At 37.3% G+C, this 72,089-nt stretch overlaps 1 protein-coding gene and 1 non-coding gene across 2 annotated transcripts; both read right to left on the bottom strand.

Moving 5' to 3' along the window:
• Positions 1-20,068: 20,068 nt before the first annotated feature.
• LOC131634411 (agamous-like MADS-box protein AGL80) lies at positions 20,069-20,799 on the bottom strand. Its single transcript, XM_058905074.1, has one exon. It carries the CDS (start codon positions 20,755-20,757, stop codon positions 20,128-20,130), a length of 630 nt encoding a protein of 209 aa, XP_058761057.1. The 5' UTR covers positions 20,758-20,799; the 3' UTR covers positions 20,069-20,127.
• A 13,845-nt stretch (positions 20,800-34,644) lies between these two features.
• Positions 34,645-34,751, bottom strand: LOC131634412 (small nucleolar RNA R71). Its single transcript, XR_009293540.1, has one exon. It is a non-coding gene; the product is annotated as a small nucleolar RNA R71 (small nucleolar RNA).
• Positions 34,752-72,089: the final 37,338 nt, after the last annotated feature.

Below are 72,089 nucleotides of genomic sequence, written 5' to 3'. Positions count from 1 at the left end.
TCATGGATTCTAAAAAAAAATATGGACAAGCTACATAGCCACAAGAACAACTTTAGATCAGAAGTCAAGTATCGTTTTTCACAAATGTTATCAATTCTTATAAACGAGACTCTGACCCTCACGGGATAATGATTCGACTCATCACTCAAAGTAGTTTCTGAACTACACATCAGAATCATTATCAGGAAGATGAAGACAAGTTGATCTCCCCCAGGCTTACTACTTCAAAACCAGAAGTACATTATTTGAGGAAAATATCAAAATTAGTCAAGAAGAAAATAGTACAACAGTACATCACAAATTCCACTACAACCAGATGTATGTACTATTTCTCAAAAGTTGTCTCCCAACAAGCTACAACGTATCAAGCTACAAGACAAAGGGAAATATTATCCACAACAAAGCTTGATTCTATCAGTTGGGTACTAGCCGTTGGAAATCAAAATACCTTCTCATCCTTCAACGTCTATTTTGAGAGGTATAAAAGAAGATAAAATCATCCAACAAAGGTTTATGACATTGGAAACGCATATGTTGTTCATATCATATCTATGCATCCATTGTAGCTTCTGATGCGGCTGGTATCGCTACCAATATAGATGTCACAATTGATGTTCATACTTCTATAATGGTTGTTGTCGTTGCAGTTGTTAATTGTGATTTGGTTTGAAATCGAACTTAACGAACACAAATTAACATGAACAAACTTATAAAGAAAATGACTATTCTTACAAGACGATATCAAAAAGCATATGTCGAAAGGAAAAACCGAAGCACACACCAATCAAAATGTTGCTGGGTTATTTAGCTGTTGCTAGTGCCTAAGTTAATATGCAGAAGCTAATCTGAAGATGAAAAAGATAATTCTACAAGATGCTACTCAATTACAATAATATACATATTTCTAGAACAATGTAATGAACACTAGATTTATTGCTCGTATAGTATTTTAGGACTAGGATTCTTCATGTAAATTGTTCTAACACATGAGTTGTTGCTCGGAAATGTGTTAAACAATATGTGCTTAAGTTAGTGTTTACACCAAGTGTAACACCCGAGGCCGAAGAAGGCGAGGGGTGGTTGCACCGCATGTAACACCTGAGGCCGAAGAGGGCTATGGTGGTCGCCACATCGGAATGAGAGGAATCCTGAGGCCGTGGAGGTATGGGACTGCATGGGTGAAGGAAAGCTTATAAGGATTGATGGGTACTACCTATACCAACAAGATGCATCTTCTTTTTGGTCGCCCGTTCCATAAGAACTCCATAGTTAAGCGTTCTTGACTTGGAGCAATTCTAGGATGGGTGACCTTCTGGGAAGTTTCTCGGAAAGCGTGTGAGTGAGGTCAAAGCATGCTGAAAAGACCCGTGTTGGTTTGTAGGGTCAGTCGATCATCCTGGAAGCAGTCTGGGGTGTTACACTAGTGGTATCAGAGCAGGTCGGTCTGTCCGACCAATTATCGAGTCAGCTAAGTTGCACGACAGTTATATACTGTCGGTGTTTTACCCTTGGTACACGACATGTGAGTGAATCACTGTCGGTACTTGGTTGTTTTGTTGCAGGTGTTGGACTGAAACAAGTGGGTGAGAAGCTTCACTTCTTGATTATGCATCGGTTGTAAGATGATTGGTTCAGTAGACTGTTGTTGGCAACAGTGCAAGTGTTGTTGGAGTTGTTGTTTCCCGAATCGAAGGTGACTTGGAATTAAGACTTGGCTGGTAATTAAGTTGGAGAATCTTGAAAGAGGATGATTAGATGTAATTGATGATTATTTGTAGGAGAGGGAAATTAGAAAGTTGCAATGTATCAGCTCTGCTGGTGGACTGCAAAGTTGTCAGTTGAGTAGCCTTACGTCTCGGAAGAGGTTCAGTTGCAAGTTTGCAAAGAAGATTGCGGTCGTAATGTTTCAGAAATCGCACTTTGGCGATGGGATGTGTTGCTCAAGTTATAAGAATGTTTGGAAGCGAAGAGGTATGATAAGGAGCTGCATAGAATGTGATTGATTTGAAGAGGATGAGTTTCGGAGCGGAATTTCCGCAAGCAAAACACAGGAAAGTTGCTGAATCGTTATGAAACTTCGGAAATTCATAACTGGATTTATGGACATCCGATTTGAGTTCCGTTTGAAGCGACAGAAAGCTAACGAGATGAAATTTGTTGTAAAAATGGTTTCAGAAGCTGTAACATATTTAATTGTGACAGGATGATGTTGGAAAGAGGTGAAGTTGCGGTTACGCTTGTTCTGAGAGCTAGATTTGTTTGTTGGTACTGCACGGGATGTCAGTGTCAGAGTTGAACGGATTGAAGGAATAATTAAATACTTGTTGAGAATCAATTTTAGGAATTAAATGTACCATTCGAGGAGTTATGGAGATATCAGATAGAGTGTCGCTGCATAATGTCGATGTTGCATTTAGGATGACGTTGGAAAATTCATATCTTGAGTTCCAAGTGTCGGATTAATGTTCCGTTTGAACCTACGAAGAAGAGAGATTATGTTCTACCCTATGGGAGAGTTATAAATACAGTAGAGTGATCCTATGAGGAGATATTCTGAAGTCGTTTTAGGAAGCGTGAAACTTGTTGAATAGGAATGGTTACTACCGCGATTGTTTGAAACGAAGTTGAGTAGAACATGTTGTTGATGAATAGTGTAGCAACCTGCCCTAAAAATTAAATTTAGATTCGCCACCTATTCTGAAGGGCGAATAGGAAACCATACGAAGTTAAGAAATCTGGGTAAGTTATTATAATCAGTTCGAGGGAAGGTGTTAGGCACCTTCAACCCTTTCCTAAGGTTTGCATTATAAAGCTAAGGTTTATGGCTAAAATAAAGAAAGATGGCAGACAGTTAATAGGGTTAAGGTAGATGATTATCATAATTGAAGGCTTTAAAAGAAATGAAATCGGGACAAAATGAGATTTATGGGGGAGGGGACTCGCCTTGTTACCAAGTGCCTACGTATCTCCTTATGGAGAATCAGAGTCAACGTAGTTCGGGCACAAGGTTGTACGCCTTTGAATTTGATATGATATGGTTTTGAAGGTATTTTGAGTTACCTTGTCGTAGTTTTTGAAATGCGAAGTTCGAAGGTATTTTGAATTACCTTATCGTAGATTTGAAAATCGCAGAGATGGAAATCTGTAGTGTCGTGGTTTAGTGTGTTTTAAATGTTTGGCGTACAACCCTGATTTAGTATGTCACCGTTAGTTGCGATGACCAATAGGTTTGATCATTATAGTTAACGGATTAATGGAGTATTGCTGGTTGCTCTGATCGATAGATTCGATCGTCACGGACAGCAAATGGAGTGTATTTTAATCTTGTAATTTTTTTACAAGTTTTATCATTATCTCTCAATAGATTCGATTATTACACGATAACGAATTTTTGAAGGGAAATATGCTAATCATCGCAACCAATAAGATGGTTGAAACCCTTTAGCAAAATAAACCCTATTTGAATTTAATTAATAGTTGTATTTTGAATTGTATTTTGGATATTTGACCGGTACGACATAGAGAGTCGACCAATTCAGAGACGGAATGAAATAGATATTCACCCGACATTTATCCGTTAATGGGAGAATTAGAATTGATAATTTTATTCTTTATATATTTTTTAGATTGTTTGATATATTTTTTTATCTAAATTAATAATATAAAAACTTGTAAAACTAAATAAACTAAGATAGTTAACCAAATTGTATTTTAACGTTTTAATATATATTACTTAATTCTTATCATCCTAATCATTCTTATAATTATGTACTAATAAATTAAAGCTAAATTAGTTAAATTCAATTAAGACAAAGAATCAAATAAATAGAAAACTAATAGTAAAGCTTAAAAAGTTAGAAAAATTGACCTGATCTCTACGTGAGGTGCTTCACCACTTTTGCAGTGTACAGTAATTCAGAAAATTTTCTTTTATGCACCACTTGCCTTTCCAATATTATGTTCCCGATAATGAGCCAAAGTCACATGGTATTTTAATAAGATATAAATAACAAGAAATGGAACCACATAGCCACTAGTAAAAGCACAGATACAGAGATGTCTCTCTCCTTCACGTTCTTGCTTCTTTGAAGAGGATCCTCTTTCTCCAACCAAACCATAAACCTAAAATACCAACTCCTTCTCTCCCTCCACCTGTAGATTCATAAAGCCAATGCAACACTTAAGTGAAACATTTAAGGCGACAAAGTAAATGTACCATGGCAGAATCGGAAGCTATAGTCCTTCGCGTGCGGATGCGGTCGTCGCTGTTGGCGGAGATCGGAAGCGGTGTGTCGAGGCGGAGGGAAGTGCTGGCTGCGTGGGGATCGAGCAACGTCGGAGGGCGTGGCTTTGCGGGTCGTCGGTGCGCGTCATGGTTGTTGGTGCGATGGTGTTCTGAATCACGATCCGGATCGGTGTGGTTGTGGAGATTGTTGGTGGCTTCCGTTTTCTTTAGACTTTCTTTCTGCAAAAAAAATAAACACAAATGTAACGGTTTTGTTGCTGTGATTTAGTTATGTTATTATTCTGGAAAATCTGCCAGCCATGTGATGATGCAATTTGAATCTGAGATGTCGTTTCTTTTTCCTTCTATTGTTCCCTGTATCGGCGGCGCTACTGCGTGAGCCCGTGGATTCGCGGCTGTTCCGAAGTGGAGTCACCATACTCTGCTTCTCCCTTTTCCTGTGTTTTTGTTGGTGGTATTCTAGAGGTGGTATGTTATAAATTATAGTGTTACAGAATTCTGCAGAGGAAAACTGGTTTTTGACACTTTTTGCACTATACTTCCACTGGTGGAAAATATGCTTTAAAACTGCACTGGACACTTTTTTCACTATACTTCCACTGGTGGAAGATATGCTTTGAATATGCTATTTTACTGAATTCACCACCAACTGATATATCTTTCTTAACATTACAAAGCCTTTATATAGGCTTGAATCAAAACTGACATAGAAGACAATAAGATGATAATTAAGATGAGGACTCTTTGGTTCTCTCAATCTTAATGATACAATTCTAACATAACTCTAAATAAAGACAGTAATTATATTATGATGGTTACAACTCTTTTGCACTTCTTTCATAATGCTTACTCATAGTGGTGGTTACAACACATTAATTTTAACACTCCCCCTTAATGTGTTGCTCTTTAACTCCCATTGCTTCTCTAAGTTGCTGAAATCATCCTCTTGGTAGTGCTTTAGTAAAAATGTCTGCAAGCTGCTCTTCTGAATTGCAGAACACTAACTACACATCACCATCTTCGATCACACTTCGAATGAAGTGGTGCTTTATATTAATATGTCTTGTTCGACTGTGGAAAACAGGATTCTTCGCCATGGCTATTGCTGATTTATTGTCACAGTGGAGCAACAGACTTTCTTCTTGGTTTTCTCCGATATCTTCAAGAATTCTTCTCAACCACAATGATTGTTGTGTAGCCAAACCAGCTGCCATATATTCTGCTTCAGCTGAAGATTGTGCTACAGTGTCTTGTTTCTTCGAACACCAAGAAATTACTCCTGAACCCAGGCTGAACACATAACCAGAAGTGCTTTTCATGTCATCAACACTTCCAGCCCAATCACTGTCACAATAGCCTTTAATTTTGAGTTTAAAACTCTTTTCAAACCTGATTCCATGCTCCATGGTTCCCATGACATACCTTAGAACTCTTTTTGCTGCTCCAAGGTGCAAGTGACTCGGTTTACTCATGAACCTTGAGAGTAAACTAGCAGCGAACATTAAGTCGGGTCGTGTAGCTGTTAGATAAAACAAGCTTCCAACCAAACTTCTATACATGCTTGCATCTACTAATCTTCCACCATCTTCCTTCTTTAATTTTTCATTCACCACTAAAGGAATGTCAAGAGGTTTGTAGTCTTTCATTCCAAACTTTTTCAAAATATTTTCAGCATATCTCCTTTGACAAATAAAAACTCCATATTCATCTTGGTAAACCTCAATACCAAGAAAATGATGCAGCAAGCCAAGATCACTCATCTCATATTTTTTCATCATTTCTATTTTAAAATTTTCAACCATTTTCTTGTTGTTACCCATATACACCAAATCATCAACATAAAGGGCAATAAGAAGGATATCATCTTTACCTTGATGTTTCACATACAAGGTATGCTCACTTGGACTTCTTTGAAATCCTTGTTGAATGAAGTAGCTGTCAATTTCACTATACCATGCTCTAGGGGCTTGTTTCAACCCATAGAGAGCTTTCTTCAACTTGTAAACTTTTTCTTCTTGGCCTTTAGTCACAAAGCCTTGAGGTTGCTGCACATATACCTCTTCTTTTAATTCTCCATTCAGGAAAGCTGACTTCACATCAAGTTGGTACAAGTTCCAATCTTTTTGAGCTGCTAATGCAATAACTGTTCGTACAGTATCCAATCTTGCAACTGGGGCAAAAGTATCACAATAGTCAATTCCAGGCTGTTGTGCATAGCCTTTTACTACCAATCTAGCCTTGGCTCTTTGAATTGACCCATCTGGATTATGCTTCAATTTGTACACCCACTTTACTCCAATAGCTTCTTTCTCATTTGGCTTTTCAACTACCTGCCATGTTTTGTTTTTCTCAATGGCATTTATCTCTTCTTGTATCGCATTCCTCCAAACATCTTCTTTGATTGCTTCATCAAAATTTTCTGGTTCCGCAACACAATAGTTGCATCTTGCATAAATATCACTCAAATCCTTTAATTTTATTGGAGTTGAGCTGGGAGATGATGAACTTGAACTTGGTGAACTTGGAGAGGATGAGGAACTTGGTGTACATGGAGCCGGTTGCTCATTCTCAGCTGCTGAAATTTGTTGTTGTAATATGATTGCAGGGACTGTTTTCTCCTTCATTCTGTCTTCTTCCCAATTCCAAGAAGCATTCTCATCAAATACAACATCCCGGCTAATGATCACCTTGTTTGTCTTCAAGTTGTAAAGTCTATAGCCCTTTGACATGGAACTATAGCCAATAAAGACACATCTTTCACTTGTTTCTTCCAGCTTTGTCCCCTTTTGTTTAGGAATTTGAGCATAGCAAACACATCCAAAAATTTTAAGATGGTTCACCGACGGTGTTCTTCCATTCCAAGCTTCAAATGGAGTCTTTTTCCACACTGCCTTTGTTGGACACCTGTTCATCAAATACACAGCAGTGTTAACGGTCTCAGGCCAAAAGGATTTAGGTAACCCTTTCTCAAGTAGCATAGATTTCGCCATCTCCATCACAGTTTGGTTCTTTCTTTCAGATACACCATTTTGCTGAGGTGTATAGCCAACAGTGAGCTGTCTTTCAACACCTTCATCTTCACAAAATTTGTGAAATTCATATGAGGTGTACTCCTTCCCTCGATCACTTCTCAGCATTTTTATAAATCGGCCACTTTGTTTTTCAACTAATGCTTTAAACTTCTTAAAGATTACAAACGCTTCAGATTTTTGTCTCATGAAATATACCCAAGTCATACGGGTAAAGTCGTCAATAAACAAGATAAAGTACCTGTTTTTGCCATGAGACAAAGTATTCATAGGACCACACACATCTGTGTGTACAAGTTCCAACACTTGTTTGGCTCTCCATGCACTTTCTTTTGGGAATGGTTGCCGGTGGTGTTTGCCTAGGACACATCCTTCACACACACCAGATTTTTCTTCGATTCTTGGTAGCCCATACACCATCTTCTTTTGATAGAGTAACTTGAGACTTTCGTAATTCAAATGCCCAAGTCTCCTGTGCCATAAACATGAGTCATTCTCTTCTCTGGCCATCAAGCTTACATTTTTCTCATAGTTGAAAGATAGTGGAAAGCTCCTGTTGCTAGTCATCTTCACAACGACAACACTTCTTCTTTCTGAGTCAAAAATTCTGCACTCTCTATTCTCAAAGTTTAGAGAATAGCCGTGCTCCAGAAGTTGTCCAATGCTAAGCAAATTTTCGTCTAATTCTGGCACATAAAGCGTGTCATGCATGACTTTGCTTCCTTGCTTTGTGGTGACTCCAATGCTTCCTTTCCCTTTCACTTCGACATGTTCTCCATTGCCCAATTTATCTTTTGAGGCAAATGAAGAATCAATGTTTATAAATGCTTCCTTCTGTCCGGTCATATGGTTGCTACAGCCGCTGTCCAAATACCAAACATTTTTACCTTCTTCATGCAATGCTTTTTGACAAGCAAAAAACAAATTTCCTTCATCAGATTCTCCTTCTGCGTACGAAGCATGTTGCTGATTTGCAAGACGACAATCCTTTTGAAGGTGCCCAAATCTCTTGCAATTGTGACATTGCGGTTTTCCTTTGTTCCAACAGTCCTTCTCGTCATGAGTGCCGCTGTTACAAATTCTGCACCATTTGTTTGATGCTTCATTCCATCTTCCACCATTTGCACCTCTTCCAGATCTGCCACGTGAGTTTTGACCTATGCCTCTGCCTCTTCCAAATCTGCCACCTCTAGAAGACTCACCTCTAGTTTGTATATGGGGCTTATTTTCACCATTGTTGGACTGAATGTTGAGTTTAGATTGAAAGGCAATCTCAATTGATTTTTCAGAATGTCGTAACATCCTTTGCTCGTAGGATCTCAAAGACCCCATCAACCCTTGAACAGTTAAGGTTGATAGATCCTTGGTTTCTTCTATCACACCCACCATTGGGTCAAATCTTGCTGTCAAACTAATCAGAATTTTGTCAACAATTCTGCGATCTTCTATCGTATCACCATGCGACTTCATCTGATTCACCAACTCGGAGAGTCTGTTGAAGTACTCATTCAGGCTCTCGTTCTCCTTCATCCTTTCATTTTCGTAATATCTCTTAAGAGATTGAAGCTTCACCGTTCGCACCTTTGAGTCTCCTTCGAACTCTTGTTGTAGGATACTCCAGGCTTCTTTCGATGTTTTAGCTCTCATAATCCTTGGGAAAATGGATAGAGAGACTCCTCTTTGAATCATTCCGAGAACTCCAGCATCTGTGATCTTCTTCTTCTTCAACTCTTCAAGCCGTTGGCTTGATTCTTCAGCTTTTTCTTTTGATTTTTCAGCCTCCGTTGGTGCCGGTTCTTCATATCCGTTTTTGACATACTCTAGAACATCCAAAGATGTGAATAGAGTCTCCATTTTAACAGCCCAAAAATCATAGTTCTCTCCTTCAAATAGAGGAACTTTGACATTGCTGTACGTTGCGGAAGGGTTGTTTGTAAAAGCCATAACTTTTGTTGTTTTTGTTGGAGCTGCAAGGATCTGCAGCTCTGATACCACTCTGTTGGTGGTATTCTAGAGGTGGTATGTTATAAATTATAGTGTTACAGAATTCTGCAGAGGAAAACTGGTTTTTGACACTTTTTGCACTATACTTCCACTGGTGGAAGATATGCTTTAAAACTGCACTGGACACTTTTTTCACTATACTTCCACTGGTGGAAGATATGCTTTGAATATGCTATTTTACTGAATTCACCACCAACTGATATATCTTTCTTAACATTACAAAGCCTTTATATAGGCTTGAATCAAAACTGACATAGAAGACAATAAGATGATAATTAAGATGAGGAGTCTTTGGTTCTCTCAATCTTAATGATACAATTCTAACATAACTCTAAATAAAGACAGTAATTATATTATGATGGTTACAACTCTTTTGCACTTCTTTCATAATGCTTACTCATAGTGGTGGTTACAACACATTAATTTTAACAGTTTTCGTAGATCTTTGACGTGAATTAACGGCGAGAGGATGTTCTGGCAGAATTTGTCGTAGATTAAGATCTTGTAGGCTTCTTCGTTCGTCCGGTGGCGCTTATTGGTTGGTTTAGATTTAGCATTCGTGCGATGCATTCTGTTTGTTTCTGGTGAAGATTGAGAGTCATGGCTATGGAGCTTTTTTGTTAAGTATGGTGAAGAGTGAGTTTGCTGAATTGGGAATTTTTATATGTATGAATATGGTGATATTGTAAATATACAGGTTTGTTAATGGAAGTTTGTATGGGAATAGCGATTTGCAGTACGTATTGTGAAAAATTAGTATATGTTCAAGACCCACAAAAATAAGGATTCGAAAAAAACATATATGTGTATTTACTGTGTGAATGGAAGAGCTTCGTCTGTGAAAAGTGGTCTCTATACAATGTGTAGGTTAGAAAAATAGAATTTTTTGGATAAAATTTTTACATGGAGATCGTTTTGGAGGAACAAGGGTTAGAAATTGTTGGCGGGAAAAATTGGCCTCCCAAAATAGGGTTGTTAGTTGTGTATTTATAATAAAAAATTAGGGTAAGGAGCGGGCTTGGATCTATTATATTTTCTCTATTTTAAATCTAATAAAACTATAAATCTAATAAATCTACAAATAAATAAAACTATAAACTAAAACTAATATTAATATAAGCTTAAAAAATAAAAATATTAAGAACTATATTTTTTTGTGATTTTTCTGAATAAATAAATAAATAAAAAGAGGTTAGAAACAATATATAAAAATAAAAGAAGAAAAGTTAGAAGTGGGATTCGAACCCGGGACCTCTCGATCGCGCACTCTTATCCTTAAATTCTTACCGACTGCACCATATCAATTATTCGAAATAAAATGACATAGACAATTATAAGAGGGCAATTTTTGGGGTATGACAAATAGTTTGAAGAGATGTTCGATCATAAAGAAGATTTGAGTACCGATGGATTTTAGTGAGAAGTGAATTAGTAGTAAAGGTGGAATAAACTTTAGAACTCTTGGAGTCGTATTTGTGGTGCCTAAGTAACGATAGGTATAAAAGAAGATTTGTAGAGAATTTCTAACACCTATTGATGTGAGGAAGACTTTGTTGAGATTTCGAGTGGAATGATGTTTGGGCGCGAAAGATGTCATGGAATTTGGAGTAAAACCACGAGTTATGAATGTTGTGTACTGCGTTGAGTAGGAAGTCTTTAGTGAATTGTTGGACTATGACGATGTTAATGAGTTTGAGTGCAAACTCGGAAAGGACACTATTATGTAGTAACGACAGTTTATGCTTAAATATGGTTGTCGGCTATATATTGACAAATTGAGGACTTGATCACCCTTAATCTCTTGTTGATAGTAGACGGAATCATGTGGATGGGATGAAATTGTTTGTTACCTTAATGGTATAAGATGTGGTGAATGCTAAGCCGTGAGAATAATCACTCACCATGTTGTGTGAACTTATAAAGATATGAATGTGAAATAGTGCGACATATTGGACGATGACTTAAAACGGGTAATCGGAGTCGCACAACGAAAGTGTGATGTGGAGTAGTGTTATGGGTACTACTAGTGGACAGTGAGGAATTAATGTGTCGGAAGCCTACGTAGAGAATATGAATTGATCTATATGTTGGACTTAGAATCTAGTGGATGTAAGGATGCCGTTCCGGAAGATTATGACTCTTTTGAATAATTTCCGAGATGATGAGTATGTTATTATGGGTGTTCGTAGTTAACGAGTATGTATTCGGCGAAGTGAAGACGATGAGTTGATACTATATGATGCTATAACAATTTTGTGTAGTTGTAAAGCGTTATTGTAGATTTCCAAATATAATGAAGAATTATACTTTAGGAAGGATGAAGTTAATTTAATTCTTAGAGAAGAGTGAGACTCAGTTTGAGCTATTTTGTAAGCAATAGTATATTGAGGCAGATGAGTGTAATTATAACTACTTGTGTGTGCTCGTTCCGATGGCTGGAATGTTTTAATAGATGTAGTAACTCAGGAATTTATTTTGAGTGCGTTCAAATATTGCTAAGTGGTAAATTAGTACCATGTATGGTAAAGAAGGATTTGAAACGAATGAGTAAAGAGAGTTGGAATTGGGTAAAACTCATAAATCTAGTTGGTAATGATAGTTGTAACGAGTAACCAGAGTAGTGCAGCGAAAGCGGACTATAACAGGTTAGATAATTGCTGGTGTGACTCGAGAGGAGTCAAATAGTGGAAATTAAATGGTATAGGGATATGCTTATTGAGTTACTGAAGGAAGCAGTTGGTGAAAAAATTTATCGCTCAGACGAGAAGGTATGTTTAAGGATGGTACGTTCGGTAGATGGAATGCATTACTGCAGTGTCGAACGGGTGTAATCATGCTATGGATAAGGAATGATATTACACAGACGTGTGTAGCGGAAATCTATATTAGTGTTGAGTGATGACCTTATTGATAAATGCAGATAAGTAAATGTCATGATGACAGTGCTATTAAGTAGTGGAATATTGAGAAGGGCGGATAGGATTGTGGAAAGATCCTCGTCCTAAATGAGGTTTTGATCTCGCTTTCTAGGATGGGATCCTAGTGCGTATGTATAATTTCTATGATGGAGAGGTTAAATAAATACTACACATCTTGCGGACGTTGACGTTGGGTTCTCTTTCGGGTTGAAAATGAGTTTGATTTCGAGATTGTAAGATGAAGGATAGTGTACAACTATGAGTACGCATTTGGTTGACTATTCATGTCTTATTCAGTCATTGGACGTATTGTGTAGGTTGTACCTCAATTATTCCATTGTTGTTAACCTTTTGGAGAGATAACGAGTGGTACACCTTGGGAGGGTCATATGCGACGTAAGAGTTGAGATTGAATGCATGAGACATGCTTTATGTTGGTTATGTCAGATGAATTTTGAGGATCGACTAGGGAAATGTTACCTGGGAACTGGAGAGTCGGATGAAGGACTCCTATCCGGAACTTTTCACTTGAAGTATGTTCTCGAGGACGAAAACTCTTTTAGTGGGGGAGAGTTGTAACACCCCATATTTTATATTTAATAATTAATTAGATTTTAATTTAATTAATTGGATTTATGTAATTATGCGGTGATTAAAATAATAAAATTGGAATATGTAGTAATGGGTCAGTGTTGTAGTTAGTGAGAAAGGGGGTGCAAGAAATAAGGCCTTTACTAAAGCTATGCTGTGTTTTTCAAAAAACAAGAGTTATGGAAGAAGAGAAATACAAGTGCATTTGGGAGAACACAGAGAACGTGAAAGTGCGACAGAGGAGAAGAAGAGGAAGAGAGCTTCAAGGATCCCAAACTCTAAGGTAAGGGGGGACTCTTCCGGTTAACCTCTATTATCGGGTCGTAGGCGTTAGGATTGAAATCGTATACTACTGATTCGATAGAGAATATGTTCTAGGTTGGGGTTTTGGTATTTAGGTTCAATTTTGTGAACTTTGTGTGATTACTTATTGGTAGTAATTGTTGATGTTAAAAGTGTTGTTTGGTTGATGATATAACTCATATTGCATGTGAAATCCCTCTGTTTTTCGTATACAATCGTATTGGTTCGATTGGGGGATGTTTAGGGGAATTCAAGGTGCTGAAAATTGGTTTTTGGGTTGCAGGTACGAGGTAATTGGTTACCGAAAGGGGTGTAATCGATTACCCATAGTAAAAACAGAAAATTTGGGGTTTTGAACTTTAGTAACCGATTACTGGTGTTTGGGTAATCGGTTACCGCTGTACGTTTTTGAAAAATACTTGTTTTTGTAAAATTCATATCTTTTGAACCGTAACTCCGTTTGGGTCCCCGTTCGAAGCGTTAGAAAGCTAACGGAATGCTCTTTATGATTAAAATAAATTAATTAGCACTAGATAATTTAACTATTATGTGATTTTGAAAATGACATGTAATTGTATCTGTGTATGTCATGGATTAATGTTATTTAAGAATAACATGTATGGAGATTGTGTATTATGTGCTAATTGTGATACATGGAATTGATGAATGATAATTTCTATGTATTGTTGTGATTGTTACATGATGAATGTATGTTATACCAATGGTGGATAATTCAATATGTTGAATTGTGATGGATGTGTTAGACGTAGTATTATGATGATGTAAATCCCATGTTGTCGTTGTGTGGATTTGATGTACTTGGTACATAATTGTGGAATGTGTTATTGTTGTATGCATTGTGTGATGAGTCAAGATATGATAATGTTGTTCATATGATTGAAGTGGCGATGTTCCGATAAAATGATTATAATGTTGGTAATGTGATCATGTGGTGATTGTTTTGATGTCTAATGATGTTATTGTGATTGAATGATGCATATATATAAACATACTTGATGATGATGATGATGATTATTATGATGAAATGAGTATTTGATGATGTTACTCATTAGACTTGACGATGGTATAAGTATGTTCATGTATGTTTGCATTCATTCATAATCATTGATGATGCTGTATCCATGATGATGTGTTATATTAGTGAAGGGCATGATTCCCACTCTGTGGAATCTGTGCTGGCAGGGCCGTATCTTGATGATGTTGGATCGGTCATGGGTTATTCCCATTTGATGATGTTGGTACCACATGCATAGTGTCAGTTGCATTCATATGCATGATTTTATAACATGATTGGATGTTTTCCAGTGTTATAAATATTGACGATGTATTGGTTGTTTATGACGATGAAACTTGCCTGAATATATGTTGATGTTGGGTGAATATTATACTGTTGATGTTCTATCGTTTATGAACTGATAAAATTGTTTAATTGTGAATGAGACTCACCCTTACTGTTGATCATTTTCAGATTGAGGATAGCGGCTGTTCGACTCGGTGAGGATTAGCTCATGAGTCAGTTGTTTAGTTAGCGTCAGGTGTCATGCTCTGATATTTGTAACACTGGGGACGCGATGTTTAAAGTTTATGTTTTATAACTCTTATTATATTTTGATGTTTTAGAGGATAAGTTTTAAAGATGTTAAACTTAATCCGTATGATCTTGATTTCCGCTGTGTTAACATGAAAAGTTTTATTTGATGATGGTTCGCCTCAGTGAATCCATGACATGACTGAACGATGTTAATTAAATTTTGAATTCTGGCACCCATATTTTCATGTACTCTGAATAAATTTATTTAAATTGCCGCGAGGTTTAGAAGGGTGTTACAATAGTAGTTGTAACACCCCATATTTTATATTTATTAATTAATTGTATTTTAATTTAATTAACTGGATTTATGTAATTATGCGGTTATTAAAATAATAAAATTGGAATATGTAGTAATGGGTCAGTGTTGTAGTTAGTGAGAAAGGGGGTGCAAGAAATAAGGCCATTACTAAAGCTATGCTGTGTTTTTCATATAACAAGAGTTATGGAAGAAGAGAAATACAAGTGCATTTGGGAGAACGCAGAGAACGTGAAAGTGCGACAAAGGAGAAGAAGAGGAAGAGAGCTTCAAGGATCCCAAACTCTAAGGTAAGGGGGGACTCTTCCGGTTAACCTCTATTATCGGGTCGTAGGCGTTAGGATTGAAATCGTATACTATTGATTCGATAGAGAATATGTTCTAGGTTGGGGTTTTGGTATTTAGGTTCAATTTTGTGAACTTTGTGTGAATACTTATTGGTAGTGATTGTTGATGTAAAAACTGTTGTTTGGTTGATGATATAACTCATATTGCATGTGAAATCCCTCTGTTTTTCGTATACAATCGTATTGGTTCGATTGGGGGATGTTTGGGGGAATTCAAGGTGCTGAAAACTGGTTTTTGGGTTGCAGGTACGAGGTAATCGGTTACCGAAAGGGGTGTAATCGATTACCCATAGTAAAAACAGCAAATTTGGGGTTTTGAACTTTAGTAACCGATTACTGGTGTTTGGGTAATCGGTTACCGTTGTACGTTTTTGAAAAATACTTGTTTTTGTAAAATTCATATCTTTTGAACCGTAACTCCGTTTGGGTCCCCGTTCGAAGCGTTAGAAAGCTAACAGAATGCTCTTTATGATTAAAATAAATTAATTAGCACTAGATAATTTAATTATTATGTGATTTTGAAAATGACATGTAATTGTATCTGTGTATGTCATGGATTAATGTTATTTAAGAATAACATGTATGGAGATTGTGTATTATGTGCTAATTGTGATACATGGAATTGATGAATGATAATTTCTATGTATTGTTGTGATTGTCACATGATGAATGTATGTTATACCAATGGTGGATAATTCAATATGTTGAATTGTGATGGATGTGTTAGACGTAGTATTATGATGATGTAAATCCCATGTTGTCGTTGTGTGGATTTGATGTACTTGGTACATAATTGTGAAATGTATTATTGTTGTATGCATTGTGTGATGATGCGAGATATGATAATGTTGTTCATATGATTGAAGTGGCGATGTTGTGATAAAATGATTATAATGTTGATAATGTGATCATGTGGTGATTGTTTTGATGTCTAATGATGTTATTGTGATTGAATGATGCATATATGTAAACATACTTGATGATGATGATGATGATGATTATGATGAAATGAGTATTTGATGATGTTACTCATTAGACTTGACGATGGTATAAGTATGTTCATGTATGTTTGCATTCATTCATATTCATTGATGATATTGTATCCATGATGATGTGTTGGATTAGTGAAGGGCATGATTCCCATTGTGTGGAATCTGTGCTGGCAGGGCCGTATCTTGATGATGTTGGATCGGTCATGGGTTATTCCCATTTGATGATGTTGGTACCACATGCATAGTGTCAGTTGCATTCATATGCATGATTTTATAACATGATTGATGTTTTCCAGTGTTATAAATATTGATGATGTGTTGGTTGTTTATGATGATGAAACTTGCCTGAATATATATTGATGTTGGGTGAATATTATACTGTTGATGTTCTATCGTTTATGAACTGATAACATTGTTTAATTGTGAATGGGACTCACCCTTACAGTTGATCATTTTTAGATTGAGGATAGCGGCTGTTCGACTCGGTGAGGATTAGCTCATGAGTCAGTAGTTTAGTTAGCGTCAGGTGTCATGCTCTTATATTTGTAACATTGGGGACGCGATGCTTAGAGTTTATGTTTTATGACTCTGGTTATATTTTGATGTTTTGGAGGATAAGTTTTAAAGATGTTAAACTTAATCCGTATGATCTTGATTTCCATTGTGTTAACATGAAATGTTTTATTTGATGATGGTTTGCCTCAGTGAATGCATGACATGACTGAACGATGTTAATTAAATTTTGAATTGTGGCACCCTTATTTTCATGTACTCTGAATAAATTTATTTAAATTGCCGCGGGGTTTCGAAGGGTGTTACAATAGTGGTATCAGAGCCAGACCTCTCCCAGTACGATGTGGTTCGAGGATGAACCATGCGGAAGCTGGTGGGCATGTAACACCCGAGGCCGAAGAAGGCGAGGGGTGGTTGCACCGCATGTAACACCTGAAGCCGAAGAGGGCTATGGTGGTCGCCACATCGGAATGAGAGGAATCCTGAGGCCGTGCAGGTATGGGACTGCATGGGTGAAGGAAAGCTTATAAGGATTGATGGGTACTACCTATACCAACAAGATCCATCTTCTTTTCGGTCGCCCGTTCCATAAGAACTCCATAGTTAAGCGTACTTGACTTGGAGCAATTCTAGGATGGGTGACCTTCTGGGAAGTTTCTCGGAAAGCGTGTGAGTGAGGTCAAAGCATGCTGAAAAGACCCGTGTTGGTTTGTAGGGTCAGTCGATCATCCTGAAAGTAGTCTGGGGCGTTACACCAAGCTTGTGTAGAAGCGTTATATTGTAAGATAAATTTTATTAAACTGTTGTTTGATTGTTCCTTGATAGTCCGACTGAAGGTCAGAAGCTCGAGAAGTTAGTGACTGCGGTCATTGTGGGAAATCCTCTTAGAAGACTGAGTGAAGGTCAAAAGTCTAAAGGGGTCAATGAACGTTATATGTGTGGATCAGATCACTGAACATGTAATTTTTGGTTAGTCACACGTGGTTGCTTGTGCACGTGTTAGTCGCAAGGGTTGCCTGTGCTAGGGTGTTACACACAAGTGATTGTTTGTGCAGATGTCAATGAATATTATATTTGTTAACTCATATCACTAATCATCTCATTGGATATTAGTCACCGGCTGTTGCCCGTGAATTGTAGTTAGTGCCAGGGCTGTCTGGGCAAGGTTGTTAGTCACCGGCGGTTGCCCGTGCAATTGTAATCAGTTTGGTAATAGTGGATTAAGACCTTGAGTTCAAGGCGAAATCACCTCGGAAGGGTGGACTGGATTAGCTTGAGTATCTCTCAAGTGAACAAGGATATATCTCTTATTATTTACTTATGTCCATTATATTCAGATTATCATAAGCTCTAAGAAGACCTTGGTTTCGAAGAAGGTTGAATACTTCTAAGAAACACTAAGGTTCTGACAAGTAAGATTTCAACGCTTCTGATAAACAGCAACTACTTAAGCTTCCGCACGGGAGTTTTTAAGAAAAGGAAATTATTAAAATCCAAATTCAAACTCCCCCCTTTCTTGTGTTTTTCTCCACCTTCAGAAGGAAGTTAAAAATGCCCTCTTCTCATGGATAAAAATGCCCTCAGCAAGAAGTAAATGAGTCATAAGATAAGCATTATGAATAAAGTAATGATGAAGAAGTTGGTTCTCAAGCAAGTTTAGAGAAAGATGGAAAATTTACATAAGAGATTAGACAAGATACCCAAATGGATCAACTTGAGTCAAGAAAATAAGTTCTTACTAAATATGAAAGGCAAAAAGAGAATGAAAATGCCAATATTAACAATGGAGTTGAGATTAGCACTAAAGATGTTTCGTCAGATGTCACTCAATTACAACAAAGGGATATGACCTCGAACGCAAAAGGTCTTGAACTTCGATTACAGAGGCGAGGTAACAGAGATCGTCATAACAACTTGTCACTTTATCTCTCGGCTATTGTAAAACCGAGGAATAAAGTATTCTTCACATGGGTTTGATTCCTATCAACAACAATTTTATGATTTTTAAAATTTTGTTGCACACGCCAAATACCTCTCGAATTTTATAAATAATAGAGAAACGTACGCCCCATATTTATTTCGGATTGTGTTAATAACTGATGCTAGTGTAGTATAATCTCGAAAAAAATTTAAGAAAAGTGCCAATAAAAATAAATTTGTATTGAAACCCAAAAACTCTATCAAATTGTTAATCACACCTAGCATGAAGAGAAAACCCCTTAAGAAGAAGAAATTTGTATTGAATGTATTCATTTACACGTTTATACGATGGTATTTTTGAAAGGGCAAAATTTTATTTTGATTTTTGAGATAACAAATATACTTAGTTAGGATCATTTCTTTGTGTTTGTGAAATCTAATATGTATTTTAGTTGAGCTCGAATATATCTTAGTGATTTTTGTAATCAATTTGATTATAGTGAAAAAATTTCAGCTTGAAAAAACTTAGCGTAGCTCTAAATTAAGGGGGTATTTGGGGATAAATCATTGCATGTTACTATCTCTTCTCTTATTTCATTATTGCTTTTTTTTTTTTTTTTTTTTTTTTTTTTAAAAAGCAAGAGATATATTAGAACAAAAGGTTCAAGATTACATCCCACAAAAGGGCCGAAAAAGAAAATTACAAACCGATTGGAACCTAACATAAGTAAAACAATGGATTATTGCTAAACTCATAAAAGTTATAATTGGAATCTTGAAATTTATTTAAAACTTTCTTTTAAAAAATTAATCGGACAATACCATTAAAACTTTCTTTCATTATTCTTTATTTACATTGATTTGTCATTAGCTTGTCTCTTATACTTAATGACTAACCACTAAAAATTTCCGAACATAAAATGATTCTTTACTTGATTCATAGCAACTGCACTCCTTTATTTATTGAATCATAACCTAGGGTTCCATCATAAACCTTAAGTGAAGTTAAAGCACTCACAGTTACGTAACCCTTTCATAACCTATTTGTATTATAAACTTGCACTCAATTTTCACAACCCTTTCATTCGTTGTTTCATAATCAATTTATATGAGATAAATCTTTTTTTTTTAATAAATAAATTTAATTGTTAATATTCAAGACTAATGGTAGTGCGAAAGTATTGAAACCAGTAAAGCCCACACAATAGACTCTTTATCCAATTAAACACCAATACATTTAACATGTGAAAAATACACCACAAGGACCCATGATTCTATCTTCACATACATTAAAAATAAAAAAACAAAATTCAAATTATCATTTAAATTGGTCATCATAAGTCCATAAACACCATTCAAGACAGTAACTTTGGTTGGATGGTAGATTTGATTTGATTCATATCCATCCCAACCTACTCATCATTGCGACTTCATCATTATCAGACACTGATGGTGGTGGTGACGGGGGTGGTAGTAGTGGCGGTGGCGGATCCATTTGGAGTTGTTCTTGGCTTTGATTTTCACTTTGATTTTGAGGAATATTAGTGTTGCTATCACCTGATTCTATCTTTCTGCCAATCTCCTTCAGATTCTTATCAATCATCCATGCAAGATCATTCAAACCAGCCACCGAACTGTCGTTCGGCACCATCCCCCCAGCATTGAGACATTGAAACATGAGCATGGTTGTCTCTTTTTCTTTGTTGTCTCTCAATTGCTGTCTAAGTTGCTTTTCAGCCTTCTCAACCCTTTGTTTCAAAAAACTCTCCTGAGTCACCATCTTTTTTCTTTGATCAAATTCAGATGCTGTCTTGAACTTCGAAAGCACATTTTGTACTCCGGACGGTGATGGCCAGATCTCTGGTTGAGGATCGTAGGGGCCAAAAATTATGGCACATGCGTCGATCCCGCATAGGGTTGTAAGTTCATCAACCTTCTTCAGTAAACTATTCTTCCTATTCTTGTATGCTAATTTTCTTGCGGTATCCTTCTCAATGAAAGCAAGTTTCAGCTTTTTTCTACCCATGGTTTTGACAAGAATAAGATGAAAATCGATAGAGAAAATGAAGAAAAGTTGATGGTTGTGATTTGTGTTTTCTGAAAAATGTGTTGTATATATACACCATATTCCATAAACGTACGTTGTTAGATGCATGCGTCTTTATCTTCCAACTGGCAATTTTTTTCCAACGGTAAAATGCGTCTTTATGACATTTAATTTTTAACATACTTACTAGGATGTTTCTAGAATCTAAATCTTTAGATTCATGTACGTAGATGCATAATATCTTTTGATATTTCATACTATATTTATCTACGCTGGGACCCATGGGATATCTGCATCATTATTTCCCAGCACGTGGACTATTTCAAAGTGGAGAAGGATTGAGGTTTGTTGGGCTACACATGAAGGGGGCTTTTTTGAAAGAAAATTTTATCAAATATCCCATCAATCCCTACTCCGATAAATTATGATTTTGGACCAAAATACTCCTGTTGATATCTTAAGTTGTTCATTTCATTTTAAAGTATAATGGGAACAAAAATCGGAGAACACAACCACTACATTTTTGTACTAACAAAATTAGAAAACACAAAGAGAAATTGTTCGGTTCATTGTTATAAGTAAGTTTTCTGGTTTGCATGCGAAAAAAGTTACAAACTGAATAACTTAGCATAAGGTTACCTGATTTACGTTTATTTTAGCTGGATAACTTGCAACCTTGTTAGGCGCGGTTCTTTATACTGCTTTTGGGATAACTTATTCCTTTCTTATCCGGTTCATGTTTTTATTTTTAATTTTTAACTTATTTTTAATGGTGCGCAGAAGAGAAGGTTGGAACGATGTCATTATGCGACGAAGAGGTGAAGGACGTGAAGCTCAACAAGCAGTGGATGGAGAAGGACGTCAAATAGTTGCACTTGAGCCTAGTCCGCAAGAATTGGAGTTCTCCAGAGGTCCATTCCATATGTATTTTCTTTTGAGGTATCAGGGTCATGTTGCTTGTTATTTAGGTTCAGCGAAGTAAATTAATTTTTGTCATTTTATGTTGAATCATTTTTAGTTGTAATTATTTATATTTTATAACATATATACTATAAATCTTTTTTAGGAGAAACATTCAAAGAGAGAATTAAAGGTTAATGCACATAGTAGCAAATTGATAGGATGAGTTTCACACAGTCACCCACTGGTGATAGAGACTTGGTTAACTAACTTTGGCTTATCCTCTTTCTAGATAACCAATTTATCGAGGATATTAATCAAAATTTAGTATCGACTTTTATAAATAGATGACATCGATAAACACCGTCCTTTCGTATGGCATTTGACGAGATGGCCATTACATTGGACGATGTTTCTTGTCTTCTTGATATACAGTGTAGGGGTGAGTTTTTGGTGTTGCACATACTATATGTACAAAGTTATGTCGTAGGTTTATCGCAGTTTAATCAGATAAACTATAGGTTCTGACTCTATCGCTACCTTCGGGGATAGATACATGAACAAATAACTTGGTGCTGCACATACTATATGTACAAAGTTATGTCGTAGGTTTATCACAGTCTAATTGGATAAACTATATAGGTTCTGAATCTATCGCTACCTTCAGGGATAGATACATGAACAAGTAACTTGGTGCTGGACATACTATATGTACAAAGTTATGTCGTAGGTTCGTAGGTGAATCGTATTGTGCATGTGTGTCTGAATATGTGTAATGCTTATGTATGATAATGTTTGCGTGTATGAGTAATGCTTATGCGTAGAATGTTTATGAGAAAAATGTATGTTGTACGTGTGTAATGATTGCGTTTATGTTATTTTCTAATGCTTATGTGTATATGATAAATGAAACTCCAGAATTTTACCTCCTTGTCACCCATTGAGTTTTGTTTTAAACCACTGCGTAGTATCCAGTACCTTTTGGAATAACCTGATATGTTGATGTATTTCAGTAAAGGTGTCTCCGGTATGTGTATTAGGCTTTCCTCCTAAGATTTTTCAAAGTTTTGTTTTAAAGCTTTTGTTCTCTTTTTTTTATTAGTTCCCCACAATAAGTTCTGTATAAAGTTTATGAAAGAATAAACGTTTATCTTTTGAAAATGGTATCGGAAGAAAGAGGATGGTATTTACAAAGTCGGTATGATAAAGAGAAACTTTGTATGTTATTAATAATGAATGCCTTAAATCGGCGAATGTACAAAATGCACTTTCTTATAAAGAAGTAACTGCATGAAATCTGAAATAAACAATGAAAATGAAAAATAGAAATGATACTGATACTGCTATTGCTCTTTTCCTCGAGGGTTCTAATAATCTTTGCCTCTGGAAGTAGATGATTGCACATATCCATATCCTTTGTAGTGTGTCTCCGGTATATAGCTTATACCTCCGCTATTTAATCAAGCGTATTATTTCTTAACCACATCAGCATTGATAGGATGCGGTAGCTCATCTCCATCCATAGTTGTGAGAACAAGTGCTCCACCTAAGAAGAGTGTTTTTATGACATATGGACCTTTATAATTGGGGGTCCATTTCCCGTGGGAATCAAGTCGAGGCAACAAAATCTTCTCGAGGACTATATCTCCTTCTTGAAAAGTTCGAGGACGGACCTTTTCATCAAACACTTTCTTCATTCGCATTTGATATAATTGTCCATGGCACAAAGTTGTCAGACGCTTCTCTTCTATGAGATTAAGCTGATCGAAGCGGGTTTTTACCCATTCCGACTCTTCTATTTTTGTGTCTTCTGGGACTCGTAGCGAGGGAATCTCCGCTTCAACTGAGAGAACTGCTTCCATGCTGTAGACAAGGGAATATGGCGTTGCTCCTGTGGAAGTGCGTACTGAAGTTCTGTAACCATGCAGGGCGAAAGGAAACATCTCGTGCCAATCCTTGTATGTCTTTACCATCTTCTGCACTATCTTTTTAATGTTTTTGTTTACAGCTTCAACAGCCCCGTTCATCTTAGGTCTATATGGCGAGGAATTATGATGTTCAATTCTGGAATCCTCACACAGCTCCTTCATCATATTGTTATTTAGATTAGATCCATTGCCAGTGATAATCCTATTAGGTACCCCATTCCGGAAAATGATATTGTGCTTAATGAACCAAGTGACCACTTGTCTTATGACATTTGCGTAGGAAGCAGCTTCAACCCATTTGGTGAAGTAATATATGACGACCAATATGAACCGGTGTCCGTTAGAAGCTTTCGGTTCAATCATTCCTATCATATCAATACCCCACATCGTGAATGGCCAAGGTGAACTTAAAAGCAGATTTGGTGGCATATGTATTTTGTCGGCATAGATTTGGCATTTAAGACACGTCCTTGCATATTGGAAACAATCAGCTTCCATTGTTAGCCAGTAATAACTTGCTCGAAATATCTTTCTTGCCATGGAATGGCCATTTGCGTGAGTTCCGAAGGTTCCATCATGGACTTCCCAAATAATCTCCTCTGCTTCGTTTTTATCCACACACCTTAATAGCATCGAGTCATAGTTTCGCTTGTATAATTTGTCTCCGCTTAGGAAGAACTTAGCTGCTAACTTCCTCAACGTCTTTTTGTCAATCCTCGATGCGTTTTCTAGATATTCTTGCCTTTCCAAGTACCTTTTGTCGTCATGTCGTTCTTCGACAGCAAGAGAATAGGCTGGCTCTTCAAAGTGTCTAACTATTATTCGTGGTTCGTGATTCGACCAGTTTACATAGATGAAAGTGTTTCTAATGCATCGGCCATTTGACTCTCTTCTCTAGGGATGTGATTGAAGGTAACTATCTCGAATTCAGTGACTAACTCCAGTATTCGATCCCGGTATTAGAATCTCGAGTATCCCATTCTTTGTTGACCTGGTGGATTACTAATGTCGAATCCACATAAACCTCAAGAAGTCTGATCCTTAGGTCAATTGCAGCTTCTAAACCCAATATGCACGCCTCGTATTCAGCAATGTTGTTAGTACGATCGAAGCATAATCTCGCGGTGAAAGGTATGTGACGGTTATCAGGAGATGCTAAGACTGCCCCTATACCATGTCCTAATGCATTTGAGGTACCATCAAACCAAAGTGTCCATATCGCCCCTGGTTCAGGTCCTTCGTCGGGACCTGATATTTCGTAATCTCTTATTACCATGGCATCTTCATGAGGGAAGTCGAATTTCATAGACTGGTATTCTTCGAGGGGTTGGTGAGCAAGGTGTTCAGCTAGCACGCTTCCTTTAATTACTTTTTGTGTGACATAATGGATGTCATATTCAGATAATAACATTTTCCATCTTGCAATTCTACCTGTTGTAGCAACCTGCCTTAAAAATAAAGGTTTTAGAGTCGCCGCCTATTCTACCAGGGTGAATAGGAAACCCTACGCAATTAAGAGATTCGGGGTAAGATTATTATAATCAGGTCAAGGGAAGGTGTTAGGCACCCTTAACCCTTTCCTAAGGTTTTCATTGTAAGGTAAAGGCTTATGGCTAAAATATTCAGGTTAATAGCTAAAGAAGTGAAAAAGGGTGAACGACAAGATTCGAACCTAATGAGAATTTTAGGGAAGGGGACTCGCCTTGTTACCAAGTGCCTACGTACCTCCTTATGGAGGATCAGAGTCTACGTAGTTCGGGGCAGGGTTGTACGCCTTAGAATTGATTATGAAAGTGTTTGAAGGTATTTTGAGTTACCTATCGTAGTTTTGAGTTTTTTGGTTTTCAAGTCATTTTGAATTACCTGATCGAAGTGATGAAAATCCGTAGTTTGAAGGAGTGTTTTAAGATTTGGGTGTACAACCCTGATTTAATATGTTACTGTTAGTTGCGATGATCAATAGGTTTGATCACCAGAGTTAACGGATTGAAGGAAGGATTGCTAACCATTCTAATGGATAAATTCGATTATCACGAATAGCAAATGAATGTGTTTTAAATAATTTTAAATTATTTATCGTTATCCCGCATAATCAATAGGTTTGATTATTACACGATAACGAGTTGAGTATCCTAATCATTAGCAAAATAAATGTATTTTATTATTTTATTTCTCACCAATGCGACTATTAGATATAATCGGATCGAAGAGAAAATTGATTAAGGATTGTGTTTTTTCTTTTTTGCCAAATGGCCAATGGGATTGGACAAACCCTAATGCATTAATAAGCTTTCTAGGGTTTTTGTGATTTTTATAATGGTTTAAACCGATTAGATAAATTAAATCGGAATAGTCGAACAATCGGGAAAATAATCCTAAGCCTAATCCTAATGTAATTTTACTATTAATATGATTTTAAAATTAAATTATATGCATATAAAATAATGGAGAGTAATTATATAGTCATACAAATAATATATATAAAAAATAATTAAATAAAACCTGGACAGAAATCCTGTGTTTATTCCCTTGATGGTCCATGGTAAGGTGCTGCATCCTTTGGGCGTTAGATTCATGATATTGATGATCCCATGGCTAGATGCTGAAGGCGCACTGTGGTCTTGTGTTGGCTTTGTACACATGATCTTGAAACAAGTAATTCATAAAAAAAAATAGTGTTGGAGACCAGGAATCGAACCTATCCCCCTTGAGCCAAATGCCTGAGCCTTCACCAACTCAACCACCCAGCGCAGCTGCTTAATACATGCTTCAATGAAAATATAAAAAAAAACAACATAATAACCTCTAAGGGAAAACGCGCGCTGGTTCAAATGACCCAATGGTAGGAGGCCACGTATTGTCTTCTTCATTGAGACCTGCCATATTCCTTTTACAGCGCTCATTCATGTTAGCTATAAAAAAACACACCTATTACACCCGTGAACTCGTAAAATTATCATACAAATGTCAAAATTAAAAACGATGCCATGGATGATCTCCCCTCGCTCGTGCGATTCTAATGGCATCATTAATTTAACCTAATTGTCCCTGCATCAAGAAACCCTAAACCAAAACCCTAAGCACCATCAATGGCATATCACAAGATAAACACGCAACGATCCAATTAAGCGTCCAGAAACATTCAGAACATCACCATGAACATTTATATACAATCAAACCCTGTTTATGATGCTCGAGTCAATAAACAATTTAGGAAAGGGCAAACCGTGATGAATCAATGGCGATTTAGAGAGCTATGGTTATGGATGATGATCGGGATTGCTTCAGGAAGACTCCGGGAACATGTTAAGATCCACAAAATGCCTAGAATCAAGCTTTTATTCCAAAATCGATTTTGACTTCTTCTTGATTTTTTTATGAACGCGTTTACGGTTTTGGAGGCCAGAAAAACCTCCCCCTTGCATCTGGTATTGTTGTATTATATATAGGCATCGTATTAGGTCATTTAGTTTGTACAAAATCCCTTTGAATCCTCATATTGGATATTGATTGAATCTTGGTTTTAAAGGTTTCTAAAATTATCCAATTTCAATCTTTTCCTCACTAATCTTCTCTTAATCACGAATTTCAATCTAATTATGCTGATATAATCTTGATATTTTGATCCCATAATAGACTTAAAACCAAATCTTTATTTTTCCATTATTTATTTTAATTAAATTGAATTTAAAATGAATTAAATCAAGATAAATAAAATAAATAATAAAAAGGCATGGGATTGAGCCAAGGGACTTCTACCAAGGATAGAATCAAGTTTGGATCAAAGAAATATGGGCCCATTTGGAGAATATACAAGATTACTTAATTTGTATTCAATGCATTTCTTCAAAATCGCCAACTTGTACCAAGCATATCTCTTTCAATTTTTGTCATATGGCCATGCTCTAGGACTTTTTGGAAAGCTTAGAGTGTTCTCTAAATGATCCTTTTTGTTTCATCTCAATTGAAGCTTCCATGCTCAAGTTATGAGCTTTGACCCAAAAGGTGTTTTTGTTGACTTTTTGGAGGACCTATAATCTTTTGCACCATATCTCCCAAATGAAGCATTTCTGGCCTTGGCTTCTGAGAGACAAAGTTGTAGAGAATTCAATTTCCTTCAATATAGGCTTTTGTTGGGAAATTTTTGATACTCCATGTGAAAGTTATGACCAGTCAAAGTTGAGTTGACTTTTCCTATAAAAAAACCCTTAATTTGAACCTTTTGACTTTGTTCATTTCTGAGTCTTTATTAACGGATCATGATCGACCTTTGATCAAATGATGGGTATAACCTCCAATATATGATGTTGGCCAAAAGTCTTGAGGTTTGACTGTATTTTGAATATAGTTGACTTTTAGGTCAAACTAGTCGATTATGGATCATCTGAGCATTTGAATGAGAAATCCTTGAGATTGAAGCTTGATAATTGACATGGAGATACCTTGAGACATATGAGACACCTTGAGATCCATTTGAGGCCTTAAAGATTCGAACTCCTTTGATAAAATGCAAACCCTAATTTAGGAAACCCTAGATTAGGAGAATGTTGCTTGAATAAACCCTTGAACCTTGAGTCATTGAAGATGAAAAGAGGAAGGCAAATTTTGGGGTATGACACCTGTGAGTGCTTGCTTTTCGAATACATATTTCAATGGATCCATCCTCGATATTAACCATGTAGTATGAGTCAACATATATTGTCGTAGACGTTTTGTGGCCCATGCTAGGGTGCAACATGTCTTCTCTAGTGGGGTAAATAGCATGCTCCTTTCGACTTGTTTCATTTTACTTAGGTAGTAAATAGCATGCTCCTTTCGACTTGTTTCATTTTACTTAGGTAGTAAATAGCATGCTCCTTTCGACTTGTTTCATTTTACTGCCCTAGTACACATCCCATGGATCTTTCAAGAACTTCCCTCCTTAAGCGGTAATTTATGCACGACGATATCTGTATCTAACCCTAGCATGTCATGATAGGACCAAGAAAACACTTCTCCATACTTGTGAAGGAGTTTAATTAATGCTGCTTTCACATCTTCGTTTAAAGTTGCCCCAATCTTGATTTCCCTTGGCTCTTTGTTCCCAGGTTTATAATTTCAATTGCTTCCTAACAAGGGAGCATAATTTTGATTCCCTTTCTATTAACCTTGAAAACTCTTCTGGGAGTTCATTGTTTTCCTCATTGATCTGCTGTCGCGCACGAATCAAAACGAGTATTTTGTAAAAACTGTAGTAACGGTAGCGACAACTCAGATTATCGTTCTCACAAGGATTCTTTAGTTTACTAATAGAAATTAAAATTTGGGGGGGGGGGGTGGTTTGGTTTCTGATTAACAAAGAGTGCTTAAAATAAGTGATTCTAAAAATAAACTGTTGTGAAAATAAGTGATTATGGGATAAGTCAATCTACCGATTCGATTCCTACCAATCATCGATTTTTATAAGATCACTATCCTAAGCGGATTCCGTTCCCGTTTGATTACAATATAATTGACAAGCGCAACAATATTATATGAATTATACTTCCCATTTTCCGAATTAAGCATTCGGTTAAACATATAGTGGATTAACGATTAAGCATACGGTAGAACACAAATAAATTGGGAACATAGATCAATCGAACCAAACAATCTACTCTATGAATAATCAGATTAAGCAAATGATAAACACACAGTCGAATTAAAGGAATAGGAATTAAGCAAAATTATATTAATCTCATACTAAATTGGAACCTGAATACGGCAGATTAACCAAGAGGAATTAGTTCTCCATGAATTGGTACAAGCTTTCAAAAATTCATGAATAGTAAGTGAATAGTAGCTGTACGGCCATACCTAGACTAAGGAGAAGACAAAAGGAAATTCGGGTCATAATAACCCAACTGGGTCAAAAACATCCAGAACCTGGCCCATAATTGACCAAAACTAAAACAAACTAAGGCTGCAACTTAAAACGAAAATTTGGAAATTATGCGCTCCGAATCTGACTTTGACTCCTACACGAAAGTCGTAGCTCTCTCTCTCTTATCTTTCCGGCGATTATTAGAACGCCTCAATCGGATTCCTGGAATTCCAGTTATGATCGTTTCTGTGAATGCTGCGAAAGCTGAAAATAAAATACAAAAATCAAATAAGGGTAAAAATAAAATAAATTATGAAAACACATTAAAACATAAAAATAATCTAAACAAACCAAGGAAATGCTTGCGTAGAAACATTAAAGGACGTGCATAAAAATTTACTGATCAAATTCCCCGAGACTTGAACTTTTGTACTCCGAGCAAAATGAACAACAAAACAAAGAAAGCACAAATACATCATTAGTTACTCATCCTAGGCTAGAACTTATCTTCGGTTAAGTTTGCATCGATAGGTACTAATATTGCACACTAAGGACATTGTAAGAACACTAAACCACAATTATGCAGACATAAGCCACCTAAATACACAAACCAATTCAAATCATCTTTTTGCTCTTTTTCATTCAGGCGCCAGCACATTAAGCCCGTTATCTCCACACACTTATAGCAAGACGACCGGTTAGTGACTCTGATACTTTTCTGCACGGGGTTCTGGTACTTACGTGGCATAACCCTTTGCTTACTCAGTTGTAGTTGCGGGGGATCGAACCGTAATCCACCCTACCAAGTTCAGAACCAGAAACCGTTAAACCAACTAACAAAGAGTGTTATTTTCAACTTTTTCTTTTGAAGGTTCCACAACAGTTGGGTTAAGTGACCGGGTGAGGGTCACAAAACTTAGAAGGTGCATTTCCTTTTTCTTTTTCTATTATTTTTTCAGAACACTCACTTATATTCATAGGCTTCCCTGCGTAAAGTGTGTGAGAGATGGTGCCGACTGCTGAAATAAAGGTCTTAAAACGATACCGATCTTGTGAATTGTTCCCAAGTCTCTACAAACTCGACTCAAATCAGTATATAGCCTAAAACTTTAAAGAAGATGAATTTTTACTATTTTTTTTAATGACTGAAATTAAACAAAATACTAACAAAAACAAAGAAAACACACGATACCCTCCTCCACACTTAAACTAAGCATTGCCCTCAATGAAAGGACATTACTAATAAAGTAGAGAGAAAGAAAGAAAGACTCTCTGATCAAGTTGCAGTGTAGTTAGGTACTTCCAAAGAAAGCTCCTTTATGCTGACATCCTCAGGCACAAAACTTTCATGGAATAACTTCAGACGCTGCCTATTAACCTTGAAGACTTTGTCAGTATCTGCACTTTTTATTTCTACAAAAACAAATCGATAAAAAGACATCCCAATGGGTGTCTCGAAAGCTATTCTTTGAGCCCAAAGTGCGTCTTCTAGACGACGGCTCCAGTCTTTCCTGTTTGGCTGCACCATTTTCTCTAAAACCTGTTTGATCTCCCTGTTTGAGATCTCAGCTTGCCCATTAGTCTGTGGGTGGTATGCGGTAGAGACTTTGTTCACAACTTCATATTTCCGGAGTAAAGCTTCCATGGTGTGGTTACAGAAATGAGTGCCTTGGTCACTTATGATAGCTGACGGTATTCCAAACCTGCAAAAGATATTAGACTTGACAAATTCTGCAACAACTCGAGAATCATTAGTCCTAGTGGGGATAGCTTCCACCCACTTTGAAACATAATCAACAGCAAGTAAAATATACAAAAAACCAAATGATACAGGAAAGGACCCATGAAGTCGACTCCCTATACATCAAATACCTCACAAAAAAGCATAGGTTGCTGAGGCATCTCACTCTTGTGAGTGATATTTGTACCTGATATCTGGCACTCTTTAAAAGTGCGGCAAGTCTCAAAAGCATGCTTAAAAATATCTGGCCAATAGAAACCTGAATCAAGGACTTTTCTCGCAGTCCTTTGCGGACCAAAGTGTCCGCCGACTTGAGATGCATGAGAAAATTTCAAAATAGATTCAATCTCATTGTCGGGGACACATCTCGTGATTACTTGATCACTACCAAACTTCCATAGATATGGATCATCCCAAACATAATATTTGGCATCACTCTTGAGTTTGTGAACCTGTGATCTAGATGTACCTGTAGGAAAAATATCAACAAAAAGAAAATTAACAATGTCAGCAAACCAAGGTGTAATCCCATGCAAAAGAAATAGCTGCTCATCAGGAAAGTCATCCTGAATAGGAAAAGGGTCTTCATCTCTCTCTATCTTGCTCTAGTGGTCAGCCACTAAGTTCTCAGCTCCACTTTTGTCTTTAATCTTGACATTAAACTCTTGGAGCAACAACATCCACTGAATCAATATCGGTTTTGCATCCAGCTTCTTCAGCAAGTACTTTAAAGATGCATGGTCGGTAAAAACAACAACCTTGGAACCTAGCAAATAAGATCTGAATTTGTCAAGAGCAAAAACAATAGCTAGCAATTCCTTTTCAGTGGTAGTATAATTTGATTGTGCAGAATCTAAAGTCCTAAAAGCATAATAAATAACAGGGGCAGCCTTGTCAACTCTTTGTGCAAGGACAACCCCAACAGCAAAATTAGAAGCATCACACATAAGCTCAAAAGGGGGGGTCCAGTTAGGGGGCTGGATGATGGGAGCTGAGGTCAATGCTTTCTTCAAGAAGTAAAACGCTTGATAACACGATTTTATATCGTATATTTAGCCTAAAATCCATAGATATTTATAGCATTTTCCGTTTATTATGTTAATTTATTGTGATATTACGCGTGTATTTGTTTTGTTTCAGGTTTTACACTTCAATTACGTCTATTTGCGAAAAGGAAAGAAAATCGAGCTTAAATGACCAATATTTATGCTTAAAAGACGTAAATTGGGTGTTGAAGTAAAAAGGGAGTGCAATTAGGACCCAAAAGGCCCAAAAGAGCAATCCAGCCCACGAAGGAAAGCAACCCAGGCCACGCTAGTAAGCAGAGACGCACGTCTCTGCCACCTCAGCAAAGGGGAGACGCACGTCTCCACCTCCCTAAAGAATCTCCACTTGAGACGCACGTCTCAAGTCAGTCAGCTGCTTCCCTGAAGAATCGGAGACGCACGTCTCCAAGTCCCAGTCAGAAAAAGGTCCCTCAATTCACGGATTCCAACTGCAAATCCCCTCCTATAAATAGGACCTGCTATCTCACTTCAATCGGTCTGATTTCCTGCCAACGAAGTGCTGCCGAAATTGTACCGCGAACCGCTTTTCATTATTCTGTTTTCATTCAACCGTTTATTTTCTCACAACGATTTCTACACTGGAAATTGTTGTGAACTTTTCGTAGATCTAGCCTTACGTTAGATTTATCGTTTTAATTCCTTGTTTTTATTTTCTGCCATTTAAATTCCGAAGAACGATCCAGCCAAGCTGTGGTGGAAGTTCGAGTACTTCAAGATTCAATTTAATTCAGATTTATTTTAATTCAGGTTTATTATTTACCGCCTTTATTTATATTATTATTGCATGATTTATTATATGCCAATTAATATGCCTATTAATATGAACCAAATTTATTTATGTATGTTTAACCATATTAATATGTCTGGCTAAATTACTAAAGGTGTCGGTATGTAAAGTAAGTTAACCGTAGGGATCCGAAATAAATTGGCTTAAATTATGTTTTATTAATTATCACTTATTTTTGGTTTATATGTCTAGTTTAATTAGTAAGTCTTAAAACCAATAGAGCGAAAGTTTGAGGGCTTAAGACGGTCAAAGGTTAAAACCAATAGAGCGAAAGTTTGAGGTCTTTAACTGGATAGTAGACATAGGACATTAGTTTTAAGGATGGCGAAAGCGTATTAAAACTAATTGGGACTTATTTATTTCCAAAAATTGTTTTTACACTCGAGCGGGATGGCGAAAGCGTACGTTAGGGATATTAGCTTGCTCCGAGTCAACAGAGCGAAAGTTTGAGATTAGGAGATTTAAATAGATAACAACCTCATAAAATAGGCATTTTATTAATTACATTGTTTCCAAAAAAGCTTTTCTAAAATCTAATGGGATGGCGAAAGCGTACATTAGGATTAGGATAGTAGTCTGACTCAACAGAGCGAAAGTTTGAGACGAGGATTTTTAATCAATTGAATTAGTAAAGATTTTTAATTTGATTATGCAAAAGCCAATGGACCTTCGGATTTCCTGTAGTTAAACGAAATACATACTGATACCTGTCTCTTATTATTATTCTTTATTCTCTCACAATCACTTTCCCTTAGGAACAATCGAAATTTTAGTACTCCTAGCTTTACATAGTAACCTTAGATAACGGTAGATCGATTCATAGTCCCTGTGGATTCGATATCTTTTAAAACTACACGACACGACTGTGCACTTGCAGTTATCAGATTTATAGACACGTAAAGTCGCGATCAAGTTTTTGGCGCCGTTGCCGGGGACTATTTAAGTCGCGATCAAGTTTTTGGCGCCGTTGCCGGGGACTATTTAAGTCGATATCGTAACTCACTGTTACACCGTAGAGACTAGGACAATTCTTCCCTTTCTTTTTGAACGATTGTATGCCAAATACTCGTTCAGAAGGAGGAGACTTAATACAACGAATTAACGAGATCGAACGTTTCATTAACGTCAAACGTCGAGCTCGCAATCTTCCCGAAGTAGCAGAAATTCCGATTAATCAGGAATTGATTTTTACTGATCAAATCAATCAAATTACCCCGAAGTTAGAGATGGCTGCTATTCGTCCTCTTAGAGACTATGCCGCTCCTTCGCGCGCTGAACCGCATTCAAGCATCGCACCACCTGCGATTGAAGCGAACAATTTCGAACTAAAACCTTCACTGGTCCAAGCTGTTCAACAAAATCAATTCTCTGGAAGCCCTGTAGACGACCCCAATCTCCATTTATCCGTGTTCGTGCAATACGCCGACACTATCAAAGCCAACAACGTTAGCTCCGAAGCTATTCGATTACGCCTTTTCCCTTTCTCCTTGAGAGATAGAGCGAGAGCGTGGTTTCAATCCCTGCCTTCCAATTCCATAACTACGTGGGACGAATTGAAGAGAGTATTCTTAGCGAGATATTTTCCGCCTAGCAAAACTGCTATGCTTAGAGGTCAAATCAACGGATTTACCCAGAAAGATAACGAATCACTCTTCGAAGCTTGGGAACGTTACAAGGACATGCTTAGAATATGCCCTCATCATGGACTCGAACCATGGCTGATCATCCATACTTTCTATGGTGGTCTCCTATATAACACTAAAATGACTATAGATGCCGCTGCTGGCGGAGCATTAATGGACAAACCCCATGATGAAGCATACAAACTCATAGAGAACATGGCACAAAACCATTACCAATGGGGTGGAGAACGAGCTGCTCTAGAGAAAGCACAAACCAAAGGAGGAATGTACGAAATAAGTGGTATAGACCGCGTTAACGCTAAAGTAGACGCTTTAACTCAAAAGATCGAGAATTTAACCATCACTCCTTCAGCCACCGCTGCCGCTGTAGCACCTAACTGCGAGATTTGTGGATTGACTGGGCATGTAGTTGCTGAATGCCAACTCTTGACTGGAGTCCCATCTGATCAAGTAAATTACGCTCAAGGAAACCCTTATTCTAACACGTACAACCCTGGATGGAAAAACCACCCGAACTTTTCTTATAAGAACAACAATGCGTTGTACGCGCCTGGACAAGCACCTGCTGTACCACCTGGCTACCAAAAAGCGCCTGTAGCTGCTCAAAACACCCCTAGGAAGTCGAACCTAGAAATCATGATGGAGAACTTCATAGCTTCCCAACAACAAACCAATAAAGACTTCCTGAATCAAAACATCCACAATAGCGAGCAACTAAAACAACTATCGAACAAAGTAGATGCTTTAGCTACGCATAACAAAATGTTAGAAACTCAAATCTCACAAGTGGCTCAACAACAAGCACCTACTGCTGCCCCTGCTGGCACGTTTCCTGCTCAACCACAACCTAATCCTAAAGGACATGCGAACGCGATAACACTACGAAGTGGAACGAATTACGATGGACCCATAGATCCTAGAACCCAAAACGTACCCATGTCACAACAAGAGCCAAAGGAAACCCAAAAGAAAACAACTGACGAACAAACTACTAAGACTGATGAGAACAATAACGAAGTGGAACCCGAAAAGGAGAAACCTTATGTTCCACCACCACCTTATAAGCCACCAATTCCTTACCCTCAGAGATTAGCTAAATCAAAAACCGAAGCGCAATTTAAAAGATTTGTAGAACTTCTGAAGCAATTAAACATAACCATACCATTCACAGAAGCCATAACTGAAATGCCTTCGTACGCTAAGTTCTTAAAAGAAATCTTATCAAACAAAAAGAAACTCGAGGATAACGAAACTATAACGCTTACCGCTGAATGTAGCGCTATCATCCAAAACAATATGCCTCCAAAACTGAAAGACCCTGGTAGTTTCTCTATACCCTGCGTAATAGGTAAAACCATTATAGAGAAAGCCTTGTGCGATTTAGGAGCTAGTGTTAGTTTGATGCCTCTCTCAACCTGTAAGAAACTAAATCTAGGCGAGCTTAAAGCAACGAGAATGTCTCTTCAACTAGCAGACCGTTCAGTAAAGTACCCTGTAGGAATGTTAGAGAATATCCCTGTTCGTGTAGGTCAATTCTACATCCCGACTGATTTCATCATTATGGATATCCAAGAAGATTCTAACATCCCAATCATATTAGGAAGACCATTCTTAGCAACCGCTGGTGCAATTATAGACGTAAAACGAGGAAAGCTTACTTTTGAAGTAGGAGAAGAGAAAATAGAATTTATACTTTCCCAATTCCTAAAAGCACCCTCTATAATTGACACATGCTGTTCTGCTGACATAATCGACGAGTGTGTTCATGAAATAAAATCCGAACCAAATACGGAAACCGACATCCTAAGAATTCCTATGCCGCCAATTTTTGAAGATGACAACTGGCGTGAGGAATATCAAGATAACCACCTGAGTGAATGCTTAGCTTTAACTCCTGATCCTATACCTGGACCTAAGAAACCTGCTATAGAGCTGAAGACACTTCCTACCGATCTTAGATATGAGTTTCTAGACGAAGAACTAAACCGACCAGTTATAGTGAACGCCAACTTAGGACGAAGCGAGACTGAAAAATTACTTAATGTCCTAAGAAAATACCCTACCGCTTTAGGATACAACATATCAGATCTGAAAGGTATAAGCCCTTCTCTGTGTATGCACCGCATTATGCTCGAAGACGATAGTAAAACCTCTAGGGAACATCAAAGGCGAATAAATCCTATTATGAGCGATGTGGTTAAAAAGGAAATCCAAAAACTGCTAGAAGCCGGAATAATATATCCTATATCCGATAGTAAATGGGTTAGTCCTGTTCACGTCGTACCAAAGAAAGGAGGAGTCACTGTAATCACTAATGCAAAAGGAGAATCTGTAGCACAACGTACCCAAACTGGATGGAGAATGTGCATTGACTATAGGAAGTTAAACAAAGCTACCCGAAAAGACCATTTCCCTTTACCTTTCATAGATCAAATGCTTGAACGCCTAGCTAAACACTCACATTTTTGCTATCTGGATGGATACTCCGGATTTTTCCAAATTCCTATCCACCCTGACGACCAAGAGAAGACCACATTTACCTGTCCTTATCGTACATTCGCCTATAGACGAATGCCTTTTGGACTCTGCAATGCACCCGCGACCTTCCAAAGATGCATGATGGCAATATTTGCCGATTTCCTAGATGGAATAATGGAGGTCTTTATGGACGACTTCTCTGTCTGTGGAGGAAGTTTTGAAACATGTTTAGCGAACCTTGAGCTGGTACTTAAACGATGCGTAAGCGTAAACCTAGTCCTTAATTGGGAAAAATGCCATTTCATGGTTCGACAAGGAATTGTACTTGGACACATCGTATCCGATAGAGGAATCGAAGTTGATAAAGCAAAAATCGAAATTATCGAAAACCTTCAACCTCCCAAAACCGTTAGAGAAATAAGAAGTTTTCTAGGACACGCTGGTTTTTACCGACGTTTCATTAAGGATTTCTCTAAAATAACCAAACCCTTAACTGAATTACTCATGAAAGACGCCGAATTTATTTTCACCGATAAATGCACTGAAGCATTTCAAACACTTAAACGAGCATTAATCTCTGCGCCAATTATGCAACCTCCCGACTGGAATGAGCCTTTCGAAATAATGTGTGACGCAAGTGATTATGCTGTAGGAGCTGTTCTAGGACAAAGAAAGGATAAGAAACTACATGTCATATACTATGCAAGTAGAACCTTAGACGAAGCTCAAATGAATTATGCCACGACAGAAAAAGAATTATTAGCTGTCGTATTCGCATTAGACAAGTTCCGTTCTTACCTGGTAGGAGCCAAAATAATCATATACACTGATCACGCCGCCATTAGGTACCTCCTAACCAAAAAGGACGCCAAACCAAGACTTTTGAGATGGATCTTGTTACTACAAGAGTTCGACCTGGAAATTAAAGATAAAAAGGGCACTGAAAACGTCGTAGCAGATCATCTCTCTCGATTGGAAAATCTAAAACCCGAAGAAGTACCAATTGACGACGATTTCCCTTATGAAAGACTCATCGCTCAATTTGAAGCAAATGAATTTGAACCATACCATCCAAACTCTGAAACCGAGAAATTAGCTGAAATAGCTTTAGCCCGATCTGACGCACCTTGGTATGCAGATTTCGTAAACTACCTAGCTGCTGGTGTGCTGCCTCCTGATTTAAGTTATCAACAGAAGAAGAAATTCTTCCATGACCTAAAACATTACTATTGGGACGACCCACTCTTGTTCAAAAGAGGCCCCGATGGAATCTTTAGACGTTGTGTACCCGAAGAAGAAATAGGAAGCATAATCACACACTGCCATTCTGCACCGTGTGGAGGACACCATAGCACATCTAGAACCTGCGCCAAAATCCTTCAATCTGGACTTTTCTGGCCTAACCTGTGGAAAGACGTTTACTTTGCTGTAATAAACTGTGATAGATGCCAACGAACCGGAAATATTTCGAGACGTGATGAAATGCCTCAAAAAGGCATTCTTGAAGTAGAAATATTTGACGTCTGGGGGATAGACTTTATGGGTCCATTTCCATCGTCGTTTGGAAATTAATATATACTCGTAGCCATCGACTATGTTTCAAAATGGATAGAAGCTATCGCCTCTCCTACAAACGATACACGAGTCATCACTAAACTCTTTAAAAACGTCATCTTTCCTAGGTTCGGTGTACCAAGATTGGTAATTAGTGATGGTGGTTCCCATTTCATTTCAAGAATACTTGAGAAACTCCTTCGAAAATATGGAGTAAATCATCGAATAGCCACACCATACCATCCACAAACAAGCGGTCAAGTAGAAGTATCTAACCGCGAAATAAAACAAATATTGGAGAAAACTGTTGCTATATCAAGGAAAGATTGGTCAACCAAGCTAAACGAAGCTTTATGGGCTTATAGGACATCTTTCAAAACTCCAATAGGAACTACCCCATTCAAACTCGTTTATGGAAAATCATGCCACCTACCGGTAGAGTTAGAACATAAAGCCTACTGGGCTATTAAGAACTTAAACCTAAACTACACTGCCGCTGGCGAGAAACGACTTCTAGACATAAACGAATTAGAAGAACTTAGACAAGACGCTTACGAAAACGCCAAAATCTATAAAGAGCGAACGAAAAAATGGCACGACAAGCGTATATCTAGGAAAAAATTTAGCATAGGCGATAAAGTGCTTTTATTTAATTCTAGACTAAAATTATTTCCTGGCAAGTTACGATCTAGATGGTCTGGCCCTTTCGAAATAACTAACATATTTCCGAGTGGAGCGATAGAAATCAAAGGAGAAACCGTCAAACCTTTTGTCGTAAATGGGCAACGTCTTAAGTATTACCATCATCTCGAATACGATGAAAACATCGAAATTTTTAAACTTGACGAACTTCCCGCTCTTTCGAAAAAATAGTTTTCTATTTTAAAATCGTCGAGCTTACGACATTAAACAAAGCGCTTGGTGGGAGACAACCCACATTTATTTATTCTTTTTATTTTTATTTTATTTTAATTTTAAAATTTTAATTTTTAACTTTCATTTAACTATTCTATTTTTAATCATTCTAGATTTTAATTTTCTTATTATTTTTCATACATCTTATAATAACTATTATAATTATAGCCGCTTTCTTCATTCGAGAAAATACTTCCTTTTTATAATTATAATTATTATTATAACTTGTTTTATTTAATTTTATTTTTAAAATTAACACTAGCCTAGTTCTAACTTAATCTCAATATTTTCAACTTCTAGGTTTTTCATTTAACTACTAACTACGATGCAAGAAGTTGACAATATGGAAGTTGTGTTCCGTGGTAGAGGACAAGAAGCAAGATTTAACAAGCTGGCTGAAAGACACATGGAATTGACTTGCTATCCTCACCAACCAACTATGGTGAAGCTTGGTATCGAAGAAAGCATCCTACACCTGCTTAACCAAATCGGTTGGACTGGTTCTCACTTGTTCCGCAAGTTTAGCACTTATCGGAAGCTCACCCTGGAATTCTTGAGCTCCCTGACCTATCTTCCAAACTGTGGACAAGGGCTGAAAAAAGGAGTTATTCTCTTTAGACTCTTTGGTATGGAGCTTAATTTCTGCATCCGAGACTTTGCTGAAATGTTAGAACTACCTCATGGACCTGATGCATACGCCCAAGTAGCTGAAGAAAATCTTCCATACTGGGAGTTGGAAAAATACTGGGGCAAGATCACTGGAAACGACAACCCTGAAGAGAATGAATTTCAATCTGAGAACATCCACAATCCTGCTTTCCGCTACTTTCACAAGATCCTCGCTCACTATATTTTTGGCAAGCCTGATAATGTCACTGAAGTTACTAGAGAAGAGCTGTTCATTATGTTTTGTACATCTCAGAATCGCCCGGTCAATGCCATCGCATTCATGCTAACAAACTTCGAACGCATCACGCAAGACGAAGTTTCACCCATTAGGATCGGCGGATTCGTCACTATGATTGCTAATGCCATAGGAATGAGAGTGCCTTTGCTTAGATTGACACCTTTTGGTACCCATACCTCTATGGATATCAATTTCTGCTTTAATCGAGGTATCATCGGTAACCTTGGACCTGATCGTTTTGAATTGCTCATTGACAACAAAGTTTGGTATCAGTTCACCTTACCGAATCCTAGGACGAGTGTGCACAACCCTACCAACTGGCTTTACTATGGTCAGATTCCTGAGAGAGAGCCATCACCTGAAACTCCTCAAGCTTATGAACATTTTGATGAGGAAATGCCTGCATCTGAATCTGAACCTGAAACACCTCCTGGTTATTATGAACCTCTTCCTGTTGATGAACCCATTCCTGATTACGAACCTCTTCCTATTGATGAACCTATATCTGAGTATGAGCCTGAAACTCGTTCTAAAAATTCTGTTGATGACTACACTGTTGATATGACTGATGTCGAGGTCGAGCAACAACAACCCGCTACATCTACCGCATCGGTGAATCAAAGAATGCCTAATCTGAATACGCACGAGCAAGCCATCACTGCGCTACAACAAGATGTACAACATGTGCGCAACGAGCTACACACTTTGCAAATGCATTTCTTCGATTTTATCGACACCGTAAATGCTCAGTTCGACGAAGTTTTCAAACACATTCAGTCTAATCAGAACAACAATAGACGTGGCTAGATGTTACCGTATTAGACTATTAGATTTTATTTCTAGTTTTAGCAATTTCTTTTCCTAGTTTAGATTTTCATTTTTCTGCACTTTTACATTCTGCTTATGTTAACACTCAGTACTGGTTTAATATTCAATGCAAATTTCTTTTGATTACTGTTACTGTGTTATGTTACACTGCTATTGACTGCTATATATATACTTCCCTATAATTTTTTGCTGTTAATAGTATTAAAATCCGACACTGTTATGAACTGATGGACAATATTAATGGTATCTGTCAGTACTGTCTGGTCACTTGCATGCGTGACCCACCTGCCTACAACAGGAGACGCACGTCTCCATCTGTGTGGGGCCAGCTGACACGAACCAAAGGAACAGGAGACGCACGTCTCCATGCTCTGCCCCAGCAGACTGGCTGCCTGAGACGCACGTCTCCCAAGGCCAGCAGTCTGTTTGACCAAGCAGACCACTCTCTTTCCCTCTTGAATTTTGAATTTGAATTTCAAAATTCATCTTTCAATCTTCTTCATTATTCCCCTATTTATTCCATTTAAACTCCATTAACCTCATTCATCCTCCATCATTCACCTCTTAAACTCCATTCATTTCCCACTTTTCTATTCTATTCAAACTTCAAACACCACCATTAATCCATTTTAATTCTCCATTAACCACCCCATTTTCAAACCTCACTATAAAACCACACCACCACCACTCTTCTTCTTCACAACTTTCATACCATTCTCTATTTCTCCTACACTTCATCTCTATTTTTCATTTCCACACTCACCATGCCTCCACGTTCATTAATCCGTAGTGAGCGTCCCGAGAGACCACCTCCCGACCTTTCAAACATTATCTTCCGAGATGATGACAATGATGCTCAACGAACTAAATATGTCGCCTTCTACGAACGTTCGGTTGTTCCCACAAAATTTGTGAACACCGAGTGTCTAGAAACTTTGGGTCTCATTGATGGTGTCACCCGTTTGCTCACTAAATCTAGCCTCCACCATCTTTGTACCGAACCCGTACCTACTTATGAGCCGCTCGTCTTAGAATTTTTGAGCTCCTTCAACTACGACACTCCCTCTAATCAACCACTCTCAACCGGTAGCATCCAATTTCGGATGTTCAACCGTGAATATGCTCTAGATCAAGATGTCGTAGCTTCATATTTGCATTTCAATCATGCACCAATTGCTCACCGCTCAATCTTTCAAGAACTCAATGGTCGATCCTGGGAGGATCTCGCTTTTGAATTTTGGTTCCATCTCACTGGAGAAAACCCTACCGGTTGGAGAGCTCTCCATGCTTCTCACATTCAAAACCCCGCTATACGTTATTTTCAACGTGTTTTGGGGCATATTATTTTTGCGAGATCTAACAACCACAAGGTAAACCAAAATGAATTATTTTTCCTTTACTGTGCGCTTAACAATATCCGTTTCAATGCCGCACCGTTTATGTTCCAACACATCCAAGGCTTAGTCAACGCCCCCGCTACGAACCCATTCTTGCTTGGCGGCATTATTACTACCTTGGCCTGTGCTTTAGGTCTTGGTGACGAGCTCCTCTCACTCTCACATCTCATGAAACCTGCTCAGTCACTCGATCTCACCTACTGCCGTGACTCCCACTTGGTTTCACCCCGCCATGATGGCCGATACACTTTGGTCGTCAACAAAGTTCCTATTCCTTATGTCATCCTTCCATGCCCTGAAAGAATTAACATCCGTTATGTTCAACGTTGGAGGCTTATTGAAGACAACCCTCAAGATGACCAACAAGAACATCCTAATGAACCTATGGATGCCAATGAAGAAGAACTCAACCAAGGGCAAGCTGATGTCAACCAACCTCCTCCAAACAACCCTCCGCCTATCACTCTTGAAGCCATGTATGCTGCTATTCAACGCCAAGATCAACTCGTTCAAGCTATGCAGACAAACCAAACTGAAACAATTAGGCTCATCCGAGAGATGCAACAGGAGCACCGTGACTATGCTATTAGGAACGAAAGTCAATACGCTGAAATTGCTACATATTTGCATGATCTTGACATTCGTGTGAATGACTCTCCTGATAGACGTCGCCGTGTTCGTACAAGAGGCGCGAGCAGTTCTCGCAACCGCAACAATGAGGAGTAGTTCTTATGCACTGAGGACATTGCATCATTTCAGTCTGGGGGAGTCATATTATTTCTATTTCCGTTTTATTTTTCCCTTCAGTTATTTCCCTTCCTTGTAATGTTTTTCAAATTCAATAAAGAATATTTATGGAATTTAAGTCTTATATGTATAATTCCGTAGTTATTTCAATTTCTTCCATTTTCTTGAGCCATAACAAAAATTTTGCTCCTAAACGATAAACGCAAACCCCACACGTTCGAGAAATACAAAGCTACTCAAACACTCAACGCACTAAAATTGATTCAAGTTAATATCCTTATAGTCCCTACACTTTAAAACCCCCGAGTATGCGTAACCGATTTGAATACCCTTTATACCAAAACCACCGACTTTAATTTTTGAAGTAACCTTTAGTAGTTTATTCTAGCAGTCGGCACCGTCTTAGACACCAACTACGCAGAGAGTCGATGAATATAAGTGTATGATCCTCATACTAAAAATTATGTGCTTAACCATAATAAGAAATGTGCCTACTAAGTAAGGTGGTCCTCACAAGATCATTTAACCTAACGGTCGCAATTCTCAAATACAAAGAATTTAAAAACTCATTGTTGATTGGTTCAGAAGTCATCTGGTACTGAACTTGGTAGGAAGGACTATTGTCCTATTCCCCGCAATCCTCAAAATGAGCGCTAAGGAGTATACCACTTATTGTGCCAGAACTCCATGAGAAGGATCATAGTCACTAACCGACTACTCTGCTATGTGTGTGTCGAGATAATGGGCTTAATGTGATTGCACACGAATGAAAAGGGAGAAACATGATGACGAGTCAAAAGGTCGAGCTATAATGGCATGATTCGGATTGGTATGCATACTGGGAGCTGTCTAGTGTCGCTACTATAAGCCTATTGCTAGGATCATTATCATTATTTTCAAATAAGAACACTATGTGGCTGAGTATGACCGAGCGACGTGGAGGAAGTGTATTTTATTTATCTTTATCTTATTATTTTGCTTGAGGACAAGCAAAGGTTCAAGTCTGGGGGAATTTGATAACACGATTTTATATCGTATATTTAGCCTAAAATCCATAGATATTTATAGCATTTTCCGTTTATTATGTTAATTTATTGTGATATTACGCGTGTATTTGTTTTGTTTCTGGTTTTACACTTCAATTACGTCTATTTGCGAAAAGGAAAGAAAATCGAGCTTAAATGACCAATATTTATGCTTAAAAGACGTAAATTGGGTGCTGAAGTAAAAAGGGAGTGCAATTAGGACCCAAAAGGCCCAAAAGAGCAATCCAGCCCACGAAGGAAAGCAACCCAGGCCACGCTAGTAAGCAGAGACGCACGTCTCTGCCACCTCAGCAAAGGGGAGACGCACGTCTCCACCTCCCTAAAGAATCTCCACTTGAGACGCACGTCTCAAGTCAGTCAGCTGCTTCCCTGGAGAATCGGAGACGCACGTCTCCAAGTCCCAGTCAGAAAAAGGTCCCTCAATTCACGGATTCCAACTGCAAATCCCCTCCTATAAATAGGACCTGCTATCTCACTTCAATCGGTCCGATTTCCTGCCAACGAAGTGCTGCCGAAATTGTACCGCGAACCGCTTTTCATTAATCTGTTTTCATTCAACCGTTTATTTTCTCACAACGATTTCTACACTGGAAATTGTTGTGAACTTTTCGTAGATCTAGCCTTACGTTAGATTTATCGTTTTAATTCCTTGTTTTTATTTTCTGCCATTTAAATTCCGAAGAACGATCCAGCCAAGCTGTGGTGGAAGTTCGAGTACTTCAAGATTCAATTTAATTCAGATTTATTTTAATTCAGGTTTATTATTTACCGCCTTTATTTATATTATTATTGCATGATTTATTATATGCCAATTAATATGCCTATTAATATGAACCAAATTTATTTATGTATGTTTAACCATATTAATATGTCTGGCTAAATTACTAAAGGTGTCGGTATGTAAAGTAAGTTAACCGTAGGGATCCGAAATAAATTGGCTTAAATTATGTTTTATTAATTATCACTTATTTTTGGTTTATATGTCTAGTTTAATTAGTAAGTCTTAAAACCAATAGAGCGAAAGTTTGAGGGCTTAAGACGGTCAAAGGTTAAAACCAATAGAGCGAAAGTTTGAGGTCTTTAACTGGATAGTAGACATAGGACATTAGTTTTAAGGATGGCGAAAGCGTATTAAAACTAATTGGGACTTATTTATTTCCAAAAATTGTTTTTACACTCGAGCGGGATGGCGAAAGCGTACGTTAGGGATATTAGCTTGCTCCGAGTCAACAGAGCGAAAGTTTGAGATTAGGAGATTTAAATAGATAACAACCTCATAAAATAGGCATTTTATTAATTACATTGTTTCCAAAAAAGCTTTTCTAAAATCTAATGGGATGGCGAAAGCGTACATTAGGATTAGGATAGTAGTCTGACTCAACAGAGCGAAAGTTTGAGACGAGGATTTTTAATCAATTGAATTAGTAAAGATTTTTAATTTGATTATGCAAAAGCCAATGGACCTTCGGATTTCCTGTAGTTAAACGAAATACATACTGATACCTGTCTCTTATTATTATTCTTTATTCTCTCACAATCACTTTCCCTTAGGAACAATCGAAATTTTAGTACTCCTAGCTTTACATAGTAACCTTAGATAACGGTAGATCGATTCATAGTCCCTGTGGATTCGATATCTTTTAAAACTACACGACACGACTGTGCACTTGCAGTTATCAGATTTATAGACACGTAAAGTCGCGATCAACGCTTGTTTGCATTTGTCATTGAAGCTGAAGGTGACATCATTCTTCAACAAGTTTGACAGCGGAAGAGCTATCTTGCTGAAATCCCTGATGAAACACCTGTAAAAACCTGCATGACCAAGAAAAGAACAAATCTCGCGAATGCAAGAGGGGTAAGGCAGTGTAGAAATCACATCAATCTTAGCAGGGTCAACAAAAATTCCTTTTTCAGAAATTATGTGACTAAGAACAATTCCCTGCTCAACCCTGAAATGACATTTTTCATAATTCAAAACAAGGTTAGTCTCGATGCATCTTTCTAAAATCAAGCTTAAACTATTCAAGCATGCATCAAAAGAGGAACCATAGACAGTGAAATCGTCCATAAAGACTTCCATGCCGTTTTCAATGAAATCAGAAAAGATGCTAATCATGCATTGTTGGAAAGTGCCAGGAGCATTGCAAATACCAAAAGGCATCCTCCTGTAAGCAAAGGTACCGAAGGGACAAGTAAAAGTGGTCTTTTCTTGATCCTCCGGTGCAATATGAATCTGAAAATACCCTGAAAAACCATCAAGAAAACAATAGTGTGATTTACCAGCTAGCCGTTCAAGCATTTGGTCAATGAACGGTAAAGGAAAGTGATGCTTTCTAGTAGCCTGGTTCAATCTCCTATAGTCAATACAAACTCTCTAGTTGTTCTGCATTCTAGTGGGGACAAGTTCATTCTTTTCATTTTTTACCATTGTGAGTCCAGATTTCTTAGGTACAACCTGCACTGGACTTACCCACTTACTGTCAGAGATAGGATAAATGATACCTGCTTGCAAGATTTTGGTTACCTCTTTCTTCACAACATCAAGGATCAAAGGATTAAGCCTCCTTTGGGGCTGCCTTACTGTTTTGGATCCATCCTCAAGTAGAATATTGTGCATGCACATTGATGGACTAATACCTGGAAGGTCGGCTAATGTCCACCCGATTTCTTTCTTGTGCCTCTTCAAAACCTGCAAAAGTTTGTCTTTTTGATCAAAATCAAGGTTAGAAGAGATAATAACAGGAAGTTTTTCCTTACTCTCCAAGTAAGCAAATTTCAGGTTCTCAGGGAGCTCTTTTAGCTCTAAGGACGGGGGCTGCTCGATGGATGGAATGCTTGTGGCAGCCGAGATGTCAAGAGAATCAACTGCAAAAACAGCTTCATCGGTAACAACTTCACCTGTAGGAAACACATCAAACTGCAATGCAACATCAATCTCAGGACACACAACACAAAGGTTAGTGTCAGTACAATCAGAACATGAATAAACACCATCAAATCCAGATAAAGACGAAAAATAAATGGAAAATAAGTAAGAACAAGTGTCATCAACCAATCTAGAGATTAACTCAATATTAAAAACCGAATGCTCCTCCAGTGGGTGTTTCATGGCATCAAAAATGTTAAATTTTGCGACAATGTCACCAAATTCCATGGACATGGTTCCATCGTCAACATCAATTTTTGTCTTCGCCGTTTTCATGAATGGTCTACCTAAAATGATGGGAGCTATGCTTGTCTTGGTTTCACCTTCCATGTCTAGAATATAGAAATCTGCAGGAAAAATCAAATCATTAACTTGAACAAGAACATCGTCGACTACCCCCGCGGGTCGAGCGTTGCTCCTATTAGCCAATTGAATGATTAAACCTGTATGCTGCAAAGGACTAAGACAAAGGTTATTATAAATAATAGTAGGCATAACACTAATGCTCGCTCCCAAATCAAGCATGCAATTCTCAAATTTACTATCCCCGATGGTACAAGGAATAGCAAATGTTCTCGGATCCTTCTGCTTTTGCGGCAGAACCTGAGTAGTGAGGGCTTAAACATTTTGCTCGCCTAAAACCTTTTTGGATGATTGTTTGGGCTGAGTAAAGGAAGAAATATTTCGTCTTAAGTTCACTCTTTCACTTCCCTTAATCCTCTTCTTGTTGGTACACAGATCTTTCAGAAACTTTGCATACTTCGGAATCTGCTTAATAACATCAAGTAGCGGAATATTTACCGCAAATTTTCGGAAAACATCCAATATCTCTCTTTATTTGTCTCCCTCCTCAATTCTTTTATTTTTCAAGACTCTATGTGGGAAGGGGACTAGTGGCACATACTCCTTTTCTTTGATTTTTTCAGTTTCGACCACAATAGAAGAAGGAGAAGAAAGTTCAGTTGGGTGAGGTTCAGAAGGAGAAAATTCAAATGTTACCTCAATGATTTTTTTTATTTCTTTCAGGAGCTGGTTCTGTAACTTTTTTGGATCTCAAAGAAATAGCGCTTACATTAACATTAGGACCATTCGGATTGACAACTGTCTGGGCTAGAAGTTGGTTCGAACCTTGAGCTTGCATGTTATTTATTTAAGTAGCAAGTTGTCCCATCTTGTGTTCAAGGTCTGAATGCTAGCATCGGTCCTTTGTTGGAGCTGGAGGTTGTTCACGACCATTTGTTTAACAAAGATCCTCTAAGGATGGTCCGGAAGTAGCTGGAGGGGTGTGATGTGGCTGGGGTAATGGTACACTCAGTTGTTGTTGGGCGGGCTGCTGATTTCCATATCGAAGGTTTGGATGGTTCTTCCAATTGGGGTGATATTTGTTGGTGGACAAGTCAGGGGTGTTGTTGTACTTGTTCTGGTTGTAATGGTTGGTTGCATAAGCTTGAGGCAGCTCGGTAATGGTATCATCTTTCAGAATAGGACAAGTATCAGTCGGATGATCATGAACAGTACAAATGCCACACACAGTTGTTGTTTAAGGTTTTTCTACTTCCAGCTATTTGACTAAGGCAGTGAGCTCGTCAATTCTGGTTTCTAAAGCTTTGTTGGAAGAAACTTGAATTTGACTGACGCCTTTAGTCTGGACAGAATTGTTCCGAGTGGTGAATTGCTATGAATTTAAGGACATATTTTCAATAAGGGCCCTGGAAGCAGCTAGAGTTTTGTCAACAAGTGCTCCACCACTAGTAGCATCAAGAATGTTTTTATCCATAGGTAACAACCCCTCATAAAAGTACTGAATGAGAAGTTGCTCGGTAATCTGATGTTGAGGACAACTTGAAACTAACTTCTTAAACCTATCCCAGTACTCAGCCAATGAGTCATTTTCTTGTCTAATGCCACAAATCTCTTTTCTTATTGAGGCAGCTCTGGAGGCAGGAAAATATCTCTCCAAGAACACTCTTTTCAAAGCATTCCAGCTTGTGATTGAATTTGGTTCGATATCATATATCCAGTCCTTTGCTGCACCCTACAATGAAAAAGGAAAAGCTCGAAGTTTGATATGATTTTCGGTGATCCCTTCAGGCTTCAATGGTGTAGAACACACCACCTAGAATTCCTTCAAATGTTTGTGCGGATCCTCACTTGCAAGACCATTAAACTTTGGCAACAAGTGTATTAAACACGATTTTAATTCAAAAGGAACAACAATAGCATCATATTCAATACACAAGCCATTATAATTCACATCAGGCGCAGCCAATTGCCTTAAAGTTCTATTGTCAGCCATTTCAAAAACGAATTCAGAATCAGAATCAAATAAGTTATGTAAATAGTCAAACTCAGAATTAGACTTAACTATGGGTGGTGAAGGTGAACTATTGCTAGCCTGGCCTGCTCTACGATGTGTGTGCAAGGTTCTCTCTACTTCAAGATCAAAAGCAACAAGTTCAGGACAGAAAGACCTAGTAGCCAGGACTAGTGCACAACAATGCAGCAACAATTGTGAAATTGCCAACTATGTCCCTAAAAGACAAAAAACAAACACAATGAAGGAAATCGATTAAAAAAATTAAAAAAAATAAACTAACACCGAATTTAATCAAATGGCGTAAAAGAAGAATTTTGGAATTTTTTTTTATTTTTTTCGACTCTATAAAAATAGTAAAAAATTCATTAAAAATAGAAAAAAGGGTTTTTTGGCGATTTGAAGCTTGAGACCTATAATCACTTCGTCGTAAGGGTGATTTTTCTACTCCTAATAGGCAAAAAAGATTATCGATCAGACTCAATATTCCCAAAAACCGATTTTTCTACTCAAAAAGGTGTTATGGGTGAAACCGTGAGGAACCTATGGCCTAAACCCACAAACACTAAACCTAAGACTCTAAAATTAGTTAATATTCACAAGAATCCTCGGCAATGGCGCCAATTTGATCCGCTGTCGCCCAAGGATCAAAACAAGTATTTTATAAAAACTGTAGTAATGGTAACAACAACTCGGATTATCGTTCTCACAAGGATTCTTGAGTTTACTAACCGAAGTCGAAATTTAGGGGGGTTTGTTTGGTTTCTGATTAACAAAAAGTGCTTAAAATAAGTGATTCTAAAACTAAGTTGTTGTGAAAATAAGTGATTATGGGATAAGTCAATTTACCGATTCGATTCCTACCAATCATCGATTATTATAAGATCACTATCCTAAGCGGATTCCATTCCCGTTCAATTACAATATAATTGACAAGCGCATCAATATTATATGAATTATACTTCCTGTTTGCTGAATTAAGCATTAGGTTAAACATGTAGCGGATTAACGATTAAGGATACGGTAAAACGCGAATAAATTGGGAACATAGATCAATCGAACCAAACAATCTACTCTATGAATAATCAGATTAAGCAAATGATAAACACACAGTCGAATTGAAGGAATAGGAATTAGGCTAAATTATATTAATCTCATAGTAAATTGGAACCTGAATACGGCAGATTAACCAAGAGGAATTAGTTCTCCATGAATTGGTACAAGCTTTCAAAAATTCGTGAATAGTAGCTGTACGGCCAGACCTAGATTAAAGAGAAGACAAAAGGAAATTTGGGTCATAATAACCCAACTGGGTCAAAAACATCCAGAACCCGACCCACAATTGACCAAAACTAAAACTAACTAAGGCTGCAAATTAAAACGAAAATTTGGAAATTATGCGCTCCAAATCTGACTTTGACTCCTACACAAAAGTCATAGCTCTCTCTCTTAGCTTTCCGTCAATTATTAGAACGCCTTAATCGGATTCCTGGAACTCCAGTTATGATCGTTTTCGTGAAAGCTACCAAAGCTGAAAATAAAATACGTAAATTAAATAAGGGAAAAATAAAATAAATTATGAAAACACATTAAAACATAAAAATAATCAAAACAAACCAAGGAAATGCTTGAGTACAAATATGGAAGGACGTGCATAAAAATGCACTAATCACTCATCCACTTCTTTAGCTTGATTAACAAGAACCTCAAGTTTATAGTGAGTTTTAGCAGTATCGTTATCGGTGGTACTAGATGGTAATCTGCACATTTATTTTAGTATGCAGATATGAACGTGCTTTTATGCAGAAAACATTTGTCATTTTTAAAAGATAGAAAATAAATGTAAGAAAAAGGACAAGATATTTAATACCAAATGCAAAGACGATTTTCTTCATTAATAAACTGAGTTTTGAAATTATAATGGGGCCCTTACAAACTAACTCTTTGCTTCGGGCAAAGCATGAGCGTTTTATTCAAAACAAAAGGAATGAAAATTACTTTTAAATAAAAAAGATCTCCGGTATCTCCAAGCTTGTCCAATTCTGAAGTTGTTCTCCTGGAGCAACCTCACGAGTGAAATAGGATGTACCTTCCTTGGAGTCTTTATTAGTCATCATAGCTATTTGTCCATTATGCTCATATGCGCCTGTCGTGAAGGTCTGTTTCTTTGAGGGAATATGTCGTTTCTTCTTTACAGCCTTATTTATCATAGACGGTTGATATCCTAACCCCAGACGATCCTTTTTTCTCAAGGACTTCAATCACTTTGCTCCAGCCTTTTGAGTCCACATCTTGCAGATCTCTCCATGACATCACCGATTTCCAGTGCTTGGAATGCATTTTTCAGTGCACCTTCTCTAGTCTCGGTATATCTGTATGAATCTAGGTTACTAACAAATATATCTTCTTCTCCATTGATTATGCATCCTTGTTCAGGATATTGCACCAGTCGGACTAATCCTTGCTCCACAAACCGTTGTAAAGTGTCCTTGTAAGCTTTGTTGTGTTCTAAGAGGAACTATGGCTCAAGTAGATGCCTCTTAAGAGCATCTATGGGAGTTCTCTTTTGTAAAACCAACTCTTGCTCAGTGACGGGATTCAGGTGAACCAGCATGATAATCAAATCTTTCATTTATCTTGTATAAAGGTGGAAATTCCCCTTTGGGAGGGGTGAGTGGCTTGATTTCCATAAGCGACGCGCTAAGTAGATATTGCAATAGTTGACTGCGTGACATGGGAAGTGGATCAAACTTCCTTGTAGGTCCTCTATTTAACTGTTGCAGTTTTGGTACAGGTTGCCTAACCCTTTGGGTGTATCTCAGTATTGGTTTTTCCTCCTTCCTTGCTTGGGAAACTCGGAGTGGACACCTTTGAATTATAGCATCTAGCATGTGCCCCTTGAACTTTGTCATTTCCAATATCAGCCTCAACCTCTTCTCCTATGATCTTTGAGTCGGAAAATCCTGAAATGGTGTTATCCATCCTTTAAATGTGGTATTGTCCGTGTATAATATCCACGAACATATCCATAAGCCCTTTTAGTGGAGGTTGTACGCGTTCATCCATGCTCACATGTGGTAGACCCACATTACCATCTATCTTAGGAGAATTGACGATCGGGATATGTGTCGTGCTAGATGTCCCTTCCTTCTGTGGAGGAGGGACCAACTTTCTTTGAGAAGCCTCACCTTTTTCGGAGAATTGTGTGACTTTTTTAGAGGACGGTACACATGCCTCTGGATAACGAGATATGTCTTTAGGCGGACCAAAACCGGGAAGATATCCCAGTAGGGGATTGTCGTCATTTGGCCAGTCGTTAATTCGAGCTTGAAGTTCTTTGGCCAAGATCTCAATGGTCCTTTCTTGTTTTTCCAAAAGATCTTTTATGAGGCTTATCATTTGGGTCATACCTCCCTTGATTTCATCCATGCTACCCTTCATATGGTCAATATCTTTTTGGAGAGCAGTCTGGTTCTGTTCAATTTGTTCCATCGTCCTTTGTTTGGTATGGAGGTCGGTTCATATTTCCCAATGGTGTTACTAGAGATATTTTATAAAAAGTTTTTCAATGGTATGATTATGGTATGCATGCGATGAATGTATGCGTATGATTATGTTATGTCTTATCCACGTAGAATTATGTACATATTTTTTTATATGTTTTTTCGTAGGTTATATGAGTATCGTAAGAAGATGAATATTTAGAGATAAAGACTTTTTATGATGATACACTAAGGGAACATTCTCCTTTCCAAATTTACTTTTTAACCCATTTTCTTTTCGTGAGAGTTTCTTCGTGTGTAGAGGTACACCTTAAGAATAACTCTTCGATGGCTATCCTTTTGAGACATCTCTTTGTTATGAGTCACAACTCTCTCAGAGATCAGGGCATGACTGTTTTTTGTAAGTTAAGTATTATATTCCAAACCTTCCCTTTCCTATTGGGAAACCTCTAGGGTTGCCCTAAGTCTTTATATCTCTTCCAAGGATAAAATAATTGGATCGGGAATGTCAGGCTTATACTTAGGATCAACAGTAAGTGGTAGTTGGTTGATTTTAGCCCTTATTAGGACACCTAGAGTGTAGGGTTCCCTTAATCATCTTCATTTTTATCACATCTAGAAGGACATTGCTGATGCGAAGATTACAAAGGGTCTATCTTCTACTCATCCTTAAGACACTCACCAAAACCTTTTTATTTATTTTTTATATTATTTTTCTTGTGGATAAGACATAAAAAAACAAATGCAAATAAATGATAAATGATGAATGATGAATGATGAAAATATTCTATGATAAAAAACATATAGCAATCCTAGGTTCATAGGTTCAGTATAACGGCATATGGAGTCTACCCTTCCTGAAAGGTGGTTCTATAGGTCTCACGGGGCCCTTCATATCCTCCAAAACGATTTGTTTCTTTGGATTTTTAGAAGGACTCTTTTGTCCACGAGGTTTGAATTTTAGGGGTAGGTTCGCAGAGAGATCAGCTAATTTCAAAGTCCTACCCTCGACAAAGTCTAGCCTCGTCTCGGATATTCCTCGGAATTTAACCCACTATGAGTGGAATTATCATTATGACTCATAGGAGATGCAAGTATCCTTTGGTCTGACGATAATTTCCACACTTAGGTTTTAACAACATTATATATATATATATATATATATATATATATATATATATATATATATATATATATATATATATATATATATATATATATATATATATATATATATATATATATATATATATATATAAATAATTTGCCAAATAAAAATAAATCACAAACCAAAAACCCTAAACCAAAGAGACATGCCCCAAACCTTGAGTGCTTCTTTGTCCTAAGAGTCCCCGGCAGAGTCGCTAGGTGTTACGAATGGCTTTTAATTTTAAGTCTATTAACCTAAAATACAGAGTCGCCACCTATGTTTTTATTTTATCCTAAGATAAGGGTAAACACGGGAAAAAAACCCTAATGTTAGAGAAATTGGGTAAGTTGAGAAATTAGGGTCAAGGGAAGGTGTTAGGCATCCTTAACCCTTCCTTAAGGTTTACTACATGTCTCTAGGGTAAAAGTTTTATGGTAAGGTTTATGACAAGGAAATACGATACAATTATAGCAAATAGGGTAGTGGATAAAACCTTAAACCTATTTGGGTTTGGGGAAAGGAGACTCGTTTCGGTTGCACGAATGTCTACGTACCTCCTTAATGGAGGATCAGAGTCAACGTAGTTCGTAAGGTTTGTTGGTGTTTTTTATGGGATTGTATGCAGTTATTTAGTATGTGTAAAAGTGTTTTTTAGAATGATTACGTAGTTCGCAGTTCGTAGTTTTAAATGATGAAGAATAAACTTTTTGCATACAATCCCTATTTTTTGTTTTTGATAATTAATAATTAGTGTTTTAATTTGGATTAGAATAATTGTATTTTTATCAAAATATTTATTTATTAGTATTTTTAGGAATAAAAGATAAATTATAATGTATAATTGATTCAATTAAATTAGTGAGTAAATTTTGTATATCAAGATACTTCAATGAGTATTTTAATTTGTACAAAATTATAAATAAAATTTTACATATTTTAGCAAAAGTTCATTATTTCTAACATTATTCATCTAATTGTATTAAATAAAACAGAACAATATCATGACATAAAATTAAACTTAGGCAAATAGTTTATAATTATTAAATTAAATATTTAAATTAAATGTTAATATATTTAATTGGTTATTAAAAATAATAATAATAAGTTTTTACTTATTCTGAAGAAAAAATAATTCATTATTAAAAACAAATTAAATAAAAAAAATGGGCCAATGGTGTATTTTAAACGAGTTAGCAATTTAGGGGTGTGTTAAAAGTATAGGGGCCTGGCCCAATATAGTTTTAGAGCCCGCTGGATAATATGAGGGTACGTTTACAGAGGTTAGTATGGACTGCGAGAGTTTGACCGTCGATATGAATCTAATGGTCCACAGAATCATGATCTGGGATGTAGATCCAAAATGTGACGATCAAAAGGCTTGCATGTGTTCATTTGGCCGAAGGAGTACGATAAGGGACGCACATGATCAGAATCCATATGTCAACCAGGTGGCCATCCAGAGGCCACGCGGTGGTGATCCAACGGCCGAGGGAGAAGATTATTTCTCATCTCTCTCAATCTCAATCTCCATTTCATTTTTCATTTTTTCTTCTCTCTCTCTAACCCTCGCGTTATCTCATCTCTCTCACCGCCCAAGCCCAGAAACGGCCACCTCTCCCATCGTGAAACACCCCTGAACCCAGGTTTCCGGTTGAACTTCAACCGGAACCTTCAAACCTTCATCCTCAATTCGCCCAGCAACCCAGAAAATGATGAAGATCTTCAAGATCTTCATCACCCACCCAAATTCATATGAACCCTAACCCTATTTAGAACCTTAACCCTCAATTTTTTAGAAACAAACGTAAATCGAACAAATCAAGCATGCATGGATAAAAATCTTAAGTTAAGTGAATCCAAGCCTACCTCTTTCGCTTTAACCTTCTTCTGATTCCCTTTTTCTTTCTACTCGCATGTTTGAAGATGGTGGCACAAGGATCTTCGTCTCTCTCTGATGCTTCCTCTTTTCGTCCCCGATTTCTCCCCCCTTTCTGTAGCTTTTTAGGTTTAGCTTTATATCATTAGGTTTAGATTGCTTTAGGAAATTAGAGATTTAGGTTTGATTCGATTCTGTTATTGTAATTGATTCAGATTCAGTTTTAATTTTTAGGTTTTGATTTGTATTAGTTAGTTTTTTTCTGAATTAGGAAAGATTCGATTTAATTGTAATAATTTTGTTGATTAATAAAGATCTTTATTTGATTCAAGCATGATTCTGATTTGGTTAGTTTTTAGGGTTTGTGTTTGGATGGTAAAGGTGGTGCGGCAGCCGCTTAAGGTTGAAGAAGGTGAACGGGGTTTCAAACCCTAGTTGACCTATTCAACAAAAAAAAACATTATCTTAGGGTATGTTTGGATATCACGAAATGAACGGAGCGAAGTGGGATTGAGCGGAGTGGAATGGAGCGGAACGAATGTACCATTCCATTGTTTGGAAATTTTAGAACGAAATAAGACAAATTATTCATTCCGCCCAAATCGGAGGGGAAGGAATATGGTGGTAAGTGATGGAATGGAATGGAATCCATACCACTCATTTCCGCTCCGCTCCATCCGTTTTTAAATTATTCAAACAACGGAATATCATTTTATTTCATTTCATTCCGCTCCGCTCCATCCGATTCCATCAATCCAAACAAAGCCTTAGTTACACATTGTACTATTATTTAATACTAATTAATAATCCTAATCAACTAATAATACTACTAATATTTTAATAATAATATAACAACTAATATAAATAATAATACTAATAAAGGTAAAGCTTAATAAGACTAATAATAATAATAATTGATATATTTATTAATAATCGAAATTATTGTTAATCAAAAGATTACACGTTTTTTTCTCTTTTAAGTTGGTATAATATAAATTAAATCAACAAAATGATTAAAAGGTAATTTGTTATGTTAATTAATTTACTTATTTAATTTTTATATCAAAACATATATATAGGTCAAATATGAAACCAATACTAAAAATTCTCCTAAATGGGCTTATAATTTAAGGCAAATTGCACTCACCACCCTTGAGTTATGTTGAAATGTCAATCACGCCCTCTCTATTTTAAAACTCAACACTGACTTCCCCTGCTTAATTTTTACCATACATTAACCTCCCTTTATTTCAATTTTAATAATTTAATATGATAAATCTCTCTTAAAACCATTTACCTCTGTTAAAACAGAAGAGGTACCCTTCCACTTTCCTTTACTTTCTTCAAGGTTTCACTAAACAATACAAACACCCCCACTAATTTTGAATAAACACTCCCCTTAAATTATGATTGTTAACACCTTTAGCATATAAAAAAAAAAAAGCCTGCACATGATTTTTGAAGTTCTTAAAATTATGCTATTCCTTTCTACATTTTCCTCATCAATCATTTGAATTAGATTTTAGTTTTATCCTTTGTATTTGATTTCTTTGAACTATTTTACATTTTCTCTAACATTTTTGTTGGGATTCTATATCTATAACATTTGAAAAATGAAATCTTGGTACATTAATTTTGAGCAAGGTAATACTGCCTTCTAAGTAGGCATTAATACATGTGTTATCAAGTTTTTAGCAGCAATGTTATGACATTGTGGGTTTGTTGTCAAGGCAGCAACTTGGCTTAAAATGCTCCATAATATCCGAATAGATGCCAATTTCATACTACGAATCTATTACAGAAACAAAAGTAGAAATAAAATAAAATCGGAAGAAACCTTAGTAGCTGGAAGAAATTAAAGGAAAGTGTAAGGAAACCTCTTATGTTTTTACAGAGGTAAACGGTGTTAAGAGAGATTTTTCATATTAAATCATTAAAATTGAAGTAAAGGGAGGTTAGTGTATGGTAAAAATTAAGCAGGGGAGGTCAGTGTTAAGTTTTAAAATAGAGGGGGTGTGATTGACATTTCAACATTACTCAAGGGTGGTGAGTGAAATTTGCCCTATAATTTAATTGGAACCCAACATGATTTTTTTTACAAGAAAAACACACCTCCATTTTTTTAAATTAAATATTTTAGAGAGTGAGCTTAACAATCAAAATGTTAAGCCCAATGACACCCCTATTTTTGAATACACCCCTTATAAATTAGATGCAAACAATAATAATAATAATAATAATAATAATAATAATAATAATAATAATAATAATAATAATGATAATAATAATAATAATAAAAATACAGGGTAAATTTTGGGGTATGACACATGATGGTTTGTTTTTTTAAATGAAGAGACACTTTGTCATCTTCGGGGAGAAAAATCATCCACCAATCATAACCATGAGAATAGATGGAAAATATTGCGGTGGTTAGAAACTCCCGCAATCAACATTGAAAATGAAACACCGCATAAATTTTACAAGAGCTTGATATCGTCGCAGATAACTATCTAAGATAGTTCACTAACTGTTGTAAATAGTAATGAACGTTGGAGTGGCAATTTTTCTAAATTGTCACAGATTATGTTGGAGACACACGCTTTTGTAGCAGAACAAAAACCAATGTGACCTAAGTATTGTGGTGGTTTGAACCGCCGTAACATTAAAAAACTACCACAGCACAGATTTTTTCTTGTATTGTTCACATATAGTATTTGGAAAAGAGGCATTGATCTAGTAGAGTTCAAATCTTACCATTTTGTACTTTTGACTATTAAGAGTGAATTTCTTTTTATTGGGTTGATACCTTCAAAACGGTGGTCACTTTGCACAGACCTAGGTTACAAATTCTTGTGTTATTTTATGTTATTCATTTATTCTTCCATTTACGCATTATATTTGTTTATGACATATTATTATCTAGATAGCAAGATTTCAATTTGCATCAGAGCAGGCATCCTATTTTAGTTGGGTGAGCTTCAGGGATTCTATATATTATGTTCAAAATGAACAATGCTAAAGAATGAGAAATTGTAAACCGACACCTATTCAAGATGACACAAACTATAATATTGGAAAGCTCACATGTTTTCCTTCAAATGTTACACCTTGTGATAACACAAAATCCTTTAATCTTGAAATTGACTGGTCAAAAGAAGAAGATGAAGAAGCTCATGGAAACTCTCGTGCAATCAATTCCATTTACAATGGAAGCTCAGGGTTAAAAAAAAATTCAAGCTTATTAATACTGTCTCCAGCACCAAAGAAGCTTGTGAAACTCTCACTACAAAGTTTGCATGTCAAGACTACAACTCCTCACTACAAAATTTGAAAATTTAAGGATAGAAGAGGATGAAACCTTTTCTGAATATAACGTCCGTCTTCGTGACATAGCCAATAACTCTTTTGCCCTTGTAAAATTATATCTTCTAGGTTGCTATCTAGAAAAATTACCAAATCTCTTCCAAAGAAGTGGATGAGATCAAGATATATGCACTATCAAATTGGATGAGCTAATCAGCTCAGTTCTCATGTTTGAAATGACAATCAATGAAAAAATGAGAGAAATTAAACAAAAGTGTTGCATTCAAAGCCTGCATTGAAGATCATGAAGAGCATGTAGAAGAATACACCAATGATAATCTAACTAAATATATTTCAATTATTGGAAAAATATTTGGGAAGATCATGAGAAGACTTTACAGGAGATCGAGGAATAATATCACAACTAATATCAAACACAATGTGCCTCTCAATACCAAAGGCTTCAATCCTCTACGCAGAGGTAAAGAAGGAGATAAACTAAAAAAGGAAAGGGAGTCCAATGCCATGAATGCGAGGGCTTTGGGCACATTCAAATGGAATGTACCAACTTCCATAGGAAACCAAAGAAGGTATACATTTTCTAAATTCTAGTTCTAAAACCAATGATAAAATTCTAGGGGCAGGTGTTAGCTGGAAGTTTTCGACGCCAACCTTACATTGATATGATGAGTAAAAAGGAAATATCTTTGAATATATTCTGAGTTTTCAATAGGAAAAGTATGTTGGAAAAGTTTAGTCGAAGTCATCCTTGTGTGAGAAGAAGATATTGGATGGGACTTAGAAATATTTACTAAGTTTAAGTAACAATTCGACGAACAACATTATTGATATTGCATTCGACGAATAGTTTAAATTTTAATAAGGAATAACTGTTTTTCGTCCTTATCTAGTTTCAAAAGAAGACGAGTGGAGCTTCAGGGTGAGTGGAAGACATGCCGAGCGAAACATGTCGTGTTCTGGGAGAAAGACTGTTGATAACTGTTATTTTGAATTATTATATATAGGGGTCTTAGTATTAGGATTTTCGTGTTTTCAATTGTTGTACAAATACTCATAAATACTCAGAGTAGCTTGTGAATTAAGAAAAAAGTTGCTTAGAATGTATGTGTGAAAACACCATTGTTTTTTATTCCACTTTATAGTTCATTTATATTTCCAACATTTACCTTTCATTGCCTTTTATTTTAGAAAGCACTCTTTTATTGCATTCCCTACACATTTGGTAAGTTATAACCTTTGTCGAAACAAACAATTCTTTAAGTCATGAACATTATCAAAGTGTTCAACATTCAAAGAAATAGAACCTAAACAAAAGCAGATGTCCTAGAATTCACTGGCTGATCCTACAAGTTAACCATTTCGTTGGAGACCAGAGGTTGTCTACCATCTTTCACAATAAATAGTAGGTAAAACCATAAGAGATTTGAAAGGAATTGGGTTTCACTATAGCTCTTTTAACTAGGGGTGGAAAAATAGGTCGTGGCCCACCAGGCCGGCCCGCACACCTGCCAAAAAATGGCGGGTTAGGTTGGAATTTTAGGCCCATAGCCCGCCAAAGTCAGCCCCTCCAAAACCCGCCGCCCGCCATTGTCAAAAAATGGCAAGTTGGGTTTCAATTTTAACATTAAATCTAAGTTCGTTCCTCCTATAAAAAGGACTGAGTTCTACCTGTCAAACTATATGTTACAACATCCTGTATGACATCATTATCATCACACCAATGCTTACAGTGGGATCTCATGGTGTGTAAATATTATGGTCAATAAGATCGTATAAATGAATTTTATAAAAAATTGTATGGTAGACCATACTATAACTATCAACACTGTCCTATCATGAACACTCCAAAATATGGACATCCTCAATAAGTTTGGAAAGCCAAAGAAGTAACTAAAAGTCACATTTCCCAACCTTCCTTAATAGCTTCCTCTCATGATGATTCGTATTTTAACTGTGGTTTCGCTAAACATGTGATTGGAGAAAAGAATTACTTGAGAAAGCTAAATCCTTATTCCAATAGCTATGCTACTTTGGGTGATGAAGCTAACGGAAAAAGATATGGAAATGGTAAGTTGGATTACCCAGAACTCCCTAATTTGGATGATATCCTCCTTGTTGAAGGTGTCACTCCAAATCTCATCAGCATTATCCAATCGTTTAGAATGTATAGTCATTAAAAAATTAACATCCAAAACAAATAATGAAGTGTATCATATCATCACACAAGCTTTATATATGGAGTTCTTAATCGAATGATCTACTTCAAGCTTGAATTATTTCCAAGGTAGATGAAACTAAATTTTGGAACAGAAAACCTGGCCATTGAAATCTCAGAAGTATGACGAAGATTGCCTAAAAAAGCCATCATTGGTCTTCCTAATATAAATGTTGATGAAGGGAATGTTTTATGGATTTTCACATAGGGAAATATACGAAGATGTCACACAAGAAGATTCAACATCTTACTACCTCCGGAGTTCTTGAAATACTTCGCATGGATCTAATGGGACCTGTAGTGTTATATTAGTAAAATACTTGGCAAGGGCGGGAGCCATGTTGCCCCTAGGAAGGGCAAAAATCCTTATGTCTCCTTAAAAAAGGTATCGCCTTTCCCCCATCAGTTTCCTCTGGCCTCGTCATGGGTGTCGCTACCGCGAAAAATGGAATCAGAGTCGCCACCAATATATTTATTCCATCGAGAGAGAGGAATACCAGGAAACCTAACTCGAACAAGAACAAGGCCTTTCGACCAGAGAATAGGGTACGGGAGTCGGTTACGCAAGGGGAAGGTGCTAGCACCCCACACGCCCATCGTACTCGATGGTATCCACCTATGTTTGTTTCTATCTAAAGGGTGTATCTATGTCTAAAACCTAAATGCGAATGAATGCAAAAGAAATACGGGGAAAAGAAGGAATTATTTACAAGTGTGCTCGCTTAGGCCCCGCGACCCAATGCCAACGTATCCTTTTCAGGAATCAGAGAGACCGTAGTTCGGCTCCATAGTTTCCATTTGTTTTGTGTTTTTTAGTTGAACAGCGGTTAAGGTCACAATCCACGATGCTCGACCTTTGGAGACTTATACGCCTACTTTTGGAAAGGACTTAACTTGTTCTTAGGTGCCTAACAAGGCAAAAGAAAAGCAAAGATTTGGTTTGTGTCTTTTATTGTAATTCCATGATGACAAAACCCACTACAAGGCTTCGCATCACTTCCTTACTTTGTTTTTAAATCTGACCATTTATTAAGTATTTTGAATGTTTTTGGTTGGGTGTTTTTTAAGGGAATTTATTTGTGATTTAGATCATACCAAAAAAGAGTCTTTTTGAATATTTAGAGAATGCATATCGAGGCCTACGCCACAATTGATTCTCTAAATAAAATACAGTTTTTTTTGAATATTTAGAGAATGCACATCGAGGCCTACGCCACAATCGATTCTCTAAATAAAATACCGTTTTTTTTTTAATATTTAGAGAATGCACATCGAGGCCTACGCCACAATCGATTCTCTAAATAGCGGTTAAGAAATACACCGAGGCCTACGCCTCAATCATTTCTCTCCCGCTAAGTAGGAAAGAACATACATCGGGGCCTACGCCCCAATCATTTCTTTCCTACCAAAAAATAAGAAGAAAGCGGTATGATCCTTATCAGTAGTTATTAAGTTTTTTAGTGTTGAAAAAGAAAAGAAATGAGAAAGGGGAACTAACCTATTTCTAATCTAATAGTTATTCTAATTATTCAAATCTAATTCTAAACTAAAATCTAAGGGAAAGTTCAACTAAGAAGAGAGTTGTTTAAGTTGACCAAAGTCAACTTTAACAACTAGGGGTATTTTAGACATTTCTCAAAATATGAAAATATTCACAAAAAGAAAGAATTAAAATCTAAACTAACCATGAAAATATTCACAAGCAATTTTGTATTTTTCATCATGTCAAGGCTATTTTCAAAAATTAAAACTAGAAAAAACTATTTATTTTTTATTTATGAACCAATTGAAAATTAAAACAAATCAACAATTAAAATTCTAATGAAAACAATTATTCCTAAAAATTCTAATCGGATAGAAAATGTATTTTTTTTTATTATTTCATGGAAAAACTTATTTAAGAACGAAAGGTTATGTGCAAAAACAAATTGAAATAATTTCTAAAAAAAACTATGGGGTGTAAAAGCAATCAGGCGATGAACTAAAACTATTATTGTTGGCACACTGGGCCAGGTCAGGGGGTGGAGAAAGAGAAAAAAAATGCCATGCCCAAACGAGACGTGGCCCAGCATCACACATTTTGCACTCCAAGTTATTATCCTCTTTTTATCATTCTCAGATTATCCACTCAGCATGTTATTATTTATCATATGGTTTGACATATTGGAAAGTTAACGTGACATGCATGTCAATGTGTCTACTGACTTGTATCAATTGGTACACTCAACTTAAGTGTAATTAAGACAAAAAGTAATGCCAAGCCAATCAGAACTTTCCAGCACATGAATCAATGATTGAATAAAACAAAATGGCAATTGAATGGGAAAATAAACCAATAATGCTATGCCACGTCAGCAGACGGGAGGAAAGGAAAAGAAATGAAACTCGGACACCGGAGAATTTTCCGGTCGTCTTCTCCGGTCATACGGCGGCGGAAAAATATCAAAATCTCCAGAAATCAGAACAAACACCACCGCTTCGCTCGGTTTTCACGTAGATCACAGATCTACCATTAGTTTTCATCGATTCTACTCCTAACATACAATCCGAACCAACTTTACAAACCCTAACTTGAACAAACTCTACCAAAATTCATCTTAAACATGTTAATCTGATTCTAAACGTTCACAGAACTTGAACATGAGATTCAAACACACGAGCAAGCATTATATCAACCAAATCGAAACTGTTCAAGAACAAAAACTTCATACCGGTATAACACGTAGCACAACATAGATATGAGTTCAAGATCATGATGCATATGACCTATTAAATGTAGCTAACATGTTGAGAGAGTTTCCAGATCATACCTGATGCAAGTCTTGAATCAAAAGCTTTAACAAGAACTCTGTAGACTGCTTTTCACTCCTTTGAATCTTGATGATGTCAAGTAGTAGAAACAACCGTGGACTTTAGTAGCGAAGCTCGGAAAAATGGTGACGAATCCGTATAGAGCTTGCTGAAGATGATGAGAGGATGATGACGGTTATGGCTTATTCAGCAATGAAGATAATGATGGATGGTTGGAGGTTGTTGCGACAGTGGAAGGAGTTTGATGAAGATCAGAAGCTTGGTGGTGTTTCCATGGAGAGTTTGTTATGAAGTTTGTTTGGTTGTTATGGTGGAGAGGGAGAAGAATGAGAAAGAAGTGAGAGGAGCAGGATGAGAATGAAGAGAGAATGGAAGAGTGGAGTGTAAAAGATGAATCGTGAGTGTGAAGTGTGTGTGTGATTTTGATATTTATATTATGAGTGTGTATTGTTGGTTATGGTGAGGTGTAGCATAGCTTAGCCTTTTCTCCAATCTTAGTGAGCAAGTCTTCAGCATTTTGAGTAAGTCTTCTGCATGCCTTTTACGTACTCAAGAGATTTCCTGGCCTAATGAGTAACCTGTTGGAAGCAATGATGTATGTATACTCTCTCTCGCAGGTTCATCACTTAATGCATTGCAATAAAAACTCGTCCAAGGACTCCCCTTTGTGTGCTCGAATCTTCATCCATGCCTCACTATTTGACTCAAACCCGGCCTTGTTATAAAGAGGACATGGCATTGACCAACTTTGGTGTCTGGACATTCTTACAATAGTGCTTGGAAGGGTGATAAAAATGACCTCAAACTCGTAGTGTCATCACTACATGAGCTTTGCGCGTGCATGATGCTAACTTGGCATGGCCTTAGCCAACACACAGCTTGGCAGAGAGGTGACTTTTAGGCTCCATATTTTGCTCAACATGTATCCAAAATTTATGACTCTAGGCTTGTTGGAAAGAGGGCGCGGAGGAGAGTAGACATGTGTCATAGTTGATTCAAATGGACTCTTTTATTCTTCAAGAACTGGAACCAAAGATAGAACACCATGTGCTTGGGGAAATTCGTCGTGTGTGACTTAAATTCATGCCCATGTCCTTGTCACAACATTTCTTTGCTAGGGCATGAATTTTGAGTCTCGTATCCTTCTAACCACTCAACCAAAATTAATGATTCTTGACTTTTTGAGTAGAGGGTATGGAGGAGAACACATTAATATTGACTTTGAATTTTCAGGATTTTTTACACGCCCTATAATGGCCTTTAAAAATGGCACACCATGTGTTTGTCAAAATGCTGCCTGCTGCCCAGAATTTTGCCTTGCCATTATCACTTGGTTCCAATGAAAATGTGCAACTTCACACCTTAACAACTCTTCAACCAAGCTTCAAATGGAAGAGTGTCCAACTACAAAGTTGTTCTCCTCCATGAGGGGAACAACTTTGATGTTGGAAATGTTTCGAAATAATGTCTTCTGCTACGTGTAACCAGGACTTCAAGTTGATTGTTCACCCAATTCCGAAAACCCCAAAAATTTTCTAAGTATTGGAATTTTCTTATTCTTTTTGGAAATTTTGTCAAACTCTCAATTTTATTTACTTCTTTGATTTTCCTTGACCGTTTTTCCACCATGGGTCAATATTTGACAGTTGACTTTGTTTTTGACCCAAAAGTCAACTTTTCCTGGTTTTTTCCGATTCCAGATAAATTTCCCGATCAATCCGTTTCCGACCCGATTCTCAATCAACTTTCAACCAAAGAAGCTCCGGTGAATATTTCTTCAAGGCAACTATACTTCATTTCCAAAAGTCACCTCCTGATTAAATTTTAACCAACAAGTCAACAGGGTTGACTTTGATCAAAACCCTAATTTGGGCAGTCCTGATGAACCTGAAGCTTGTATCTTTTAATCAGAGCTTTGCCTTGGAGAGGATGAAACCCTGATTTTAGGAGGATTTCAATGGGAATGGTGCCCTACAATCAGACTTCAAATCTTTCTCCTTTGAACCAGGAAATTTCCCACATAGAAGCTCTTTTCTTATCACTTCTGAATAGTAACCATGATATGGATGAATGTAATGGATGAATGGCCTAGATGAGGTATGCACATGAATGTAAGGCGAGGGCCAATTAGGGAATAAATAAGTGGGCAAATTTTGGGGTGCAACAGCTGCCCCTATTCAATCTTCTTGAACCTGAATGTACGAACGACCCAAGTTCTGGACATGAGAGGTGTAAGTGGATTGAATACCCAAAAGTACCATCGAAATTTGCATTCTGTGGTACAGCAAAGAGTGTTACATGTTATCAAGAGATACCAGCTGAAGGTGGATCTTAAATAGATTGCTAACCTTAGTTAGACTTTGAAAAAAAGACACAACCGTAGCGTGACTCCACAAGGAAGAAACCATCCGTAGACGCCTCTACCAAATTGCTAACCTTAGTTAGACTTTGCAAATGAAGACACAACCGTAGCGTGGCTCCACAAGGAAGAAACCATCCGTAGACGACTCTACCAAATTGCTAACCTTAGTTAGACTTTGAAAATGAAGACACAACCGTAGCGTGGCCCCACAAGGAAGAAACCATCCGTAGACGACTCTACCAAACTGCTAACCTTAGTTAGACTTTGAAAATGAAGACACAATTGTAGCGTGGCTCCACGAGGAAGAAACCATTCGTAGACGACTCTACCAAATTGCTAACCTTAGTTAGACTTTGAAAATGAAGACACAACCGTAGCGTGGCCCCACAAGGAAGAAACCATCCGTAGACGACTCTACCAAACTGCTAACCTTAGTTAGACTTTGAAAATGAAGACACAACCGTAGCGTGGCTCCACGAGGAAGAAACCATTCGTAGACGACTCTACCAAATTGCTAACCTTAGTTAGACTTTCAAAAAGAGAAGACACAACCGTAGCATGACTCCACAAGGAAGAAACCATCCGTAGACGACTCCACCAAATTGCTAACCTTAGTTAGACTTCGAAAATGAAGACACAACCGTAGCGTGGCCCCACAAGGAAGAAACCATCCGTAGACGACTCCACCAAATTGCTAACATTAGTTAGACTTTGAAAATGATTGCTAACCTTGGTTAGACTTTGAAAAAGATTGCTAACCTTGGTTAGACTTTGAAAAAAGATTGCTAACCTTGGTTAGACTTTGAAAAAGATTGCTAACCTTGGTTAGACTTTGAAAAAAGAGACACAACCGTAGCGTGACTCTAGATCTGAAAAGGTATGCCAATAATCATTGGACTTTATCGAGGAGGACTAGTAATGACTAGACACTATGGGGATGTTTATGAACACTGAATTTGAAAGTGACGCCAATAACTATTGGACTTGACATGAAACGAAAACTAGTAATGACTAGATTCAATTAAGGGACGCCAATAAACATTGGACTTGACTGAAAGAAAGGCTAGTGACAACTAGAATCAATCAGGGGATGCCAGTAAATACTGGGCATTCAAGAAGATACTGATGCTTGCGAAGCATAAAAATTACATGGATCCCTCAGGCCAAAAGGCGGGGTGTACTCTTCAAGAGTGGCATTCATTCGAGTTGCCACACACCAAGTATGATTACCCAAATGATTGAAAAATGAGATGGGTTGAATGCCCACCCTCATTTGCACTCTAATCTGCACGCGGCATGCGGGAAAATAACCAAGGCAAACTTGCAAGAAGCAAGAGATATCCCTTATGCAAAAGGCAGTAAGGGGACTCACAAAAAGTAAGTACAAAGAGAGAAGACAGGTGACGACCAGACTCTACTACGATGCCAGTAAACACTGGACTTTGAAGGAGGTATTGTTACTTGGGGCATAAGAACTACATGGTTCCCTCAGGACAAAAGGCGGGGTGTAATTCTACAAGAGTGACAATCACTTGAATTGCCACACACAAAGTATGAGTTATCCAAACGATTGAGCTCAGAAAACGGGAAATAACCATAGAGACAATGATCTTGACGAATGACTTTGTATCCAATCCACACTGGAGAGAGAAGGTGAGACCTCTTCTGGGGATATCATTGTGTACCTTTGGAGCACACACGAACCGGATTATGCATCGATGCGTGTTTGGATTTTTCCATGGCGTAATGCTCCATATTCATGGAAATGCTTCGCGTTTTTTTGTAGATGCAATGTGAATGCAATGATTACTATATGCATAGATAACGAGGGCCCTTTAGAGAATATTCCACTAACTTGTCGACTGAACTTCGTCTCTAACCTCGGGAGAGGTAAACACCAGGGAGAATCCCCTTAGTGTTAAGAACTCTGTGGGGTGCCAATAGACATTGGACTTTAACTTGCAGGATATACTTCTGATTGTTGACTTGAAGAATAATTCTAACTCCTCACCATGTGCCATTGCTTGGAGAATTTTCAGCTTGAGGAGACTCCCTCAATTCACCATGTTGGGGATGAGAACCCTGATGTGGAACCCTTGTTGAGAGGATTGGAACCACCCTAGGAGAAATAAACTCCTATGCTCGGGAAATGGAACAAACTCTCAGGAGAAGTAAACTCCTATACCCGGGGAGAGATTTTTTTAGGAGAAATAAACTCATATGCTTGATGAGAGACTTTTCTAGGAGAAATAAACTCCTATGCTTGATGAATGGAACTAACTCACAGGAGAAATAAACTCCTATGCTTGAGGAGAGAGTAACTTGCTGGGGAAAAGCATTGTGATACTTCTCCATTATGTGATGGCCAACTGCACCTTACAAGTGAATGTCGGTTCCCAAAAGATTGTGCCCCAGGCTGCCTGACTTACGAAGAGATTTAGTTTACGAAGAAATTTGCCTCTAAAGGATCCTTACACCACAATTACTTGAGATAATTCTGCCCCAGCATATTCAAGCGCTTGAAATATTCTTTCTCTTGATCCACAGATCCTTGAGGAGATTTGTCGAATCTTGACGTAACTGCCCCAGATTGAGTGAGTTTGAGAGATTCCTCAACGTCACTACTTCAGATTGATTAAAATCATGAGAGAGATTCCTCGACTTGATTAACCCTGATTGGTCGAACTTGAGATGTCAAACCTTGATTTGCTTGCCCTAGATAGGCTGAACTCACGAGAGAGATTCCTCGTCGTGACTGCCCCTGATTATGTACATATTATTAGAATCCTCGAGTTTTACTTCTCTTAAGATCCCACAAATCGTGGAAGTAACTTTGCCCCACTCAATAGAGTATTCAAAACCTTCAGGGTGTCATACCCTAATTTTTGACCCCCCTGAGATGACATATCTTCAGGATTTTTCATCAGGTCAAGACAAGTACCCAGAGCAGTCATTTCTCCATCTGGTACCTAATCGAGGATGCTCAAAGACAAGAAAGCTCAGGCAAAGGATCAATCAATACAAGGATTAGTCCCTAATACAATCATGAGGCTCAAAGACTTCACTTTTCTCATCTATGATTGATTAGACATCCAGTCATATGAGTACAGGTTTACTCAGGTCGCCAGACTAGGGTTTTGAGCCTATCAAGGACTGAAATCAGGGATCACATTTGGGAAACCCTAAAAAACCTCAGAGGGTCATTCAAAGACATCAATCATCTTCAAATAACTCATATTACAAGGTCTACTGGACATCACACTTCAATTCAAAGTCTACAGTCATTACTTTCATATGGTCGACAAATTAGGGTTTTGACCTAATTCACCAAGATAGTTGACTTCTGATCAGGGCATGAATCCAAAACTCAAGACATGATTCAAGGATCTCTACTACCTCCATATAATCCATTTATATCATCCATTTGGGGAGAAGATTTTATTTCTACACAAAAGCCCAAAAATTCACTTTGTCAGGAAAAAGTCAACTGTGAAGGATCATCATTGACTTTTAAGGTTTTTGGTCAAAAAATGACTTTCAAAGATCAATATCATCAATATATGGATGTCAAAGTCATTTGGCCAAAGAAATTCAAAGAAATTCATCAAGGAGCGAAAAGTCGGGAATTAGGGTTTTTGAAGGCATGGTGAGATCTCAAAATTTCACCTACACAACTCAAAAAACTTCCAACATGAAAGTTGTAGATCTTGCAAAATAAAACAACATCTTACAAAGGAACTTTTTTCAAAAGATCAACCATTTATGAAGTTTTGGAAATTTTGAAGTTTAGGTCATAAACACTTAGAAATTTTTCTAAGTGTTTTAACCTAGTTTTCATCCAACTTTGGGCTCATTTTTCACAAATTTCCTAAATGATTCTGAAGAAGACATAAACTAATGATTTGAAGTAGATGTTTAGGGCTTTCCAAATTGTGTTCAACCTTCTCCAAATTCAATTTGAGCTAGGAGTTATGCTTGTTCAAAGTTGGCCTCATGAAGTAAAATTATAGGTCATGGACACTTTTGGACTTTGCAAATTTTGTGCAAATAACCTCTCTTATGGATGCTACACGACCCATAACACATCTGAAACCATGCCATGCATTCATTTTCACCATGCCATAAGGATTGAAGAAGATTCTAAAAACAAGAACATGTGATTATGTAATGATTACATTTGTGAATTTATGGCAAATTGATGAATCACCCAAGGAATCTTCTCACCAACCAATTAGAGCTCATTTCTGGCTCAGAATTGTCCCCTAAGATCAAGCAAAATCGAGGGCTAGGGGATTGATCAAATGGAATCAAAATTCTCATCATTGCATAAGAGATATTTGCAAAATTCCTTCATGGCTAAGAAAGCAAATCAACTTCACTAAGGAAGCTCACTCCTCTGCAGCTATACTGATCCATTTGCCTATAAATACAGATGCATTCCTCATTCAAAAACACACCAAAGCAACCATATTACTTGCTTTCTCTTTCTCTCCTCTTGTTCATTGTTTTTCAAAGTTCTTTGGCAAGAAGAATCGATTTCTTCAAACCAAAGCTTATCTTTGGGAAGTGAGCATTCTAACATCTCAAGGGAGGTCATTTGAGGTGATCCAAGCACCTGGATCACTTCTGTAGGTGGAGGAACACCATTGTTGCTCTCACTTTGGAGCACTTGCAGTTGGAGGTCCATGGAGTGATTCAGAAGGTTTCAAGGCAAGCCAATCATCCAGACACACTCCTCAGGTCATAGTGAAGCTAACCAGATGGCTGCAGCTCATCTGTAACTCAGGATTCAACAACCTCCATGTCCACTTGAAGCTCAAATCGAGGGAGGTCCATAGAACAATTCAGAAGGATTCAGGCTACAATAAGCATCCAGTTAGCATCATTGAGTCTCAGGGAAGCTATTGAGATCATTCATTCAAACCCAGGTGCTCTCAATCATCCTCACGATCTCCATTTTCAGAGGTAAGTTTCTGAACTTCACCTCTCTAATTTAAGTACCTTTTGTGAAATAGCTCGATTCTATCTTGTTCAGCATCATCAGAGG

The sequence above is a fragment of the Vicia villosa genome, unplaced genomic scaffold, assembly GCF_029867415.1.
Source record: "Vicia villosa cultivar HV-30 ecotype Madison, WI unplaced genomic scaffold, Vvil1.0 ctg.001290F_1_1, whole genome shotgun sequence".
NCBI classification, from domain to species: Eukaryota; Viridiplantae; Streptophyta; class Magnoliopsida; order Fabales; family Fabaceae; genus Vicia; species Vicia villosa.
Note: the sequence above shows the minus strand (reverse complement) of the source record. Positions and strands in the feature narration are given on the sequence as shown.

What these genes read in the sequence shown, in the direction of transcription:
- LOC131634411 (XM_058905074.1), bottom strand. Translation starts at nt 20,757, where the DNA reads ATGGGTAGAAAAAAGCTGAAACTTGCTTTCATTGAGAAGGATACCGCA.